The following is a 72,089-nucleotide window of genomic DNA, read 5'->3' on the forward strand; positions in this document are numbered from 1 at the left end:
CCATGGTCATAATAATTTAAATATAATTAAGTTAAAGCGTGTTACGAGGAAATGAGACGATCTAGTTGTGGGCCAGCAGAGGCTGAATTCTAACCAAAATTGGCCCATAACCTAATTTTTTACATCGTTTTTATGTTATGATTATTTTAATATCGTCTGGTATACCTGAACCACACTTAGGCCTACACATTGGTGGTAGTGCAGATAGGCTACAGATCTTGTTATAGATAATTGAATAAAAGCTACATACACACAACTAAATATTTATTTATTGATAGATAATATATATTTTAATGTTTAATTAATTCAATATTATACCAATGCATAATATTATAACTAAATAATTTTATATTTATATGGGATAAATAATCTTTATTTTAATATTTAATTAATTCAATATTAAACCAATGCATTTCGATCGGGTGATTCTTTTCGACTTCAGAAGGAGGAGGGCTGCGCAGGGCACGCTCTAACAGATCTTATAACGATAATTGAATAAAAGCCACATGGTCTATTTATAATATTGTGGCGAGCAACACAGGAAGGACGAGACAGGAGCCCAGGTTAAGCGGTTATGCAACTCTCGTTTCCCATACACCGCACGACTCCTAGAGTTGCCTTTATTGAAGGACCCCGAACATAACAAACACGGCACACCTGACCAACACACACAACACTCTCACTAATGGTCCCAATCACACTACACATCACACAACAATGGAACTACACACAATTAACGCATAACCAATAAAGACCCCAAACCCGTTAACCACACTTAACCTAACAACAAAACAAGTTGACAAAAGCCCCTTTTGTCAACTGACAACCCCAATTCCCTAGCCTGGCACAGCCCACCTACCTACTTCCTCTCAATTTTCATTTCACTTCAGTAGGTCTGGGTCTGCTTCATATGCATGGGTTCCTTGGAAGCCAGATTTCTGGCGGTCCAATCAGCAAACAGAGGAAGTGGCTGAGAACGATGACGTCTAGGTCACGCGCCAGTTTCACTTGTAGTCAGAGGAAGACCAGGAAGACAATGGAGAAGGATACGAGGGAAGCTATTCGGTCCGTTGTGGGATATCGATCAATTAAAGCCGGAGTAAGAACAAGCTCTGCAGAGTTTTGTTGGTGGCCGTGATGTTGTGGCGCTTCTCCCCACCGGGTTCGGGAAAAGTTAGATTTTCCAGCTGGCTCCGTTAGTGGTGAAGGAGCCGGTCCCGTCGCATGACATACGTCACAACCAAACGCTGTGCGATTGGTTATGGCAGATCCAGAGTGGCACTGGGCAGATCCAATCATTTTAAAACTGCTACAGACACCCGCCTCCAAGTGAGTGAACGTTTGTCCATTGGGCAGTTCCAGACCTTCTGTACAAATGAAATGAAGTACGATGGTCTGGTAGTACGATGGTCTGGTAGGACCAGGCTACCAATTCCCAGGATCCTCTGTGCGACCCCGGAGGAGTCGCCACAATATTATTACTAAATAATTGTATATTTATGTTTCAATAATATATAGCCTATATTTTAATATGTAATTACATAAATATTAAACCAATGCATTTCAATCGGGAGATTTTTTTCTACCTCAGAAGGGCGCAGCAGTGCCCGCTCGAGTTATGGATTGGTCAAAACAACAACCGATTTTTAGAGCAGACCCCCTTAAAAACTGAAACTAACCACGTCCCTTAAACCCAGTCTCACACCAGAATGCAGTATAACTACGTTCGTCCATCGCGGAAAACGCATTACAATAACGGCTCTAATCATGACTGCCCTATTCTTTTCAATGGGGCTGCGTCCACGTCACTGGACACGTCACACATGGCTCCAAAAACCACGCGGCGGAGCTGCTGTCAATGTGTTGCTTTTGTCGTAAACTAGGGTCCGCTGGTTAGAATATAGACAGATATTCCAAGTATTCCTTCAAAGGCGCCTTGGATGTTTCTATTTTCTGCAGTTTACTTGACTGTTTTTTTTTATCTTTGTCTGGTGGCTTGTTACGTCACTCTGAGAGACGCGCATGGACAGATTTTATAGTGACACAGTCTATAACCTATTCTTGACAGCAACACACCAAGCTCATTGATTTAACGAGGCAGGGTTATTTGAAACAATTAATTAAATATGTGTGAGTGGTTCATTCCTCCTCCTGAGTGTGCTTCCTATTTATGTCTAGTGTACACCCCTACTGTCCACAAGCACCCCCCCCGTCTCTTTTATATCAAAGGGGGTCTCAAAGGACGCATACGCATCAACTTCAGGCTCCAGCCCTACAGGAAATGACTCAGCAAGTGCTCCATCTCGTTGCACCTCACCCAGCGGCTCGCTTGCAAGATTTTGGCCTGAAGTTCTTCCCAGACCTACACCGTAGCCATCCAACATGCATATCTGAGAATCAGGCCTCTCTTTAATAATGACAAAAAGTTATTCACTTTTTGTTATCTCATAAGCGGTATGGTGCTGGCTCCTTTTGACCTTTTGACCCCAGACTTCAAAAACTTGGCCACAGGCCAGCTGTGTCTACACACCTTAAGCCACAAATGTACAACTCCATCCCACAAAAAATGGGGACTAGAAACTAATCTCTATCTTATGTACATTTACTCTGCTGTTGGGGGTCACGCCCCCTTTCCCGGGGTCCCGAGAACGACGTATCAGAGATTTGGAGTTCTAGCCCTTAGAGAAAAAAAGTTTTCCCAAATGGACTGTTATTTGGACAAAGCCACTCAGAAGTGTTGCCTGCACGACCTAGTGGTTCAGAATGTGGTGGAAAGACATGTGGTGGGGATGATGTTTCGGGTTGGGCTTAGGGTTAGGGTTAGGGTTAGGGTTAGGATTAGGGTTAGGGTTAGGGTTAGGGTTAGGGTTAGGATTAGGGTTAGGGCCGGCTTTTTCCCAGGGACCCACAATTTTCACAGGGTAATCCCAAGATGCAACACTAGTTGAAGGTCTAATGGACAAGTTTCGATCACTTGTCAACTAATTTAGATTAATTTCTAGCAACGGCTTGTTGCCAATGCGTTTCAATGGAGTCATGTTGATTACAAAAGAGACGTACTAATTACCTATTATCTAAACTGTGGGAAATAGAACGATACGGGGGCGATATAGAGCGGGCACTGCGCCGCCCTTCTGAGGTCGAAAAAAATATTGAATTGATTAAATATTAAAATATATATTATATCGGCCTTTATATATAGTAGACATGTAGCTTTTATTAAATTATCGTTATAATAAGATGACGCTAGAGCGTGCACTGCGCAGCCCGCCCGCCCTTGTGAAGGCGAAAAGAATCTCCCGATTGAAATGCATTGGTTTAATATTGAATTAATTTAATATTAAAATATATATTATATATATATAAATTAAATATATAAATATACAATTATTTAGTTAGCCTATAATATTTAGACCATGTTGCTTTTATTCAATTATCAATCGATCCGTAGCCAAACTCACCGTTGAAAATCCACTTCCACCAATGTGTAAATGTGGTTCAGGTATACCAGACAATATTAAAATATTCATAATATAAAAACGATCTAAAAAAAAAAGGTTATAGGCCGAATTCGGTTAAAATTCAGCCTCTGCTGAACCACAACTAGATCATCTAATTTCCTTGTTTCACGCTTTAATTGAATTATATTTAAATTATAATGACCATGGAGCCTTTATTTTCTTGCCGTTATCATTGCATCCTTTCTCGTTATATCGAAATGAATTCTCGAAACACAGTGGAAAAGAGAGAGAGGGAGCCATAGAGAGGGACACTGATGCACTGCGGAGCCAAGTAACTGATGGGCATATATACATATATAATATATATATATATCTATGTTATGTATATATATATACCTATTCTGAGAAACGCTCCAATCCAAAATGCATGGGTTTACATTTCGTTGTGTGCAGTACGAATAATGTCGGACGATCGTGAACTGGAACACGATTCAATAGAAAATAGTCTGCTTAAAAGATCGGAAATATTGACAGATATATAACTAGAGGGTGCACTGTACTGTCTGCTAACACTCTCTCTCTCTCTCTCTCTCTTTCTCTCTCACCTGAAAATTGCTCCCATTCAAAATGCATTGGTTTACATTTCGTTCTGCGTAGCAGGGAAACATTGGAGAAACGCTCCCATTCAGAATGCATTGGAGTACATTTCTCTCTCTCTCTCTCTCTCTCTCTCTCTCTGTCTCTCTCTCTCTCTCTCTCTCTCTCTCTCTCTCTCTCTCTCTCTCTCTCTCTCTCTCTCTCCCTCTCCCTCTCCTTCTCTCTCTTTCTCTCTCTCGTTTCGTATTGTGGAGCACTTTAATTGTCTGTTATATAACATATATCATATATATAACTAGAGGGTGCACTGTACTATCTGCGTACACCCCTTCTAAAGCCTCTCTCTCTCTCTCTCTCTCTCTCTCTCTCTCTCTCTCTCTCTCTCTCTCTCTCGCTCTCTCTCTCTCTCTCTCTCTCTCTCTCTCTCTCTCTCTCTCTCTCTCTCACTCTCTCTCTCTCTCTCTCTCTCTCTCTCTCTCTCTCTCTCTCTCTCTCTCTCTCCCTCTCTCCCTCTCTCCCTCCCTCCCTCCCTTTCTCTCTCTCGTTTCTTATTGTGGAGCATGATAATTGTCTGAGAAACGCGCGTTCTGTGGAGCACGTTCGTTTCAGTTTTTCAGGAGGTTTGTGTAAAAAATCTGAAATATTGACACATATATAACTAGAGGGTGCACTGTACTTTCTGCGCACACTCTCTCTCTCTCTCTCTCTCTCTCTCTCTCCCCGTCTCGCCCCCTCTCTCTCTCCCTCCCTGTCTCTCTCCCTCTCTCTCTCTCCCCCTCTCTCTCTCTCTCTCTCTCTCTCTCTCTCTCTCTCTCTCTCTCTCTCTCTCTCTCTCTCTCTCTCTCTCTCTCTCTCTCTCTCTCTCTCTCTCTCTCTCTCTCTCTCTCTCTCTCGTCTGAAAAACGCTCCCATTCAGAATGCATGGGTTTACATTTCGTTCTGTGTAGCACGAAAAAAGTCGGACAATCGTGCTCTGGGACACGATTCAATAGATTAACGTTTGTGCGCATTAGCACGAAATCGCGTGAGACCGGGTTGAACAGTTTATACAGAAACCGCTCTGCCTACACACTAACAAAAAAAATCAAGCATGTTATAGACGGGTCTGAGCGCGTTAAAAACCTAAAGAAAACCAACCAGAGTTCACTTGGAAGCGGACATAGAACCCAGTTTTCAAGCAGACCACAGTTTTATTGTTTTGTCCAAAGTAGATAAAAGAATAAAGAAAGAATAAAGTAAAACAGTTTGCTGCCCTCACTAGTTTTCATCTTGCAGTCTACTTTGCTCACTGAAGGGGGGGATGGGTTACTGTTTGATGCTATATCCACATTTGAGCTTCCACATCAAAGTTAGTCTGTTTAATATAGAATCACAGAAACCCCCAGACTCATTTAAAGTACAGAGACCCCAAGCCCCAGGACAGCGTCTGTACACCAAGAGTACAGAACCGCTTTGGTCTACGAGGACGCTTCAGAACCCCCACGGGAGAGTGCTCCGAGAGAGCCGCTTTGAGAGCCGCTCTGAGAGCCGCTCAGAGAGCCGCTCTGAGAGAGCCGCTCAGAGAGAGCCGCTCAGAGAGCCGCTCTGAGAGAGCCGCTCAGAGAGAGCCGCTCAGAGAGCCGCTCCGAGAGAGCCGCTCTGAGAGAGCCGCTCTGAGAGCCGCTCAGAGAGAGCCGCTCAGAGAGAGCCGCTCAGAGAGAGCCGCTCTGAGAGCCGCTCAGAGAGAGCCGCTCTGAGAGAGCCGCTCAGAGAGCCGCTCAGAGAGAGCCGCTCTGAGAGAGCCGCTCTGAGAGAGCCGCTCTGAGAGAGCCGCTCAGAGAGAGCCGCTCAGAGAGAGCCGCTCTGAGAGCCGCTCAGAGAGAGCCGCTCCGAGAGAGCCGCTCTCTGAGAGCCGCTCTGAGAGCCGCTCTCTGAGCGCTGGTGGTCTTGTTATCTTGGTGTGCAGCTGTGCCATTTAAACTTCAAACTGTAAAAAAGGACCTTCAAAGTTTTCTCAACAATGTTGGGGATTTTGTTACGTCTTTTCTTCTGTTGATGAGCGGTGCTTGATGTTACACCTTACATAAGGTATAGGTTACATTAACATGTTTCATGGTTTGATTAAACTAACATGTATCATGTTACATTAAACTAACATGTATCATGTTGCATTAAACTTCAACAAGATTCATGGTTACATTCAACTCTTAACATGTATTAAGATAACATTAAATTAACATGTATCATGGTAATGCTGAATGTTAGTGACTGCTGTCCTGACATGTTGATGTATTGTTTATCTCTTTACAGAACGGGTTTATAGAATATTTCTGAAGGTAAGTGTTATTACTGGTTTGATACAGAACACAATAACATGTGTGACCCTAGCTGGCAGTGGAGTCATTAGATGATCACCTTGTAATGAACCCAATGTTGATATTTTATTCACAATTGTATTTGATTGAAAAGGAAACAGAGGAACCAAACAGGGAGTTAAATGGTAAGCTAATATTTCACATGTTTCACTTCGTAAATGAGTAACAGATCATGTATTAATATCCAGTGATTTGCAAGGGTTAATGACACACATCAAGCCAAATGATATCGCTGTGATTCAAAACATTTCATCTAATAGTACCAGAGAGTCAGAGCCTACCTAGCAGAGGGACCAGAGTGGCAGACCTACTGAACAAGATTGTCTAGATCAGGGCTCCTCAACCTCATTATTAATGAGGCCCGGTATGCATATTTGTATGGGGGGTTATTGTTAGGGTTGGTGTGAGGCCTCTCCTGCTGTCCTGTGGTAGTGAACTTCAAAATATGAATGGCCACTACATTTATCCCCACTGATACAGTAAGCGCCATAAATCCTGTTCCACACACATAACGACCCAATCCGTATCCGTATCCAGGGGTCGTTGCCAGAAGGGCCCTCAAACAAAGCGGTAGTCAGTCAGTCAGCCAGTCAGTGTCACAGTCACACTCTCTCTCTCTCCCTCTCCCTCTCTCTCTCACTCTCTCCCCCTCTCCCCCTCTCTCCCTCTCTCTCTCTCTCTCTCTCTCTCTCTCTCTCTCTCTCTCTCTCTCTCTCTCTCTCTCTCTCTCTCTCTCTCTCTCTCTCTCTCTCTCTCTCTCTCTCTCTCTCTCTCTCTCTCTCTCCTTTAAACTAGGGATGCACCGATCCGATATTTGTATCGGTATCGGTACCGATATTGAAGACATTTCTAGATCGGGTATCGGTGACAAATGGGCCGATCCATATTTAAAAAAATATATATATATATATTTTTTTTTTCGTTTATGTACATACTTGAATCCTATTCCTACTACCTTGCTGCTTTGATAATTGAATTTCCCACGAAAATGTTCTCACGGGATTAATAAAAGTGTATCTATCTATCTATTGGTTGATCTATTCAGTTTCTATGCTGTGCGCTGTGAGTGACGTCATAAACAAGCAACACGCCGTGCGGAGCCTACAGTGATTGCAAAATGGAGCGAGCAAAAGGATCTGCTATCTGGAGCTATTTCACTTTACCTAAGCCAGCAAGCTCCACGGCTACATGCAACATATGCAAAGTAAATGTCCCGAGGGGTGGTACTAAACCTTCTAGCTTTAATACCACAATCCTTATAAAGCACCTCCAAAAATTCAAGTCTCATGATCCCAATCTTTTCCCCTCAATGAAACTTACAGTTTGTAGCCATAATTTCGCGCTGTTTTTCTATATCAGCATCGGATCGGTATCGGCCGATACTAAACCTCAGATATCGGTATCGGTATCGGAGGTGAAAAAAGGCGGATCGGTGCATCCCTACTTTAAACCCAAGTACTCCTGCCCAGGATTAGGCTCCCCATGATAAGGCTCCCCAGGATAAGGCTCCATCTTGGGTGTGAGTGTGTGTGTGTGTGTGTGTGTCTTGCCCCAGGATGAGGCTCCATACGGTAAAGGCTCAATCTTGGGTGTGAGTGTGTGTGTGTGTGTGTCTTGCCCCAGGATGAGGCTCCATACAGTAAAGGCTCCATCTTGGGTGTGAGTGTGTGTGTGTGTGTGTGTGTGTGTGTCTTGCCCCAGGATGAGGCTCCATACAGTAAAGGCTCCATCTTGGGTGTGAGTGTGTGTGTGTGTGTGTCTTGCCCCAGGATGAGGCTTCCCCAGGATGAGGCTCCATCTTGGGTGTGTGTGTGTGTGTGTGTGTGTGTGTGTGTGTGTGTGTGTGTGTGTGTGTGTGTGTGTGTGTGTGTGTGTGTGTGTGTGTGTGTGTGTGTGTGTGTGTGTGTGTGTGTGTGTTGCCCCAGGATTAGGCTCCCCAGGAAGAGGCTCCACATGGTAAAGGCTCCAACACTTGGGGGTGTGTGTGTGTGTGTGTTGCCCTAGGATTAGGCTCCCCAGGAAGAGGCTCCACATGGTAAAGGCTCCAACACTTGGGGATGTGTGTGTGTGTGTGTGTTGCCCCAGGATTAGGCTCCCCAGGAAGAGGCTCCACATTGTAAAGGCTCCAACACTTGGGTGTGTGTGTGTGTGTGTGTGTGTGTGTGTGTGTGTGTGTGTGTGTGTGTGTGTGTGTGTGTGTGTGTGTGTGTGTGTGTGTGTGTGTGTCTTGCCCCAGGATGAGGCTCCATACGGTAAAGGCTCCAACACTTGGGTGTGTGTGTGTGTGTGTGTGTGTGTGTGTGTGTGTTGCCCCAGGATTAGAGAGTACAAGTACTCCTGCATAATATAAATTATCATCCCTTAACGATTATTAAATAATCGTTAAGGGAGGAAGTCCATGCAAGGCTTGGGGGTGGAGCCAGCATGCTGCCAGATATCTCCCTTCGATCACCACTCCCCTCACTCCTCCCTGCCGCCTGCCACACATGATAGAGAAGTGGGGTTGGGATTGGTTGGTGTGACGGCCTCTCATTTGAATTTTGTGGGAGCATTATTATTATTATTATTTATTTTTTTTAATTCAGGTAGGCTTTAGTTCTAAAACTCTGCGGCCCGGTGGTTGAGAACCCCAGTGTGGCGGGAATTTCTGGACCACGTCAATCGTTTCTTTATAAACTGAGTAGGAATAAAGAGTCTACCGAACTTATAACAATTAGGGTAGTATATTTAAATAATAAACGTATAATAATATAAAACAAACATACAACACAATCCAAGGCCTAACATACAATCATCCGAGGGCTCAGATGGGAGTTCGCCCTGCGTCTCTCCAAGAGCTCCGCAAGGAGAGGTCGGATCCATTGATAAAGCAAGGACTTCAGGTCTGAGGATGCTGAGAACAGCTCTGACCCCAATAAAACTATAGTATTGGTTAACCAGAGGGTAAACTATCAGTGCACCTCCTCAGGATGTCATAAGGGGGACGTAGCCATGCCTGATCAGTTGGAGCCCTGGCCTCTCGACCTTCCCGAGGGGCTCAAGGAAACATACCAACAAATGGCAGTTAGAGAAACGGAATAGGCCCATTACACCTGGACTATTTATTATATTATAGAATGGAGCTATCCATGTAATAATAATAATATCTTTATTTTATATTGCGCTTTTCAGATACCCAAAGTCGCAGAATACAAAGTCATAGAGGGGGGGGGGGTATTACAGACAGGGGGACAGTACAAGCAGGACACATTTACATTTACAGGCAAAGAAGGGTGGGGGGTATTACAGACAGGGGGGGACAACACAAGCATACACAGCACAGGCAGAAAAAAAAAAAAAAACAGAGTTATTGAGATATAACAGGGGGTAGAAGTGTAGGCAGTTGGGTAATGGTGGCTAGGGATAGGGAAGATCATAGGCTTGGGTGAAGAGGTATGTTTTGAGGCGGGACTTGAATGTTGTGAGTGAGGGAGAGTGGCGAACAGATTGGGGGAGGGAATTCCAGAGTCGGGGTGCTGTGAAGGTGAGGAGGAGTATTTTGAAGTTGATGCGCTGCTTGATGGGGAGCCAGTGGAGAGAGTGGAGAACGGGAGTGATGTGTTCACGGGACCGGGTGTGGGTAAGGAGGCGGGCAGCAGAGTTTTGGACCATTTGGAGTCTATGGAGGGAATGGGAGGAGATGCCAGTAAGGAGGGAGTTGCAGTAGTCGAGGCGAGAGGAGATGAAGGCATGGATGAGGGATTCAGCAGCAGGGGGGGGGAGGCAGTGTCTGATTTTGGCGATGCGGCGGAGGTGGAAATATGAGGTCTTGACGATGTGGCTGACATGGGGAGTGAAGGTAAGGGTGGGGTCCATGATGACACCGAGATTGCGTACCAGGGTGGAGGGGGTGATGGTTGAGGAGTCGATGGTGAGTGAAATGGGACCAGTTTTATTGAGAGTGGATTTGGTGCCAATGAGGAGGAGCTCAGTTTTGTCACTGTTCAGTTTGAGGAAGTTGTGAGTTAGCCAAGTTTTTATTGTGGAGATGCAAGTTTCGATGTGGGTGAGGGGAGGATTTTGGGGGGATTTGGTGGTGACGTATATCTGGGTGTCATCGGCGTAGCAGTGGAAGTCCAGGGTGAGTTGGCGGAGGATGTGACCAAGGGGGAAGAGGTAGCAGATGAAGAGGAAGGGGCCGAGGACTGATCCCTGGGGGACCCCCTGAGTAACTGGGGAGAGGGTGGATGAGTGACCGGAGAGGGAGATGAACTGTTGCCTGTTTGTGAGGTATGATGTGAGCCAGTCAAGTCCAGAGCCCTCAACACCCAGTTGGCGCAGCCTTTGTAGGAGGATGGAATGGTTAATAGTGTCAAAGGCTGCGCTGAGGTCTAGTAGTAACAGGATGTTGAGGGCACCGGAGTCTGCAGAGGTGAGGAGATCATTGAGTACTTTGACCAGGGCTGTTTCGGTGCTGTGAAGTGGACGGAAACCAGATTGAAGGGGTTCGTAGAGGTTGTTTGACTGGAGGTGGGTGTGGAGTTGGGCGGCGACAATGAGCTCAAGTGTTTTGGAGAGGAACGGCAGGTTGGAGGTGGGGCGGTAATTGGAGAGGTTGGCGGGGTCGAGGGTGGGTTTTTGAGGATGGGGGTGATGGAGGCCAGTTTGTAAATGGAAGGAACATGGCCAAGGGATAGAGACTGATTGAAGAGGGTGGTGAGATGGGGGATGAGAGCAGGGAGGCAGGCCTTGGTTAGGGTCGTTGGGAGGGGGTCAAGAGAGCAGGTGGTGGTTTTAGAGGCAGTGATGATGTCTAAGATGTGAGAGGAGTCAACAGGGGAAAAGGCGGTGAGGGGAGGGGAGGGTGGGTGGTCAGGGAGAGGGGGGGGGTCAGGGGTGGGGGGGGTGATAGAGTTGACGGCGACGGCAGTCAGGGAGCTGTTGATTTTGGAGATTTTGTCATTGAAGGCAAGAAGGAAAGAGTTGCAGAGGTCAGGGGAGGAGGGTGGTGTGGTGTCCAGTGGCTGGAGCAGCTTGTTGACGGTGGCGAACAGGGTGCGGGGGTTCCGGTGAGAGCTGTTGATGAGGGTGGAGAGGTGGGCAGATTTGGCGGCTTGGAGAGCATCACGGTAGGAGGAGATGTGTTGCTTGTAGGCTTCGGCGTGGACAGTGAGGCGGGTTTTTTTGAGGAGTCGTTCCAGTTGGCGGCCCGTCTGCTTCATGGTGCGGAGTTCACCAATCATTCACAACAGCTAACAGCTAACTTACGGCTCCCTAGTTGTTGTTACACCAATTCATGGCGCGGCGGGGATCATTCCGGGAGCAGCTCCGGCACTCAAGATGACTTGCAATCCACATTGTGTCGTTAGTCCGTTAGTACTGCACCACAGCGCGGTCGCCGCTGCTGTCGCGGCCGTCCAGAGTGACGATGTATATGACACACTAATCTCATAGCTGGGGCGATCACGACAACACAGAGAAGGGACAGAGGGTAGAAAGAGTTCTGTCCTTGTTTGACCACGATAATGGCAGCCGTCTCCCTACACGTATTCACTACAGACGGCCAGGAGTGCTTATGACGACCACAGAGGAAATCTGTCAAGATGTTCTTCTGTGTAGAGGCTAATTCAGAGTGGAAACCAGGAACTGGCTCAACTGATTATACATGATTAGAATATATTGAACCGTTCATAATAATAGGATGCATGTTTCATAAAATCAATAATAGTCCTGGGAGGTAAGGGTTAGATTAAACTTATCAAGTTTCAAGGATCGTGTCCAAGAATCATCGTTACATTAAACTCTTAACATGTATCATGGTTACATTAAACTAAAATGTATCATGGTTACATTAATTAAATCATCTGACCACATCACCCCTGTCCTCATTCAACTTCACTGGCTCCCAGTACACTACCGTATCCAATACAAAACCCTACTCCTCACCTACAAAGCTCTCCACAACCTAGCCCCCAGTTATCTCTGTGACCTCCTCCAAGAATACACTCCCTCCCGCTCCCTCCGCTCAACCTCTGCTGGACTACTATGTATCCCCACATCACGACTCACTACAATGGGTGCCCGGTCATTCAGCTGTTCAGCACCCAGGCTCTGGAACTCCCTCCCCCCACACATAAAACAATCAGACACCATTACAACCTTCAAGTCACAACTCAAAACTCACCTGTTCAAACTCGCACACAACGTCTAACTGATCACTGTTTTGATTGTTTTTTTGTTTTGTTTTGTCTTGTTTTTGTTTTATTTATTTCTTATTGCTTATGTTTATTTATTTTTACACAATGTCTTGTTTTTTTTTTAAATAATGTATGATGACTATATGCTCTGTAAGGTGACCTTGGGTGTCTTGAAAGGCGCCTCTAAATTAAATGTATTATTATTATTATTATTATTAAACTAACTAATGATAGTGACTGCTGTCCTGACATGTTGCTCTATTGTTTATCTCAATATAGAATGGATTGATGTCCTTCTGGAGGTAAGTGTTATTACTGGTTTTACACAGAACACAATAATATGTGTGACCCTAGCTGGCAGTGGTGGAGTTATTAGATGATGACCTTGTAATGAACCCAATGTTGATATTTTATTAACATTTTTATTGTATTGAAAAAGGAAACTGAGGATCAGGAGGGAGAGTGTTACAGTAAGTTCTTATTTTGTAAACTTTGTAAATGAGTAACAGATAATGTATTAATATCCAGTGATGTGCAAGGGTTACTGAGTCACAATGATATCGCTGTGATTCAAAACATTTCATCTAATTGTAGCAGAGAGTCAGAGCCTACCTAGCAGAGGGACCAGAGTGGCAGACCTACTGAACAACATCATCTAGATATTAGATTATAGAATGGAGCTATCCATGTATATAAGACACTACTCTCATAGCTGGGGCGATGTGGCCAGCATAACGTCAGCTCAGTGGCGTTTATAACGTAGCTCACTGAGTCGTCATGACAACACAGATCAGGGACAGAGGGTAGAAAGACTTCTGTCCTTGTTTGACCACGATAATGGCAGCCGTCTCCCTACACGTATTCAGTCTGTCAAGATGTTCTTCTGTGTAGAGGCTAATTCAGAGTGGAAACCAGGAACTAATTCAACTGAATCTACATGATTAGAATTTATGGGGCAGTTCATAATGATAGGATGGATACGTTTAATAATATCAACCATTGTCCTGGGAGGTAAGGGTTACCATAACCTAACATTTATCATGTTACATTAAACTAAAATGTATCATACTACGTAAAACGAACATGTATCATGGTTATGCTGAATGATAGTGACTGCTGTCCTGACATGTTACTTTATTGTTTATCTCTATATAGAATTGAGTAATCGAATACGTGACAGGGTAAGTGTAATTACTGGTTTAATACAAAACACAATAATATCTGTGACCCTAGCTGGCAGTGGTGGAGTTATTAGATGATGACCTTGTAATGAACCCAATGTTGATATTTGATTCACATTTCTATTTTGTAGAAAAACGAAATACAGAAACTGGAGGGCGAATTATACAGTAAGTTCTTATTCCACATGCTTCCCTTTGTAAATTAGTAACATATAACTTATTAATATCCAGTGATGTGCAAGGGTTACTGACTCACACCAAGTCAAATGATATCGCTGTGATTCAAAACATTTCATCTAATTGTACCAGAGAGTCAGAGCCTACCTAGCAGAGGGACCAGAGTGGCAGACCTACTGAACAACATCATCTAGATATTAGATTATAGAATGGAGCTAACCATGTATATAAGACACTACTCTCATAGCTGGGGCGATGTGGCCAGCATAACATCAGCTCAGTGGCGTTTATAACGTAGCTCACTGAGTCGTCATGACAACACAGAGCAGGGACAAAGGGTAGAAAGACTTCTGTCCTTGTTTGACCACGATAATGTCAGCCGTCTCCCTACAAGTATTCAGTCTGTCAAGATGTTCTTCTGTGTAGAGGCTAATTCAGAGTGGAAACCAGGAACTGGTTCAACTGATTCTACATGATTAGAATATATGGGGCAGTTCATAATGATAGGATGCATACGTTTCCTAATATCAACCATAGTCCTGGGAGGTAAGGGTTACCATAACCTAACATTTATCATGCTACATTAACTAACATGTATCACGGCTACAACAAACTAACATGTATCATGGTTATGCTGAATGATAGTGACTGCTGTCCTGACATGTTACTGTATTGTTTATCTCAATATAGAATGGATTGATGTCCTTCTGGAGGTAAGTGTTATTACTGGTTTGATACAGAACACAATAATATGTGTGACCCTAGCTGGCAGTGGTGGAGTTATTAGATGATGACCTTGTAATGAACCCAATGTTGATATTTTATTTACATTTTTATTTTATAGGAAAGGGAAAAACAGCAACCGGATGCAGAGATTCACAGTAAGTTCTTATTCCACATGTTTCACTTTGTGAATGAATAACATAACTTATTAATATCCAGTGATTTGCAAGGGTTACTGACTCACACCAAGTCAAATGATGTCGCTGTGATTCCAAACATTTCATCTAATTGTACCAGAGAGTCAGAGCCTACCTAGCAGAGGGACCAGAGTGGCAGACCTACTGAACAACATCATCTAGATCAGTGGTAGCCAACACGGTGCCCACAGACAATTTAAGTTATTCCGTGAGGCCATCACAGATTTTGAGTTAAGCGCCCGTGGTCGACTCGGTTGTTGAAACGGGGATCTGTGTGTGTATCACGGAATATGAGTTTCATAAACTTGCATTGGATCAAAATACGTGGCTGCATCTGGGAAATTGCAGTGATTCCGTGAGGCCACCACGGATTTTCAGTGGTCATTTTAAGCGTCCGTGGTCATTTCACGGATTCCTGTCAGACCAGGTTGTACCTAGCAGAGGGACCAGAGTGGCAGGCCTACTGAACAACATCATGTAGATATTATATTATAGAATGGAGCTATCCATGTATATAAGACACTGCTCTCATAGCTGGGGCGATGTGGCCAGCATAACGTCAGCTCAGTGGCGTTTATAACGTAGCTCACTGAGTCGTCATGACAACACAGAGCAGGGACAAAGGGTAGAAATGGCGCTTTCACTCCTTTAGTTCGTAGACTCAGTCCGATTCAGGGTGAAGGTGAGGCTTTGTTTCATTATCATTTGGTTCGGTCAGCGTTCACACTGGACTCTGATAGGCCGACCGTGTTGTAATCCAACGCCTCGCGGTCGGGCGGGTCGCTCATCTGTTGGACAGAACCTCCGAGGGAAACTCCCAACGCCTCCTAGTTGAGGACGACATCAATGGAGCAACTTTGTGCGGTCTTGGGTTTTTCATTCTGATTTGGTCTACAAATGAAAAATAATTTGGAGGAACTTCCACCATTCTTTAACTGAATAATGGACAAACAAGTAATTGGTGACTCAAACTTTCACCACAAAGTCCCTCTATATAATCTTCAGACCATCAGGGCTAAAGGCATCGGCCTTATAGAGGGTCGCCTGGGCCTCCCAGCCCTCAGAGGATATAATAAAATATTATTAATAATAATAAAATTCATCGGGCGCCCTTCCCCATGTTCTGCCGTGAGGTAACAAATTAACAAATAAAGAAAGAAAAAAAAGTTATACACTTTGCTGCCCTCAGAGGTTTCATCTTGTAGCCTACTTTGTTCACTGAGAGTGGGGGGTGGGTTACCGTTTGATGCTAAAAATCCCCAGACTCATTTGAAGTGCAGAGACCCCAAACACCAGGACAGCGTCTGGACACCAAGAGTACAGAACTCTCTCAGAGCTGCTCAGAGAGATCTGCTCTGACTGTGAAACTGTACTTTTCAACGTTGTTGGACATTTTGTTACATCTATTATTTTGTTGATGAGTGCTGCTAGCCTGGTTCCAGCGCCCAAAGTTGAACATATTTTAACTTTACTGGACGGTGAAAAAAGCCAGAGAGCGAGAGGCAGGCTTCAGGCACGAAGTTTAGAAAATGGAGAAAACAGGAGGAGGAGGAAAGGAAAGCCTTGATTTGTGGTGGCTAGCTAGCTACTCTGCAGCAGCAGCTACAGGTTCTGTTTGTGATGTCAGGCTAACTTCATCTACTCTATAACCGTCCAGGTGGAGCTGCTGGAGAAGGGACATCTGGTGTCTCATCCACACGTCTCCTCTCTCCGGAGCTTGTACGTTCAACCCATTATTTGTGGTCTCTGTGTCATAAATAATAAACTGCTATTTAGTCTTTATTATTATAGTTATTATTATTATTATTATTGTTGAATGTTACAGTTACACCTGTTACTAATTAATTGTAGGTCTTAGTCATATGATATAAAGTGTATTTGTACAGTGCCACCTTATATGTAGTAGAATGACAGAGGACTTGATGCAGTGGTGTAACAGTATGGATGAACTGTATGTTTGAACACAGCCTGCAGGTCTAGAGACATCCATCCCTCCAGCTCCCTCCAGTGAAACACAGCCTGCAGGTCTAGAGACATCCATCCCTCCAGCTCCCTCCAGTGAAACACAGCCTGCAGGTCTAGAGACATCCATCCCTCCAGCTCCCTCCAGTGAAACACAGCCTGCTGAAGGTGAGTTGTGTTAATTATGTTAAAGCTTCAGTTATATAAATAATGACAATATGAACTAATCCAGATTCTATTAAATATCACGATCATTTCACCCTGTAACTCTGAAATATTATGGCCACAAATAGATGCGAGAGAATATATAAGACTATATTAGAGTGCAACAATCCCATCAAAAAATAATTTAAACCAAGATGACCTTTGGACCTTTTTTCACTTGTGAAATTGAACACTACTGGTCAACTGTTATCTATAATCCTGCTCATTGTGTGTGTCTTGTTTTTTGTGTGTGGTTGTGTGGGTTGGTTGTGTTACTGGTTTTAGGGGGTGGTTGTGTGTCTGGTTGAGTCTATACTTGTGTTGGGTGTTTGTGTTTGACTCCCTGGTTGTGTGGGGTGGTGGTACTGTGTCTGGTTGTGATCTCCACCTGAGAGTACCCAGCTGCAGAGCTGCTCCACTGGGCTTCAGTCTTCAGTGAGTGTTGCTGCATGTGGAGGCTGGCTGTATGTCCTGACTCTCTGCTGACTTCTCTTCCAGAAACGACGCCACTAATGTCCAGTGAATCTCCTGCACCAACCGGGGACCAACAAGAACACACTTCAAGAACAAGTACCCCTGATGTAACTATGGATGGTCATGATGATGACCAGAGTCTGGATGCCCTCGCCTACCGGTCTGGTACTGGACAGCTAGACATTGAGATGGGTCCAGTCCAAACACTGCCCAAAGATCGTAACAGGATTCTTTAATATCGCTGTTAGACCCAAGTTTCCCATCGACTGTGATTCACTATTGAAGGGGAATGACATTACAGGATACAAAGTAACGCAGTTCGAGAAATTCTGTATCAACATGAAAGTGAATCTGATGGTTCAAACTCAGAAACTAGGGGAGGAAATACACCAGTCTGATTCCTTCCTGATGCCAGCTTTCACAGGAGAAGAGGCGTGGTGTGTTTAACATCATTATTTGATCAATCCTCACATTATTCTTCTATGTATGGTTCACGGAGCAAAGAGAAGCGAGGTGTTAATAAATAGTGTGAGGTGTGCTCTGTGAGGCGTCCTGGGGTATGATGGGTAACCTTGGCTTGGGTCCAAGCTCCACCTCTCTTGGGCGACCACCAAGGAAGACGATATTTTCTTTATGATATATTTTTTTACAACGTTACTAAAGTTACTAACTATTTTGTAAACGATGACACGTACATATTTCACCCATGCAAGTATCTTTTCTTGTTGTTTTTCTGCTAAACTTTTAGTAACATCACTTTTTTGAAGGCTTTTGACCGTAATCATTTAGGGAATGAAATTTAAAATAACAGATGCAAAACCTTTAATGAAAATATCTACCATTTTACTGCACTGTATTTCAATGATGATTTCTTATTTACATTTAATGGATTTTTTTTTTTTTAAAGTAATTCCTGTACTTCTTTTTTACTTCTTTCCTTGAGTTGTTCAGGAAGCATTTGGGGTGCTGGGATTAGCATTAAATGGCCTTCTTTCATGTGACAGTCAAACATTGTTAGTTACATACTATTGTTTGTGATGAAGTGGAGTTAGAGAGGGCTGGTTGTTGGGGTATGCTTTTATGAGAGCACACTAATAAAGGGTTGAACATTGCGTCTTAGTTTGTGGTCTGTTTGTGACAAGGGACCTGGAGACTCCACCTCATAAAGTCCGGTCTCACAGGAAGATTGCAAAAACACAAAAAGGGCACAAGGACGCTGTAGACTGAGACAGGGAAACAATCCAAACAAAGGAAGAAAAGACAGGTCACCTTCTGAAGAGAAGTCAGGGAGCAGGCAGAGGGCAGAACCGCAGGCAAAGGCCAAAAACAGGCAGGAACCAGACAGGCAGGAACCAGGCAGGCTGGAACCAGGCCGGCAGGAACCAGGCAGGCAGACTGCAGGGCCTTTTGACCTGACTAGGTAAGCCAAGACCAAACGTAAGATCAATCTAACAAGGTGGCACTGACAGCCCAGGATATACATAGGCTGAGTAGTTAACACACAATGAGGAACAGGTGAGAAGGAAAAAGGGCGGGAAACTAACACCGGCAGGATGTACAGGTGAGAGGCGGAGTCAGAAGCACAGCAACATGGTACATCCAGGTGGAGCTGCTGGAGAAAGAACACCTGGTCCCTCATCCACACCTCTCCTCTCTCTGGAGCTTGTACGTTCAACCCATTATTTGTGGTCTCTGTGTCATTAAAAATAAACTGTTATTTCGTCTTTGTTATTATTATTATTTTTAAATTTTGCAGTTACACCGTTGTACTAATTAATTGTAGGTCTTAGTCAAATTATATGAAGTGTATTTGTACAGTGCTACCTTTTATGTAGTAGAATGACAAAGGGCTTAATGCAGTGGTGTAACAGTATGGATGAACTGTGTGTGAACACAGCCTGCAGGTCTAGAGACATCCATCCCTCCAGCTCCCTCCAGTGAAACACAGCCTGCAGGTCTAGAGACATCCATCCCTCCAGCTCCCTCCAGTGAAACACAGCCTGCAGGTCTAGAGACATCCATCCCTCCAGCTCGCTCCAGTGAAACACAGCCTGCTGAAGGTGAGTTGTGTTTATTACGTTACAGCTGCAGTTATGTAACTAATGACAATATGTCATCAGTCCAGATTCTATTAAATATTCAAGATCAGTTATAATCATATGGTTCCCTTAAACTCTAAAATGTCTTTCTGTGTGTGTGTCTGGTTGTGTGTGTGTCTCGCTGTGTGTGTGTGTTTCTGGCTGTGTGTGTGTGTCGGGCTGACCTGTGTGTGTCTGGTTGTGTCTCTGGCTGTATGTGTGTGTGGTTGTGTGTTTGGCTGTGTGTGTGTGTGTGTGTGTGTGTGTGTGTGTGTGTGTGTGTGTGTGTGTGTGTGTGTGTGTGTGTGTGTGTGTGTGTGTGTGTGTGTGTGTGTGTGTGTGTGTGTGTGTCTCCACTGGGCTTCAGTCTTCAGTGAGTGTTGCTGCATGTGGAGGCTGGCTGTATGTCCTGACTCTGCTGACTTCTCTTCCAGAAACTACACCACTAATGTCCAGTGAATCTCAACATGAAAGTGAATCTGATGGTTCAAACTCAGAAACTAGGGGAGGAAATACACCAGTCTGATTCCTTCCTGATGCCAGCTTTCACAGGAGAAGAGGCGTGGTCTGTTTAACATCATTATTTGATCAATCCTCACATTATTCTTCTATATGTGGCTCACAGAGCAAAGACAAGCAAGGTGTTAATAAATAGTGTGAGGTGTGCTCTGTGAGGCGTCCTGGGATATGATGGGTAACGTTGGCTTGGGTCCAAGCTCCACCTCTCTTGGGCGACCGCCGAGGAAGATGTACAGAGAATGATGATATAGAGATTACAATTTTTTTACATTATTCTTACCATTTGATTAAAATGTTTTAAAGTTCAAAAGCTTTATTTAAGATTTTATTATGAGAAAGTCACGTGACACTAAAGTCACCCTCACAGTCAACATGTGAGAGTGCACGTCAGTGAGAGACATGAAGTGTATACTTCTTGAGTCACCGAGCGGTTAGGGGACAACTCAGAACTCAATGCATTATGTTTGGACACGAGACGTGCCCTAGCGGCAAATGGCCGCTGAGCACAGTGTGGGGCTCCTACCACTAGGGGGTGGTAGAATTCCCATGGGCCCCCCTCTGCCTTGGGTCCCCCAAGCCTGTCCACCTTACACCCCCAGTCCGTCGGCCCTGCGAGCCGCAACTCATTTAAAATGCGTTTCGATTGAGTTTTCCCGTTCAGTGGGTCTACCCTAAGAGACTATTCTCCCCTATCCCATAAGGCCACTAGGTGGCTCCTGGTCACGCTGAAAAAACAATGAATTCATTAAAGGCACCCAGTGCAACTTTCGAGGCAAAAATGAACATTCAATTTCTAGTCTTTTTTACACGTAGTATATTTCAATAACTCCCTACCATTACATATCGACATTCAAGGAGCGAAGATGAGACGTCGTTGTGTGGTGAGAACTGATAGAAAATCGTAAACAAAAACAATGGGCGCCAGCTTCTTTATTTATTGCGATCTCACAAAAATAAACAGGATTCCAGTCGGCAATCCTCGGAACAAGACCGATGAGTCCCGAACGCTTCCGGAGATTCTAAAATGTGATCCTGTCACTGGTTCTGTTTGCCAATGCGCGAATTGTTTTCTAAGTGTGTACATACTTTACGATACGCACCCACATTCAAATGTTGTACCATTTTGTACCGTTTTGTGCCGTTTTGTACCGTTTTGTGCTGCTTTTTCTGCGCCCGTGGTTTTCTCATTTCTGTAAGGATGGCACATCGTCCTCCCCGAGCAACAAAGCAGAAAGCCCTGGAGGGTTTTCACCTGATGGAGGAAGATTCCAGCAACGAGGTATGTAGAAAGGTTTTGTTTTCTAACTTTTGCGTGGACCGTAACGTTATGTGTTGTCATCGATCACCGGTCTCAACGGTCTCGACGTCACGTGTTCGGAAAACTCTGAGGCTTGCCGACTGGAATCCTGGGTTATTTTTTGTAGGTTACAATAAATAAAGAAGCTGGCGCCCATTGTTTTTGTTTACGATTTTCTATCAGTTCTCACCACACAACGACGTCTCATCTTCGCTCCTTGAATGTCGATATGTAATGGTAGGGAGTTATTGAAATATACCACGTGTAAAAAAGACTAGAAATTGAATGTTCATTTTTGCCTCGAAAGTTGCACTGGGTGCCTTTAACGTTGCACATTCAGTCGGATTTCTTTCTTGTAAAATATTGCATTTATTGTTAGTTTTTGTTTCTTTTTTGTCTCTTCCCAAATATTTCAGAACTTCAACATGAAAATGATGGCAGCCAAAATATAGTGTGGACCATATATATTTTGAATGAAAGCATGTCAAAAAAATAAACCTTATTTTGCATTGAATAACTTGCACTGAAACACAGCTGCACAACTTTGCTGCCATCACAATCGGTCGAACTGTTATAGTTAAAGGTCATACAAATTGGACATTTATTTATGATCTTACTTTTATTATATATTTATTTCACTGACATTTGCTATTGTGTCATTCTGTTCAGCTACAGTGGTGAGTGTCGACACAAATATATACCGGTTACAGGTTGTTAAGATACATAAGCACGAATTAAGTGGTGAATTATTCTAAATACTATTTGTTAAATCTTAAATCTGTAAATAAAGAGGTTTTACACTGCACTAAGTGCATTCCTGCAGTAGATGAAAACGTACTACTACAGCCCTGCTGAAATGATGGCGCCAAGGCCAGGGGAGACGGCATGTGTCACGGTGGACGTATAACGTAGGGTTCGAATAAGTTCCCGCTCCCCCTGACAAAGAATATCAATGTAATATTCCATGTGTACTATTAGATTCATACCAATGTTATTGGTGAACTTGTTTATTCTTTTCTTACTGTGATAATTTACAAGTCTATCCCTTATCAAACCAACAGGTTAATATAATACATTAGCAATGCAATTTATAGTAAACGGTCATGATACTCATGTAAAGAAAGGGTTAATGTCCCTGAGAGTTATTGGTGATACCACTGTTTCACCTCCCGGTCCCCGAGTCGTCCTCCAGAGCGGCTCTGCATGTCTGCTGGTCTGTCTAGCGTCCAGCGCCCGGGCCGTCCCCTGGGGTCTCCTGCTCCTTCCCGGGCCGTCCCCTGGGGTCTCCTGCTCCTCCCCGGGCCGTCCCCTGGGGTCTCCTGCTCCTTCCCGGGCCGTCCCCTGGGGTCTCCTGCTCCTTCCCGGGCCGTCCCCTGGGGTCTCCTGCTCCTCCCCTAAGGTTCCCGGCTGGTCTATCCGGCTATCAGCCCACTTGCCCCTGAATCTCTCCTCCAGACCACCTCCACCCACCCTGCTCGGTTCTCCTGACAGACCTGGTGGGACGTCTGGATCTGGGCCTTAAGGTCCTGGTCTCACTTTGTCTCTCTGTTGTTCAGTGTTCGTTCTCTCCCTGTCCACCAGATGCTCTTTGACTTCTCCAATCCCTTCATTCCCCTTCCCCTGTGCGTTCTTGTCAATCTTCCCGCCTGCACCTCATTCCCTCATCAGTCTCTCCCACTATATCCAGGTTCACTTCCTTGGATCCCTTCTCAGTTTGTTGTTTTGGGTCAAGTCCCTTATTCCTCGTGGGTCCCCAATTGTCGTGTTTTTCTGCCTGTTCATGGAACAGAGACATTGGGCCCTATTTTAACGGTCTGAAACGCAAGTGGGTAGCGCAAAGCGCAAGTAGCTTTGTGGGCGGTTCTACGGCGCTATCGCTATTTTACAGGCGGATAAATGACACTTGCGTCGCGGCGCTATCGTGACAGCGCGTCTGCAGTCTCCGATGAGACAGATGCACATGAATTTCAAACTGCAAATGGCTCAGTTTATTGCCAAATAATATGGCCTAATTCACACATGGAATAAGGGGTTTTCTTCCACAACTTCAGAAATACTGAGTCCTCAAATAAATTTCGGCAAAGAAAACGTATATGATATAACATATGACTGTGGTTCTATTTAATGATATACGCAAACCTACATTATAAACATTGTTTCTTATCAGTATTGCATGCTATCCTAATATGCATGTGTCCCCGCGGTAATAGACATTGCCATTGATTGTATTATGCGTTACGTGTTTAGTTTGCGTGTGTTAAACAGAGAGAGCACACACGCGCGCCCGTATTCATTCATTCTTTTTAACACTCACTCGCGGTAAAACAATGTTTTTCACAATCAAATACTCATCAACCCTAAAAGTTATGGGCATGTAGGCCTACACGATGTATGTGTCAAGAAAATATGTGTTTGCTGTACGGTGTTTGCAGATGCATTGATTTAAAAGAAGGCCTACAACTTATTACCGCTGCATCAGCCATTCTTTCCCAAATAATTTACCAAGAATGTGCGGCTAGGTAGATGAGAGAAGCAAAGTGTATGCGCGAGGTGCACAAGCAATCCGTATGCATCGCATGCGCATGTATGCATGCGCCCTTAAAATAGCATCTGAACAACGCGCCACTGACTTTAAACCAGGTATTTCCTGGTCAGTAGCGCAATGGTATTCAGAAACGGCAAAATACCGTTTGCGCCAGAACACGCCTCCTCCTTCTCTTCGAACCGCCCCTTGGGGCGCATGATCAATCCCTAATTTACCGGCGAGTGGCGGTGGTGGGAAAAGAACGCTCTGCGCCAGTTGTAAACTAGCAACGACACATGCGCCAGTGACTAAGTCACTTGCGCCGGATGCAAGATAGGGCCCTTAGAGTTTCTTTATTAAAGGCCTTTTTTTGTAATATCCTGAGTCGTCTGCATTTGGAACTACCCCTCCTTGTTCCTGCTGCCCCCAAGCACCCGACCGTGACAGTCTCTGTACTGTCTAACCCCTACCCGCCCCTTAATGACCTGTCTCTGTACTGTCTAACCCGTACCCATCCCTTAATGACCTGTCTCTGTACTGTCTAACCCCTACCTGCTCCTTAATGACCTGTCTCTGTACTGTCTAACCCCTACCTGCTCCTTAATGACCTGTCTCTGCACTGTCTAACCCCTAACCGGCCCTTAATGACCTGTTTCTGTACTGTCTAACCCCTACCTGCTCCTTAATGACCCGTCTCTGTACTGTCTAACCCCTACCTGCTCCAGATGTTTTGATATAAGAATGTATGAATGACCTTCTCTGCCTTGCATTATTGTCAGCAATCTTATCAATTTAATTCTATTTTGATCCTGGCTAAAGTTCAATCAATAAAATTCCTCCTCACCTGAACACAGGGCAGGCTCTTAACTTCAGCTCCAAACCCTGACCCCATCCCTAACAATCCTCAGCACTGAAGGAACAGTTGTGCATTACATCATGCTTCTTTAATTAATGTTATGGCCTCATTTATCTATTCATGGCTTTATGAATTAGAAATCCTCAACTACAGTTTATGCCCATGCCCTTGAAAGTTTTTACTTTCAAATGGCATTACTATGCAGTAATGTCATATATTTATGTATATATATATATATTTACATACATATAGGGAATTTCGAAAGTATCTTCCCAAATATATGTGACCCACTTTTAATATATTTCTAATAATCCTGTTGATCCACAAACAGAACAGTACTGCCCTTATTTAGGCATTGTCATGTAGAATGTACTATGGACACCATATACTCCTTCATGTCCACGCCAAGTACTGCTGAACGCAACGGACACCATATAACTCCTTCATGTCCATGCCAATACTGCTGAACTTTGAGCTTTCATTTTCCAGTCTTATTTCATACAGTCACAGAGACAAAGAAAACAAGATCTAATGTGCGATGCCTCAAACTATTTGAAATACATTTTGTTTCCCTAACGTCTTTCCACGTTTTTCAGCCAGAATTCAGTCTCCTAAGGCGACATCGTCGATAAGGTCAGTGTCGAGTTATGAATGATTTGTATTTTCGAACTTCAGTTCACTGAAAAGCAGTAGACTCCAGTCAATCTTATTAGCTCTGCCGTGGTTCTCAGTTTAAAACGTCTTTTATATGTTGCCTTTTCTACGGTTTATTGTACTGGATCTCAACTGGTCCTCAGGGTAGCCTCCGGACCAGTTTAGAACCAGTTGAGGCTAGCCTCTGGACCAGTTGAGAACCAGTTGAGGCTAGCCTCTGTACCATCATGAATCATTAGTCTTTAAGTCCACAGGCCCAAAAAAGTTTTTTACGAGGGGCAACCTCAAATCTTCTCCGACCCAGAAAGACATTCCGATGGGTTAACCAGAAAACGAATGAGTGATTTGCGGTGTTATTAAATGAATGTCAAATGACACACACCTGCCACTGGTTGGGTCTTAATGTTTTATATTAATTACGGTACATTATTATTATATTTTTCTATTTTAGAATAACTATGGCGAATAATATACTATATTTTCTTCCCAATTGAATGACATGAACGGATGTGCACGTTGTCATCATATTGTGAAAGGTGAATTTGTTGGTAGAGGTGCTCGTCGTCATTGATGGGTCTGAGATCAAGATTCATATTTGACTTTGCAAAATCAAATTGAGGACAACCCTAGTAAAAGTTACAGAGGCATACTGTCATGTGAACGCGGTGTCGCCTCCACATGGCGGATTAAATGCATTGCACAAACACCGCCTTGGACAAGAAGAACTCAAAGGGCATATCTCTCACTGTCATAAAAATATAGTACTGTTGAGGGCAGGAGAGGTCACACACAACCTGCTGCCTCATTTGTGGTCCTGGCACAGATGGATATATTGCAGATGTTTCATGAATGACCCCTGAGTTCATAAACTATAACTCTTAATTGAGCGTGTACACTGCAGCCTTGAGAAGTTACTCGTTTTTTGATTTTGATTTGAACCCAAAAATGTCCCTTCCCAGTTCAGCAGTAATTACTGTGTTACAGACTGTAACTTTGGTGACCAAGTGGCGGTCTGATCTCCCACCCCTAGAATCAGTGTGTGGACAGCGTGACATGATTACGTCACCTCAGCACAGATCACTGTTTCTCCATGAATTATATTATCTGATAAATGTAATCTGTTGTTGTGGCGCCTATCAGAATGGAGGCTCATTCTGTCATTACGAGGCAAACTTTAAGAGCCTCAACTCCAGGTGCAGACCTCCTGTAGGCCCGCGGCCTGCTCATTGTGTCCAGGCCTACACCCAGTCCTCCAGGCTGGGGATCAGCCCCTAGGCCTGGGGCCTGCTCATTGTGTCCAGGCCTACACCCAGGCCTCCAGGCTGGTGATCAGCCCCTAGGCCCTGAGATCTTCAGCAGCCAGATGACTGTTTGGGGTTTAGTTTGGGATGAGTAAGGTGGAGTGTTTCAACCAAAGTAATCCTATATTAAACAAAGGATCCAAAGACCAAATCAATCTAGAAAATGATGTAGCCCAATGAACATTAAAGTGATACATTATATTTGTGAGACACTTATAACACTGACAGATGTATTTTCTTTGTCACAGCAAAATAAGTATTAGATCACAGTTAATGCATACAGACAAGGTTAACAACACTTTGTTTAACAGCTCTAATGTTTTCAAACGTCATATTATTTTGGTTTAGAGAAAAGTGTTAAGGATACTTTTTGATTTGCTTTATTTTAGTGCTATTTAAATTGTTGTCCCTGTGTGTTTGTCTGTAACTGTTTGTCTGTAACTGTGGTTCATTGTGCTGCTGCCTGTCTTGGCCAGGTCACCTTTGAAAAAGAGATTTTTAATCTCTGGTTTTTCTCCTGGTTAAATAGGTTATATAAAAATAAAAAATTACATTTATTAACTCCTGAATATTTTCTTTTATCTCTCCAGATGTTTCTGAACTTCAAGAAAAGTCTGTAGCTGCATGGCAATGATGATATGGCAGCCAAAGTATAAAGTGTGTGGCCCATGTATTTATAATATACGAAGCACAATAAAACAATAAACCTTATTTGGCCTTGGCTGAATAACAAGACACAGAAGAAATATCTGCCGAAAATCTGCCAAATAACATCAGATGGTTGAAGGTCATTCAAACTGGACCACCATGTTCTTACAAATCATGTTCCTATTATGTTCAGTTTGTAATACTCATGGCGTTACTAGTACTGCATCACCATCGTGTACCAGTGATGAATACAGAGTGGGACAGCTCTGCTGCCTTTCATGTCCTGGTGGTAAGAGTCCATTAACCCAGCTGTTGTCAAGCTGTTGTCCAAAATAGCTCTGTATGATTTCTTCAACCAAATCCTCTGGTAAACAACATATTTTAACGTTCTTTCCAACAGGATATAGGGTTCATAGGGATTGCACAGCGACAACCAATACATTGTGCTCAAAGTGCCCCGATGATACTTTCAAAGAAGGCCTTAGCGGACAGAAGCAGTGCTCTGCCTGTACACAGTGTGTCAGAGGTACATCTATATTATTAAATGGAAACGCCCCCCATGCAACCCCCATATGTTGTGTTGATGAGGACGTTGTGTTGTTCATGTTTATATCAGAAAAGTTGTGTTGTTCATGTTTATATCAGAAGTTGTGTTTGGTCATGTGGATATCAGATAAGTTGTGTTGTTCATGTTTATATCAGAAGTTGTGTTGTTCATGTTTATATCAGAAGTTGTGTTGTTCATGTTTATATCAGAAGTTGTGTTGTTCATGTTTATATCAGAAGTTGTGTACTCTCAGTTTGTCTGAGGTTCCTCTGTAACTGTTGTGATTGACAGGTCAGAAGGAGAAGAAGTTCTGTACTCCAACATCAGATACTGAGTGTGTGATCCGGGATGGATTCTTCTGTAGTGAGTCAGCAGATAAAGACACATTCTCAGAGACCACATTGTCATGCCAACCCCACACGATGTAAGTGGAGTTAGTTAAACAATCTATACATAAAGTACAATAATGGTTGTTAAGAATTAGGCCTCGGCAATATATCATGTACTGGTGTGGCTTTTTGCCTGTTCTTAAAATACATACCATAGCCATAATGTTATATACTTTACTCTTCTATTTAATAATACGAATGGCAGAATAAGATATTATGAAAGTGTTGTTCATGCTTGACAATATATATAACTTACCATTCAGTCATTTTCTCCAAAGCGGTGTACAGTGAATTCAGATACAGGGAGATACAGGTCATTAGGAACAGGTAGGGGTCAGGCATCTAGCTCAAGAACCTTCCTGAAGGCCTATGGGTTGGTTGTGGACATTGGGGATCGAACCCAGTACCTTTTAAACCTGGAGTCCAACACCCAGTCTACTACTCTTAGAACTAAACGTGGTTTTGTCCTTCTGGTTTCAGATGTGATTCTGTGGGAGGGGTGCAGATACAGCCAGGAACTGATTCAGCTGATTCTACATGTATTACATATGTGGCAATTGCGTTCATAATAATAGGATGCATATGTTTCATTATTTCGTTAGTCCTGGGAGGTAAGCGTTACATTCAACTCTTTATGTATCATGTTATATTCAACTCTTAACATGTATCATGTTACATTCAACTCTTAACATGTATCATGGTTGCATTAACCTTACATTTATCATATTACATGAAACTCTGACAAGTATCATGGTTGCATTCAACTCTAACATATATCATGGTTATATTCAACTAACATATGTATCATAGTTACATTCAACTAGCATATATCATGCTTACATTAAACTAGCATGAATCATGTTAACATTAAACTAACATGCACAGGGTTATGCTGAATGATGGTGACCTCTGTTCTGACATGTGTTGTTTATCACTTCATAGCATTGTTTTATAGATGGCTGAAAATGGAAAGGGATTTAACTGGTAAGTTCTTATTCTACATGATTCACTTTCTGAATGAGTAACAGATCATTTATTAATATCAAGTCATTTGCAAGGGTTACGGACACACACCAAGTCAAATGATATCACTGTGACTCAAAACCTTTCATCTAATTGTACCAAAGAGTCAGAGCCTACCTATCAGAGGGACCAGAGTGGCAGACCTACTGAAAAACATCACCTAGATATTAGATTATAGAATGGAGCTATCCATGTATATAAGACACTACTCTCATAGTTGGGGCGATGTGGCCAGCATAACGTCAGCTCAGTGGCATTTATAACGTAGCTCACTGAGTCGTCATGACAACACAGAGCAGGGACAAAGGGTAGAAAGACTTCTGTCGTTGTTTGACCACGATAATGGCAGCCGTCTCCCTACACGTATTCAGTCTGTCAAGATGTTCTTCTGTGTAGAGGCTAATTCAGAGTGGAAACCATGATTAAACTAACATGAATCATGTTACATTAAACTAACATGTATCATGGTTGGATTCAACTAACATGAATCAGGGTTATGCTGAATGATGTGACTGCTGTCCTGACATGTTGATGTGTTGTTTCTCTCTACAGAATGGGAAAAACAAATAAATGAGATGGTAAGTGTTATTACTGGTTTGATACAGAACACAATAACATGTGTGACCCTAGCTGGCAGTGGTGGAGTTATTAGATGATGACCAGAGGCGGATTAACACCCAGGCTAGCCTCGGCTGAGCCTAGGGGCCCAGGTGTGCAAGGGGCCCTGGATTGGCCAGACTATTTTCAATTTTACTTAAAATAAAAAAAGACTTGACCCCTATTGGCCCATAACAAGAACCATTAAAAAGTGAAGCAGCTGATTGGCTAGATATGTGGGCCATGTCATGTGACCAGGTTCATAAAGTCAGTTTGGTTGCAAAGGAATACGTCACGTCTGCTGGACGGCAAAGAGGCAGAATGTCTGAAAAGCGAAAAGCACAAGTGTTTCCATTTGTCGATATATAGCACTCTGACTGTTTATAACTTTGCCTGTGGCCAATGCCAGCAGGGGGCGCTCCTTTTGAAAATTGGTGCTAGTTACAGAAAGACTGAGATCCACAATGGGCCAAAACAGACTGAATCTCCTGTCTCTGATCTGTCCGTTGAGAGCGATATTCTGCGCAAACTGGATTTTACCAGCCTCATTAAGGAGTTCTCTGTCGGTCGGTCGGTCCCCAGAAATACGTGGTCGCAGCAGCTATGGGGAACTCACACTTGTTTCTGTATCAATACTGTTTTAGTGAAGGCCGTCTCAATGTGTGTGTGTGTGTGTGTGTGTGTGTGTGTGTGTGTGTGTGTGTGTGTGTGTGTGTGTGTGTGTGTGTGTGTGTGTGTGTGTGTGTGTGTGTGTGTGTGTGTGTGTGTGTGTGTGTGCCAGTGCTCCCCGAGTGTGTGCGTGAGGGCCATGATATATTCCTCTGTTTACACATGGCACTAAATTTAGTTTTGTCTGCGTGATCAGTAAGGGGGCCTCACAAAGTAGAAGCCTAGGGGCCAATGACCACCTTAATCCACCACTGATGATGACATGTAATCAACCCAATGTTAATTTTTTGATTCACATTTTTATTTTATTTACAAAGGAAACACGGGATCAGGTGTGGGAGTGTTGGGGTAAGTTCTTATTCCACATGTTTCACTTTGTTAATCAGTAACAGATCATTTATTAATATCCAGACATTGGCAAGTATTACTAACTCACACCAAGTCAAATGATATCGCTGTGATTCAAAACATTTCATCTAATTGTACCAGAGAGTCAGAGCCTACCTAGCAGAGGGACCAGAGTGGCAGACCTACTGAACAACATCCTCTAGATATTAGATTATAGGATGGAGCTATCCATGTATATAAGACACTACTCTCATAGCTGGGGCGATCAGGCCAGCATAACGTCAGCTCAGTGGCGTTTATAACGTAGCTCACTGAGTCGTCATGACAACACAGAGCAGGGACAAAGGGTAGAAAGACTTCTGTCCTTGTTTGACCACGATAATGGCAGCCGTCTCCCTACACGTATTCAGTCTGTCAAGATGTTCTTCTGTGTAGAGGCTAATTCAGAGTGGAAACCAGGAACTGATTCAGCTGATTATACATGATTAGAATATATGGAGCAGTTCATAATAATAGGATGGATACGTTTCATAATATCAATCATAGTCCTGGGAGGTAAGCGTTACATTAAGCTTATTCAACTCATTCAACTAACATGCATCATGGTTACATTAAACTTACATGTATCATGGTTATAACCATGATGTTAGTTTAATCTATAGATTTTAATAACATGTATCATGGTTATAACCATGATGTTAGTTTAATCTATAGATTTAAAGAACATGTATCATGGTTATAACCACGATGTTAGTTTAATCTATAGATTTTAATAACATGTATCATGGTTATAACCTGACCCTAAACAGACGGGAATGGAGATCCTTTGTTGCTGCCCTACATGCCAGTAGGCATAAAGGGCAGTCAGTAAGAACCATGGTGACATTAGACTAACTAATGATAGTGACTGCTGTCCTGACATGTTACTGTATTGTTTATCTCTATATAGCATTGATGAAACAACTTGAAGAGGTAAGTGTTATTACTGGTTTGATACAGAACACAATAATATCTGTGACCCTAGCTGGCAGTGATGGAGTTATTAGATGATGACCTTGTAATGAACCCAATGTTGATATTTTATTTACATTTTTATTTTATAGAAGAAGAAAACACAGAAACAGGAGAGGAAGTTTGATGGTAAGTTTTTATTCCACATGTTTCACTTTCGAAATGAGTAGCAGATAACTTAGATAGAATATATTGAGCAGTTCGTAATAATAGGATCCATATCTTTCATAATATCAATCATAGTCCTAGGAGGTAAGGGTTAGATTAAACTCTGACATGTAGTATCATGGTTACTTTAAACTCTATCATGTATCATGATAACATTAAACTACTGACATGCATTGTGTTTAGATTGAACTAACATGTATCATGAGACATTAAACTAACATGTATCATGTTACATTAAACTAACATGTATCAGGGTTATGCTGAATGATATTGACTGCTGTCCTGACATGTTACTATATTGTTTATCTCTATACAGAATTGAATGATCTATATTGGGAGGTAAGTGTTATTGCTTGTTTGATACAGAGCACAACAATATGTGTGAAGGTTCAAGGAGTTTAATTGTCATTGTAGTACACAACGAAATACAGGTATGCCGTCTCTAGCAGCAGTTTAAGTTCGCGCACACACACACACACACACACACACACACACACACACACACACACACACACACACACACACACACACACACACACACACACACACACACACACACACACACACACACACACACACATCACCCTGTACATATTGTGCCCATCAAGTCCAGTCTGTTGTGTGTGTGTGTGTGGAGGGGCGGGGCGGGGGGGTTGTGGGGGTCTGAAGCTACTGCTCCTGGAGGAGAGTTGTCCTTAGTTCTTTATTAGGGGGTTGAGGGGGTGATGGAGGCTACAGCTCTTGGGAAAAAGCTGTTCCTCAGTCTTGTGGTGCGGGCCTGCAGTGTGCGGTACCTTTTCCCTGATGGGAGGGGGACAAACAAGGTGTCTCCAGGGTGAGTTTTATCTGTGCTGATTGACCTTGCCTTCCTCTTCCGGCGGTCAGCACACACAGAGTCCCGGCCTGGGAGCTCAGCTCCTATGATCTTTTTTGCTGACCTAACCACCCTGGCCAAGTCCCTCCTGCTCTCCGCTGTGCAGCCTGCATACCACACACTGCAGCCCTGGCAGAGGATGCTCTCAATTGTGCTCCTATCAAAGTGAATGAGCCGGTGTGAAGATAAACCAGCCTGTTGGAGCTTCAGTAGAAAGAAGAGCCTCTTCTGGGCCCTCTTTACAAGGTTGGAGATGTTAGTAGCCCATGTTAGGTCCTTGGTGTTGTACGTCCACAGGAATTGAACAGAGTCCACCCTCCCCACTTCTTCCCTTTTGATGGTAATTGGGGTCTGCGTGGTCCTCTTGGACCTCCTAAAGTCCACACACCACTCTGCCATGTGTTGGACCTCCTGCCTATAATGGCACTCATTGTGGTCACCAATGAGCCCCCCCACAGTGGTGTCATCAACACATTTGATTATGGTGTTGGTTGAATGGATGGGTACGCAGTCATGGTGAAGAGGGTGTAGAGGGCTGGGCTGAGTACACACCCCTGGGGCGCACCGGTGTTCAAGGTTATAGTTGAGGATGTCAGGTCCCCTACTCTGACATTCTGCGGTCTGTTTGAAACAAAGTCCAGGATCCATGAGCAGAGTGAGGTGGGGAGACCAAGATGAATGAGTTTGAGGACCAGTTTATGGGGGATTGTGGTGTTGAAGGCAGAGCTGAAGTCCACAAAGAGCATCCTTACAGATGTGTTGGGGTACTCCAGGGGGGACAGGGCTGTGTGGAGTGCGATGGAGACAGCGTCCTCTGTGGATCTGTTTGCCTGATGGGCAAACTGGTGGCTGGTGGCTGGCAGGTAATGGCAGATTCTTTGGGGATAGGGACGATGGTAGTGGATTTAAGTTGATATTTCGACAGCGCTTTTGCAGTCTCCGATGAGACGGATGCATGCCCACATGAATTTCAAACTTCAAACGGCTCAGTTTATGGCCAAATAATATGGCCTAATTCACACGTGGAATAGCGTTTTCTTCCACAACTTCAGAAATACTGAGTCCTCAAATAAATGTTGGCAAAGAAAACTTAACACACATGTGATATGCGGTAACTGTGGTTCTATTTAATGATATACATACATAATAAACATACATAAATACATTAATAAACATTGTTTCTTATCAGTATCATATGCATTATTGTTATCGCCTTGTGTTCCTAATATGCATGTGTCCTCCCGTTAATATATATTGCCATGGACTGTATTATGTGTTACGTGTTTAGTTTGCGTGTGTTTAAACAGATGGACGCACATACGCGCACCCGCATTCATTAATTATTTTACATATACACAAACGCGCGCGCATTCCTTCAATCTTTTAACACTCACTCGCGGTAAAACAATGTTTTCTCACGATCAAATACTCATCAATCCTAAAAGTTATGGGCTTGTACACGATGTCTGTGTCAAGAAAATATGTGTTTGCTGTACGGTGTTTGCAGATGCATTGATTTAAAAGTACAACTTATTACCACTGTATCAGCTGTTCTTTCCCAAATAATTTACCAAGAATGTGTGGCTAGGTAGATGAAAGAAGCTAAGTGTATGCGCGAGGTGCACAAGCAACATTATGCATGCGCCCTTAAAATAGCATCTGGACAACGCGCCACCGACTTTAAACCAGGTTTGTGGCGGAATTGTTTTCTGAAATTGCAAAATATCACCAGGGAATGTTTGCGCCAGAACACGCCGCCTCCTTTCGCCGAACCACCCCTTGGGGCGCAAGATCATTCCCTAATTTAACAACGTGTGGCGCAGGAGGGAAAAGAACACTCTGCACCAGTTGCAAACTAGCAACAACCCATGCGTCAGTGTAGAAAGTCAATTGCGCTGGGTACACGATAGGGCCTCGGGTGTGTTACAGCTCCTGCTGCCGCACCAGAGACACGCCTCCACAATCCCCTGCACAACCATCCAGAGCGAGGTCATCACACTGGTCTTATATTTTATTTTATTTGTCAGTTATACTTTTGTTGACTTTCCACATGCTCCTGGGGTCCGTGTTTTCAAAGTGACCCTTAATGCGCTGTCTGTACTTGCCTTTGGCCTCTTTAATGCCCTTTTTTAGGTCTCGTCAGGCAGTTCTATAGCCCAGCATTTCACCCGACCTGAAGGGAGTATCTCTCACCCCAAGCAGCGACCTGACATTACCGTCAAACCAGGGTTTCTGATCAGGGAACACCTTGATGGTTCTGGTGCGCAGTACTGTCTCGGTGCAAAACTGAATGTAGTCCAGGACGTTAGAGGTGTACTCCTCCAAGTTGGCTCCCTGCGAAAATACCTCCCATACTGTGCTCTCAAAACAGACCTGTAGCGATGTAACAGCTTCCTCACTCCATACCTGTACTCTCATCACAGCTGGTTTGGTTCTACAGCAACTGGTTTATAAGATGGAATCAGTGTCAAGGAGATATGATCTGATAATCCGAGGTGTGGGGGTGGTGCAGCTTTATATGCCCTCTGTATATTTGTATACAGAGGGCAGTTTTGGTAATACTTTCTTGGTAATACTGTCTACCTGGCAGTGGTGATGAACCCTTAATGATGAACCCAATGTTGATATTTTATTTACATTTTTATCTTATAGAAAGTGGAAACAATGGACCTGGTTTGGGAGTTCACTGGTAAGTTCTTATTCCACGTGTTTCACTTTGTAAATGAGTAACAGATCATTTATTAATATCCAGTGATTTGAAAGGGTTGCTGACTCACACCAAGTCAGATGATATCGCTGTGATTCAAAACATTTCTGGGGCAATGTGGCCAGCATAACGTCAGCTCAGTGGCGTTTATAAAGTAGCTCACTGAGTCGTCATGACAACACAGAGCAAGGACCAAGGGTAGAAAGGGCGTTTCACTCCTTTAGTTCGTAGACTCGGTCCGATTCAGGGTGAAAGGTGAGGCTTTGTTACATTTTAATTTGGTTCAGTCAGCGTTCAAACTGGACTCTGATAGGCCGACCGTATTTTAAACCAACGCCTCGTGGTCGGCGGGTCGCTCGTCTGTTGGACAGAACCTCAGAGGGAAACTCACAACGCCTCCTAGTTGAGGACAATATCAATGGAGAAACTTTGTGCGATCTTGAGTTTTTCATTTTGCTTCAGTGTTCCTACAAGTTAAAAATCATTTGGCGGAGCTTCCACCACTCTTTAACTGAGTAATTAAAACAAGTAATCCATGACACACAATTTTATGAGCCACAAAATGTCTTTACATATTCTTCAGGCCATATCTATATGACTGCTTTCCCCTCCTTATTGCACCACTTCTGACTCACTTTAATCGCAAAAAGTTTTTATATTTCCTCTGTGTGGAAAAAGTGCATATCCCACCCACAAGGCATTCTGTGTCTTGTGGGTGGGATATAGTTGACTGCGGTCAAGCCGGTCGCCGTTACATTTGGACTGCACCCATTTTCTATCCTTTATGGCAAATTATTTGAAATGGTTACGGTCGAGCTGACATGGAGAGTAAGCGACTTTTCACATTTGACTACGTCCGGTATCACGCGTTTTCGTGCTCATGCGCACAAACGTTAATCTATTGAATCGTGTCCCAGAGCACGTTTGGGAGAGAGCGAGAGAGAGAGAGAGACAGGCTTCAAAATGGGTGTGCGCAGATAGTACAGTGCACCCTCTAGTTATATACATGTCAATATTTCCATTTTTGCATTTTTGAAGCAGACCTCCTCAAAAACTGAAAATAAATAAAAATAACCTTGCTCCACATGACAAAATGTAAACCAATGCATTCCGTTTTTCAGACGAGAGAGAGAGAGAGAGAGTGTGCGCAGACAGTACAGTGCACCCTCTAGTTATATATATGTCAATATTTCATAATTTTTAAGCAGACCTCCTCAAAAACTGAAACGAACGTGCTCCACAGAACGCGCGTTTCTCAGACAATTATCATGATCCACAGAACGAAACGTGTCAAAACAATAAATGCATCAAAGGGTAAATCTAGTGTACTATTTCGTTCTGCAACACAGAACGAAATTTAAACCATTGCCTTTCAATTGGGATATTTTCTTCGACCACAGAAGGGGTGTGCGCAGATTGTACAGTGCACCTTCTACTTATCTATGTCTCAAAACATCAATTGCATCAAAGGGTAAATGTAGTGTACTAGGGATACTTTGATTTTTAAGCAGACCTCCTCAAAAACCTTTCGTTCTCACACTCACGGAAAGTAATCTATTGAATCGTGTCCCAGAGCAGATTGTCTGACATTATTCGTACTGAACAGAACGAAATGTAAACCCATGCATTGTGGATTGGAGCGTTTTTCAGAATATACGCATATACAGGTATACTATATATATATATATATTAGTGGTGGGCATAGATTTTTTTTTTTAATCTAGATTAATTCCCAAATTAATCTAGATTAATCTAGATTAAAACGGCAAAAAAATCTGTTCGTTTACCTTGACAGCGGTGAATTATACTGGGCAATGGTGATGTATCAAATATAAATCACCGCCGGAAGCTGTGAAGTGCCCATGCAAGTGAACGGAGCATAAACAAAAATAATTGACAGCTGAACGTTGGGAAGGCCCATATGCAAGTGAATGGAGCAGTCTACAGCATTGAGAAGAGCCGTGTACATGATAATGTAAGGTTTAGAAGTTAAATATTTGAAAGTTGTAGAATAAATTAATATAATTTATATTGGAGTTAATTTGCTAGAAATGTACTTAAAAATTTTAGTCAGTTAATCATTTACATATTTATGTTACACAATTATTACATATTTACATGTTTACATATTTAACACAGTCAGGATATTCTGTTGAATCTGCCTCTCTGATTCCCTCACGTTTACCTCAGTCTAAATTCTAGCTTCTGATTGGTTAGTTCAGTCACGTGATGGGTCCGAACAAGGAAGTGTTTGAAAATAGATTAACGGCGATATTTTTTTTATCGCGCGATAAAAGTTTTGCGTTAACGCAGCCGTTAGCGCCGATAACGGCCCACCACTAATATATATATATATATATATATATATATATATATATATATATATATATATATATATATATATAGTATAGTATATATATAATAGTATATATGTATATATGCCCATCAGTTACTTGGCTCCGCAGTGCAACAGTGTCCCTCTCTATGGCTCCCTCTCTCTCTTTTCCACTGTGTTTCGAGAATTCATATCAATATAACAAGAAAGGATGTAATGATAACGGAAAATAGAAAGAAAATAAAGGCTCCATTGTCATAATAACTTCAACATAATTAAATAAAAGCGTGTAACGAGGAAATGAGATGATCTAGTTCTGGGCCGGCAGAGGCTGAATTCTAACCAAATTCGGCCCATAACCTTATTCTTTACATCGTTTTTATATTATGAATATTTTAGTATTGTCTGGCATACCTGAACCACACTTAGGCCTACACATTGGTGGAAGTGCAGATGGCTACAGATCTTGTTATAGATAATTGAATAAAAGCTACATGTCTGATTATAATATTATAACTAAATAATTTTATATTTATTTATAATATATATTCTAATATTTAATTAATTCAATATTAAACCGATGCATTTCAATCTGAGGATTAGGATTAAGGTTAGGGTCTGGTGATTCTTTTCGACTTCAGAAGGGGGGGCGGGGTGCGCAGTGCATGCTCTATATAGATATTGTTATAACGATAATTGAATAAAAGCTACATGGTCTACTTATAATATTATTACTAAATAATTTTATATTTATATTTAAATATAATATATAGCCTATATTTGATTATGTAATTATTCTATTATCTGCAGTTTAGACTTGTAATTAATAAGTTACTTTTTTAATTAACTTTACTCGTTTTTTTTAAATCTTTGTCTGGTGGCTTGTTACGTCACTCAGACACAGTCTATAACCTATTCTTGAAAGCAAAACACCAAGCTCATTGATTTAACGAGGCAGGGTTATTTGAAACAATTAATTAAATATGTGTGAGAGGTCATTCCTTCTCCTGAGTGTGCTTCCTATTTATGTCTAGTGTACACCCCTACTGTCCACAAGAACCCCCCCCGTCTCTTTTATATCAAAGGGGGTCTCAAAGGACGCGTACGCTTCAACCTGTGGCTCCAGCCCTACAGGAAATGCCTCAGCAAGTGCTCCATCTCGTTGCACCTCACCCAGCGGCTCGCTTGCAAGATTTTGGCCTGAAGTTCTTCCCAGACCTATACCCTAACAGTCCAACATGCATATCTGAGAATCAGGCCTCTCTTTAATAATGACAAAAAGTTATGAGAGAAATGCACATTAACTTTTTGTTATCTCATATTCGGCGTGGTGCTGGCTCCTTTTGACCCCAGACTTCAAAAACTTGGCCACAGGCCAGCTGTGTCTACACACCTTAAGCCACACATGTACACCTCCATCCCACAAAAAATGGGGACTAGAAACTAATCTCTATTTTATGTACATTTACTCTGCTGTTGGAGGTCACGCCCCCTTTTCAGCCTTTTCGAGATAGCTAGGGATGCCAAAATGTATATAAGCACATTTCCCGGGGTCCCGAGAACGACGTATCAGAGATTTGGAGCTTTAGCCCTTAGAGAAAAAAAGTTTTCCCAAATGGACTGTTATTTGGACAAAGCCACTCAGAAGAACAGCCTGCACGACCTAGTGGTTCAGAATGTGGTGGAAAGACATGTGGTGGGGTTGATGTTTCGTGTTGGGGTTAGGGCTAGGGTTAGGGTTAGGAATAGGGTTAGGGTTAGGGTCGGCTTTTTCCCATGGACCCACAATTTTCACAGGGTAATCCCAAAATGCAACCCTGGTTGAAGGTCTAATGGACAAGTATCGATCACTTGTCAACTAATTTAGATACATTTCTAGCAACGGCTTGTTGCCAATGCGTTTCAATGAAGTCATGTTGATTACAAAAGAGACGTATTAATTACAATTCTAAACTGTGGGAAATAGACCGATATGGAGGCGATATAGAGCGGGCACTGTGCCGCCCTTCTGAAAACGATGTAAAAAAAAAAAGGTTATAGGCCGATTTCGGTTAGAATTCATCCTCTGCAGAAACCACAACTAGATCGTCTCATTTCCTCGCTACACGCTTTCATTTAATTATATTTAAGTTATTTGGACCATGGAGCCTTTATTTTCTTGCCGTTATCATTGCATCCTTTCTCGTTATATCGATATGAATTCTCGATGGTCGCTATGCAACACACTTTAGCGTCCCTCCGAGAGAAGGCTCCGATAGAGCGGTTCGCCGGCAATTTATCCTATGGAGCAGTTCACTCGCCGTGTGCCTAAGCTTTCGTTAGAGTGCATCGGCATGCCTTGTGCAAATGTTTTTTTATTGATAACAACATTGGCATATACTGATCAAAGCAGGAAGATAAGAAAAAAAAGCCTATAGTGCAATTAAACGATGAACATACAAACATACTGTCTTGAACATAGCAGTCAGGCTACTGCTTCTTTGTTTTGAGCCAAAGAAAAAAAAAAATATTTATTTATTTTTTCAAAATATGAATTTGCGTTAATCGCGCGATAAAAAAATTAACGCCGTTAAAATTGGTTTGTGTTAACGCCGTTAATAACGCGTTTAACTGACAGCCCTAATATATATGTTATGTATATATATATACCTATTCTGAGAAACGCTCCAATCCAAAATGCATGGGTTTACATTTCGTTGTGTGCAGTACGAATAATGTCGGACGATCGTGCTCTGGAACACGATTCAATAGAAAATAGTCTGCTTAAAAGATCGGAAATATTGACACATATATAACTAGAGGGTGCACTGTACTGTCTGCTAACACTCTCTCTCTCTCTCTCTCCCATCCGAAAATTGCTCCCATTCAAAATGCATTGGTTTACATTTCGTTCTGTGTAGCACGGAAACATTGGAGAAACGCTCCCATTCAAAATGCATTGGAGTACATTTCGTACTGTGTAGCATGGACACATCAGAGAAACACTCCCATTCAGAATGCATTGATTTACATTTCTCTCTCTCTCTCTCTCTCTCTCTCTCTCTCTCTCTCTCTCTCTCTCTCTCTCTCTCTCTCTCTCTCTCTCTCTCTCTCTCTCTCTCTCTCTCTCCCTCTCTCTCCCCATCTCTCTCTCTCTCGTTTCGTATTGTGGAGCACTTTAATTGTCTGTTATATAACATATATCATACATATAACTAGAGGGTGCACTGTACTATCTGCGCACACCCCTTCTAAAGCCTCTCTCTCTCTCTCTCTCTCTCTCTCTCTCTCCCTCCCTCTCTCTCTCTCTCTCTCCCTCCCTCTCTCTCCTTCTCTCTCTCCCTCTCTCTCTTTCTCTCTCTCTCGTTTCGTATTGTGGAGCACTTTAATTGTCTGAGAAACGCGCGTTCTGTGGAGCACGTTCGTTTCAGTTTTTGAGGAGGTCTGCTTAAAAAATCAGAAATATTGACATATATATAACTAGAGGGTGCACTGTACTATCTGCGCACACTCTCTCGTCTGAAAAACGCTCCCATTCAGAATGCATTGGTTTACATTTCGTTCTGTGTAGCACGAAAAAAGTCGGACAATCGTGCTCTGGGACACGATTCAATAGATTAACGTTTGCGCGCATTAGCACGAAATCGCGTGATACCGAGTTGAACAGTTTATACAGAAACCGCTCTGCCTACACAATGACAAAAAATCAAGCATGTTATAGACGGGTCTGAGCGCGTTAAAAACCTAAAGCAAACCAATCAGAGTTCACTTGGAAGCGGACATAGAACCCCGTTTTCAAGCAGACCACAGTTTTATTGTTCTGTGCAAACTAGAGAGGAGAAAAGAATAAAGAAAGAAAAAAGTAATACCGTTTGCTGCCCTCACTAGTTTTTATCTTGCAGTCTACTTTGCTCACTGAAGGGGGGGGATGGGTTACTGTTTGATGCTATATCCACATTTGAGTTTCCACATCAGAGTTAGTCTGTTTAATGTAGAATCACAGAAACCCCCAGACTCATTTAAAATACAGAGACCCCAAGCACCAGGACAGCGTCTGTACACCAAGAGAACAGAACCGCTTTGGTCCACGAGGACGCTTCAGAACCCCCACGGGAGAGCGCTCCGAGAGCCGCTCTGAGAGCCGCTCCAAGAGCCGCTCCGAGAGCCGCTCTGAGAGCCGCTCAGAGCCGCTCAGAGAGCCGCTCCGAGAGAGCCACTCCGAGAGAGCCGCTCAGAGAGCCGCTCTGAGAGAGGCGCTCTGAGAGAGCCGCTCCGAGAGCCGCTCCGAGAGAGCCGCTCTGAGAGCCGCTCTGAGAGAGCCGCTCAGAGAGAGCCGCTCTGAGAGAGCCGCTCTGAGAGAGCCGCTCCGAGAGAGCCGCTCTGAGAGAGCCGCTCTCTGAGCGCTGGTGGGCTTGTTATCTTGGTGTGCAGCTGTGCCATTTAAACTTCAAACTGTAAAAAAGGACCTTCAAAGCTTTCTCAACAATGTTGGGGATTTTGTTACGTCTTTTCTTCTGTTGGTGAGCGGTGCTTGATGTTACACGTTACATAAGGTATAGGTTACATTAACATGTTTCATGGTTCGATTAAACTAACATTTATCATGTTACATTAAACTTCAACATGTTTCATGGTTACATTCAACTCTTAACATGTATTAAGATAACATTAAGTTAACATGTATCATGGTAATGCTGAATGATAGTGACTGCTCTCCTGACATGTTGATGTATTGTTTATCTCTATATAGAACGGGATTATAGAAAAAGTCTGAAGGTAAGTGTTATCACTGGTTTGATACAGAACACAATAATATGTGTGACCCTAGCTGGCAGTGGTTTTATTAGATGATGACCTTGTAATGAACCCAATGTTGATATCTTATTTACATTATTATTTAATTGAAAAGAAAACACAGAAATGGAACAAGACGTTAAATGGTAAGTTCTTATTCCACATGCTTTACTTTGTAAATGAGTAATCAGGGTTCCTCAACCTTTTTATCAGGCCCGGTATGCATAATTATCTGGGGGGTTAGGGTTAGGCCGAATACCGTCACACCCCTTGGCCCAAACCCTTAACCCTACCCCTACCCCTTAACCCTACCCTCAACCCTACCCCTACAAAATGGGACGACAACCCTTCAAGACCCAGTTACAGTACGTCATTAGTAGTCGTTGACGGAGATTTGACCTTTATTTAAATTTTATTTTTTGGATCTTTTGATACAATATCTGTCTCTGGAATTTTACTGTACAGTTTGATAGAATGCAACCTTACCATCATGGAAAAACACGGTATGATTAGCAGTGACGGCTGGTAGTGATTTTGGGTGGGCTAACAAATGCATTACATTTATCAATACTTCACAGGGCTCCAGACGCCATGAGGTCACCTTTATATCTCTGTTCATAACTTTCATATAATGTGAATGATTTTTAAACAGTCTTTATTTGAAGCACAATTATAAATAAAAAGAAAAATAAGGTGTTTAAAGTGCTTCACTGAGCTGAAATGGAACATTTTGAACTAAACCATTAAGCAAAATATAACTTTTTTTGTGCTTAAAGTATTAAACAATTAAAAATGTTGACCGGTCTCCCTTTGCGCAAAATGCGGCTGTAGAGGATCACACACTCTTTGGTAGAGACGTCGGTGTCGCCATCAATCATGAAGGACATGTATGTGGCGTTTCCGACGTCCGGAGCTGTCTTTTGATTTAAGGTGTCGCCTATTACCGCAATGAATTGTGCACATGCCATCTCATTGTATGGAGCCAGTTTCCTGCCATAATTCAAACCTGAAAAAAAAAGTTTCAAAGGCTTGTAAGTCTGGGTTTGAAAACTCAACACCTTGTAAAAAAGGTTTTGCAACACTGAAAAAAGAGATTATAACCTGAAAAAAATTCAAACAAAAATTCAAACATCTGTAAACATGATTTTTTTTCACAAACATGTTTTCAAAGTTCAAACAATATCACCAGCGCATTTGCAGAGTTTCAAATCTGGCACTGTTCTAACAGTGTATTTCATTGGTTTATAAAAGACATCAGGAGGTAAGTGTTATTACTGGTTTGATACAGAACACAATAATATGTGTGACCCTAGCTGGCAGTGGGGGAGTTATTAGATGATGACTTTGTAATGAACCCAATGTTGATATTTTATTTGCTTGTAGAAAAAGGAAACACTGCAACTGTTTGTTGGTAAGTACTTATTCCACATGCTTCACTTTGTGAATGAGTAACAGATCATTTATTAATATCAAGTCATTTGCAAGGGTTACGGACTCACACCAAGTCAAATGACATCGCTGTGATTCAAAACATTTCATCTAATTGTACCAGAGAGTCAGAGCCTACCTAGCAGAGGGACCAGAGTGGCAGACCTACTGAACAACATCATCTAGATATTAGATTATAGAATGGAGCTATCCATGTATATAAGACACTACTCTCATAGCTGGGGCGATGTGGCCAGCATAACGTCAGCTCAGTGGCGTTTATAACGTAGCTCACTGAGTCGTCATGACAACACAGAGCAGGGACAAAGGGTAGAAAGACTCCAGTCCTTGTTTGACCACGATAATGGCAGCCGTCTCCCTACACGTATTCAGTCTGTCAAGATGTTCTTCTGTGTAGAGGCTGATTCAGAGTGGAAACCAGGAACTGGTTCAACTGATTCTACATGATTAGAATATATGGAGCAGTTCATAATAATAGGATAGGATGCATATGTTTCATCAACCATACTCCTGGGAGGTAAGGGTTACATTGAACTTACATCTATCGTATTACATTAAACTAACATGAATCATGGTTACATTCAACTAACATGTATCATAGTAACATTAAACTAAGATGTATAATGGTTACATTCAATTAACATGTATCATAGTAACAGTCAACTAACATGTATCATGTTACATTAAACTAACATGTATCATGTTACATTAAACTAACATGTATCAGGGTTATGCTGAATGATGTGACTGCTGTCCTGACATGTTGATGTGTTGTTTCTCTCTATAGATTTTGAAAAACTAATACCTAAGATGGTAAGTGTTATTACTGGTTTGATACAGGACACAATAATATGTGTGAACCTAGCTGGCAGTGGTGGAGTTATTAGATGATGACCAGAGGTGGATTAACACCCAGGCTAGCCTCGGCTGAGCCTAGGGGCCCAGGTGTGCAAGGGGCCCTGGATTGGCCAGACTATTTTCAATTTTATTTATAATAAAAAAAAGACTTGACTCCTATTGGCGCATAACTAGAACCATTAAAAAGTGAAGCAGCTGATTGGCTAGATGTGTGGCCCATGCCATGTGACCAGGTTCATAAAGTCAGTTTGGTTGTAAAGGAATACGTCACGTCTGCTGGACAGCAAAGAGGCAAAACGTCTGAAAAAGACGTGAATATTCATGACTTTGCCTGTGGCCAATGCCAGCAGGGGGCGCTCTTTCTCAAAATTGGCGCTAGATAAAGACGAACTGAGATCCACGATGGGCCAAAACAGACTGAATCACCCGTCTCTGATCTGACCATTGAAAGCGATATTTTGCACAAATTTGATTGTGCCAGCCTCATTAAGGAGTTCTCTGTCGGTCGGTCGGTCGGTCGTTCCACAGAAATATGTCTTTGCGGCAGCATTTGGAAATTCACATTTGTTTCTGTATCTTTCCTGTTTAGTGAAGGCCGTCTCAATGTGTGTGTGTGTGTGCCAGTGCTCCCCGATTGTGTGTGTGCCAATACAATATTCTTAGGACGCTTTTACGCATGGCATTCAATTTAGTTTTTTCTGCGTGATCAGTAATGGGGCCTCGCAAAAATAGTAGCTTAGGGGCCGATGACCACCTTAATCCACCACTGATGATGACCTTGTAATGAACCCAATATTCATATTTTACTCACTTTTTTTTTTTTATTGAAAAAGGAAACACCGGAACTGGAGAGGGAGTGTTACAGTAAGTTCGTATTCCACATGCTTCAGTTTGTAAATGAGTAACAGATCATTTAGTAATATCCAGTGATTTTCAAGGGTTACTACATACTACAGTGTACATTAGTGTTCATTAGTGTTCCTAGTTCATGTACTTTAGGGAGTCAAAGCCAAAGTTCTTTTCCCCCAATTCCTTCTCAACCATGGCTGAGATAACCCCAACTACAGTCTCATTGTAGAAATGCCAGAGACGTCAAAGAACCGACGTGTTATGCGCCATAACACCAACAGCAGAGTGGTTATCAAAATAACAAAGAAGTGTACAACACTTGCGTTACATTGTGTGTATTAACACACACACACACACATGTGGCGCTCGCAGGTTCGTAGCTCATTGCCTCATTGGCGGCCCAAATTCTCTGGGCAGGCAGGGCAGAGAAAGGAGAGGTAACTTGGCCACTTATGACGAGATATGGGGCCACTTTCCAAATCAGCGCGCCTGAGCTTCCATTTTTTCAAAGGCGAGCAGGAAACCTAGGGCTCGTTTTACAGCAAACGCAAGTTTTAGCCACTGGGGGACCATAGGCAGGCTAGGGGAACTCATATTAACCTCAGATATGAGATTTTTATGCCATGGGACCTTTAAACTAACATTTATCATGTTACATTAAACTAACATGCATCATGGTTACATTAAACTAACATGTATCATGATAATATTAAACTCTTGACATGTATCATGTTAGATTAAACTTTAACATGTATCATAGTTACATTAAACTAACTAATGATAGTGACTGCTGTCCTGACTAACTGTATTTTTTATCTCTAAATAGATTTATATTCTCAACTTCTGAAGGTAAGTGTTGTTACTGGATTGATACAGAACACAATAATATGTGTGACCCTAGCTGGCAGTGGTGGAGTTATTAGATGATGACCTTGGAATGAATGAACCAAATGTTTATTTTTTATTTACATTTTTATTTTATAGAAAAAAACAACAACTGAACAGAAGAAGAAGTTGCGGAGTAAGTTCTTATTCCACACGCTTCACTTTGTAAATGAGTAACAGATAACTTAGAATATATTGAGCAGTTCATAATAATAGGATGCATATCTTTCAATATATCAATCATAGTTCTGGGAAGTAAGCGTTACGTTAAACTCTATCATGTATCATGTATCAACATTTATTATATTACATTTAACTCTGAGATGTATCGTGGTTAGATTTAACTAACATGTATCAGGGTTATGCTGAATGATATTGACTGCTGTCCTGACATGTAACTGTGTTGTTTATTTCTAAATAGGATTACGTTCTCTATTTGTGGAGGTAAGTGTTGTTACTGGTTTGATACAGAAAACAATAATATGTGTAAAGCTAGCTGGCAGTGGTCGAGTTATTAGATGATGACCTTGTAATGAACTCAATGTTGATATTTTAATCACATCTTTATCTTCTAGAAAAGGATAGAACTGGAACAGGATTCTCAGTTGACTGGTAAGTTCTTATTCCACATGTTTCACTTTGTAAATGAGTCACAGATCATTTATTAATATCAAGTGATTTGCAAGGGTTACTGACTCTCACACCAAGTAAAATGATATCGCTGTGATTCAATGGAGCTATCCTTGTATATAAGAAACTACTCTCATAGCTGGGGCGATGTGGCCAGCATAACGTCAGCTCAGTGGCGTTCATAACGTAGCTCGCATGATAACACAGAGCAGGGACAAAGGGTAGAATGGCGCTTTCACTCCTTTAGTTCGTAGACTCGGCCCGATTCAGGGTGAAGGTGAGGCTTTGTTACATTTTAATTTGGTTCGGTCAGCGTTCACACTGGACTCTGATAGGCCGACCGTATTGTAAACCAACGCCTCGCGGTCGGCGGGTCGCTCGTCTGTTGGACAGAACCTCCGAGGGAAACTCACAACGCCTCCTAGTTGAGGACAACATCAATGGAGAAACTTTGTGCGGTAGTGGGTTTTTCATTATGCGATGGTGTCCCCACAAATTAATTTTTTTTTGGAGGAACATCCACCATTCCTTAACGGAGTATTTTCAAACAAGTAATCGATGACACACAATTCTATGAGCACAACATTTCTTAACATAATCTTCAGGCCATATCTCGATAACTGAAAAAAAGTTCACGTACACCTGGCTGATTAGGCCTTTTATTATTTCCTGTCTGTTGAAAAAGTGCATATTCCACCACAAGGCATTGTGTGTCAGTTCGCTTCCTATGGTTGACTGCGGTCAAGCCAGCCGCCCCTGAATTTGGAGTGCACCCAAATTCTATCCTTTATGGCAAATTAATTGAAACGTCCACGGCCGAGCTGAGCAAATTTTTACATGTGACTATGTCCTTTTTTCAACACAAGGTGTTAACACAGTTCATACAGAAACCACAGTGCCTACACACTAACACAACATCAAGCATGTTATTGATGGGTCTGATCGCGTTAAAAACCTAAAGCAAACCAAACCTGAGTTCACTTGGAAGCGGACATAGAACCCCGTTTTCAAGCAGACCGCAGTTTATTTGTTGGGACCAAACTAGAGTAGATAAAATTAATACACTTTGCTGCCCTCACTGGTTTTCATCTTGCAGCCTACTTTGCTCACTTAAAAGGGGGGGGGGGTTACCGTTTGATGTTAAAGACCCTAAGCACCAGGACAGCGTCTGTACACCAAGAGTACAGAACCGCTTTGGTCCAGAAGATGACGCTTCAGAACCCCCACGGCAGAGTGCTCCGAGAGCCACTCTGAGAGAGCCGCTCTCTCAGAGCGACTCTCGGATCGGCTCTCTCAGAGCGGCTCTCAGAGCGGCTCTCAGAGCGGCTCTCTCAGAGCGGCGCTCTGAGAGCCGCTCCGAGAGAGCCGCTCCGAGAGAGCCGCTCCGAGAGAGCCGCTCCGAGAGAGCCGCTCCGAGAGAGCCGCTCAGAGAGAGCCGCTCTGAGAGCCGCTCTGATGGCCGCTCAGAGCGCTGGTGGGCTTGTTGTCTGGGTGTGAACTTCAACTTTAAACTTCAAACTGTTAAAAAGGACCTTCAAAGCTTTCTCAACGATGTTGGGCATTTTGTTACGTCTATTATTTTGTGGATGAGTGATGCTTGATGTTACAAGTTACATTAGGTATGGGTTACATTAAAGTCTAACATGATTCATGGTTAGATTTAAACTTTAACATGTTTCATGTTACATTAATCTAACATGTAATATGGTTACATTAAACTTTTAACATTTATCATGGTTAATGTTTTTTTTCATTAAACAAACATCTATCTTGGTTATGCCGAATGATAGTGACTGCTGTCCTGACATGTTTATGTATTGTTTATCTCTGTATAGAACGGATGTACACACAACTTCATATGGTAAGTGCTATTACTGGTTCGATACAGAACATAATAATATCTTTGACCCTAGCTGGCAGTGTTGGAGTTATTAGATGATGGCCTTGTAATGAACCCAATGTTGATATTTTATTTACGCTTATATTTTATTGAAAAAGGAAACAAAGGACCTGAACAGGAGGTTAACTGGTAAGTTCTTATTCCACATGTTTCACTTTGTAAATGAGTAACAGATCATTTATTAATATCCAGTGATTTGTAAGGGTTACTGACTCAGACCAGGTCTAATGATATCGCTGTGATTCAAAACATTTAATCTAATTGTACCAGAGAGTCAGAGCCTACCTAGCAGAGGGACCAGAGTGGCAGACCTACTGAACAACATCATCTAGATATTAGATTATAGAATGGAGCTATCCATGTTTATTATACAGCTCTTCTCAATGCTGTGGAACGCTCAGTTCACTTGCATGGGCCTTCCCGACTTCTGGCGGCCAATTATTTTTTGACAATTATTTTTGACATTCGGCACAATAAGCATATTGTGCCGAATGTCAATAGCAGAGGCGTGATTTTCTTTCAGTGACTTTATTTTATCGCTCCAAGAGTACACCAAGACTTAACCAAGAACCTGACATTGACTAACCAAAATCACTAGCCGTCTTTCCCACCGTTGGACTCTCAATCCTCTTTAAAGCAAAGGATGATGGGAAAACATCAGCAACCAATAGCAGTGGTTTAAACAATACAACAAACATCGCCCCAGCGCTACAATATAATGACCGCTGCAAAGGAAAGTGGATTTATTTGCCTCCAATTCACGTCTGTCGTATCACTCCGCAAATAGTCCGATAACTTATCAACCCCAGCGTTCTCGGTTTCTAAGCGACGACAACGTCTGTGGCAGACTCTTTCTCTGCTGATCAACACTACGAATACTGGTAACAAATAAATTGTAAAAACACACCGTGTGAGGTTAGTTTTTCGTTTTGCCAAGTAGTTGTGTAATAAGCGGGATAATTTATAGAAAGTCGCCGGTCATTATCGAAAATAAGCCCCTTCAGGGCGAAGCAAGACATCTACCCTGCGCGTCGGTGTACTGTTCGCCCTGTCGGGGCTTATTTTCTCGATAATGACCGGCGTTCTATACATTATCCCTTACATATAGGTCACTACCTCACAGCTTGGACGATGCGGCCAGCATAACATCAGCTCAGTGGCGTTTATAACGTAGCTCACTGAGTCGTCATGACAACACAGAGCTGGGTCTAAGAGTAGAAAGACTACTGTCCTTGTTTGACCACGATAATGGCAGCCGTCTCCCTACACGTATTCAGTCTGTCAAGATGTTCTTCTGTGTAGAGGCTAATTCAGAGTGGAAACCAGGAACTGGTTCAACTGATTCTACATGATTAGAATATATGGAGCAGTTCATAATAATAGGATGCATATGTTTCATAACATCAATCATATTCCTGGGAGGTAAGGGTTAACTTGTATCATGTTTACATTCAACTGACATGTATCATTGTTACATTCATCTCACATGTATCATGGTTATGCTGAATGATATTGGCTGCTGCCTGACATGTTACTGTATTGTTTATCTCTATATAGAATTGATTGATCAACTTCATGACGTAAGTGTTATTACTGGTTTGATACAGAACACAATAATATGTGTGACCCTAGCTGGCAGTGGTGGAGTTATTAGATGATGACCTTGTAATTAACCCAATGTTGATATTTTATTCACATTTTTATTTTATAGAAAATGTTAACACCGAAACAGAAGTGGAAGTTAAATGGTAAGTTCTTTTTTCACATGTTTCACTTTGTGAATGAGTAACAGATAACCTAGATAGAATATATTTGAGCAGTTCATAATAATAGGATGCATACCTTTTATAATATCAATCATAGTCCTGGGAGGTAAGCTTTACATTAAACTAACATGTATCATGGTGACATTCAACTCTTAGCATGTATCATGGTTACATTAACCTAACATTTATCACATTACATTAAACTAACGTGTATCATGTTACATTAAACTAACATGTATCATGGTCACATTAAACTAACATGTATCATGGTTACAATAAACTAACAAGTATTATGATTATGCTGATTATGATTATGCTGAATGATATTGGCTGCTGTCCTGACATGTTACTGTATTGTTTATCACTATATAGGATTTATTCATCGACTTCTGAAGGTAAGTGTTATTACTGGTTTGATACAGAACACAATAATATGTGTGACCCTAGCTGGCAGTGGTGGAGTCATTAGATGATGACCTTGTAATGAACCCAATGTCGATATTTTATTTACATTTTTATTTAATTTATAAGGATACAGAGGATCTTGAGATGGCGTTTGTTGGTAAGTTCTTATTCCACATGTTTCACTTTGTAAATGAGTCACAGATCATTTATTAATATCCAGTGATTTGCAAGGGTTACTGACTCCCACCAAGTCAAATGATATCGCTGTGATTCAAAACATTTAATCTAATTGTACCAGAGAGTCAGAGCCTACCTAGCAGAGGGACCAGAGTGGCAGACCTACTGAACAACATCATCTAGATATTAGATTATAGAATGGAGCTATCCATGTATATAAGACACTACTCTCATAGCTGGGGCGATGTGGCCAGCATAACGTCAGCTCAGTGGCGTTTATAACGTAGCTCACTGAGTCGTCATGACAACACAGAGCAGGGACAAAGGGTAGAAATGGCGCTTTCACTCCTTTAGTTCGTAGACTCGGTCCGATTCAGGGTGAAGGTGAGGCTTTGTTTCATTTTCATTTGGTTCGGTCAGCGTTCACACTGGACTCTGATAGGCCGACCGTGTTGTAAACCAACGCCTCGTGGTCGGGCTGGTCGCTCATCTGTTGGACAGAACCTCCGAGGGAAACTCCCAACGCCTCCTAGTTGAGGACGACATCAATGGAGCAACTTCGTGCGGTCTTGGGTTTTTCATTCTGATTTGGTCTACAAATTAAAAATAATTTGGAGGAACTTCCGCCATTCTTTAACTGAATAATAGACAAACAAGTAATTGGTGACTCACACTTTCACCACAGAATCCCTTTATATAATCTTGAGACCATCAGGGCTAAAGGCATCAGCCTTATAGAGGGTCGCCGGGGCATCCCAGCCCTCAAAGGATAAAATAAAATACTATGAATAATACAATTCATCGGGCGCCCTTCCCCATGTTCTGCCTTGAGGTAACAAATTAACAAATAAAGAAAGAAAAGAAATTAATACACTTTGCTACCCTTACAGGTTTTCATCTTGTGGCCTACTTTGTCCACTGAAGGTGTGGGGGGGGGGGGGGTTACTGTTTGATGCTGAAAATCCCCAGACTCATTTGAAGTGCAGAGACCCCAAACACCAGGACAGCGTCTGGACACCAAGAGTACAGAACTCTCTCAGAGCTGCTCCGAGAGATCTGCTCTGACTGTGAAAATGTACTTTGACAGCTTTTTCAAAGTTGTTGGACATTTTGTTACATCTATGTTTGATCGTCTTTGTTGATGAGTGCTACCACCCTGGGACAGCGGCCAAAGTTGAGAGCGAGAGGCAGGCTTCAGGCGCGCAATTTAGAAAATGGAAAAAATAGGAGGAGGGGGAAAGGAAAGCCTTCATTTGTGGTGGCTAGCTAGCTGCTCTGCAGCAGCAGCTACTTGTTTTTCTTTGTGATGTTAGGCTAACTTTATCTACTCTATAACCGTCCAGGTGGAGCTGCAGGAGAAGGGACATCTGGTCCCTCATCCACACCTCTCCTCTCTCCGGAGCTTGTACGTTCAACCCATTATTTGTGGTCTCTGTGTCATTAATAATAAACTGCTATTTAGTCTTTACTATTGTAGTTATTATTATTATTGTTATTATTATTGTTGAATGTTACAGTTACACCTTGTTACTAATTAATTGTAGGTCGTAGTCAAATGATATAAAGTGTATTTGTACAGTGCTACCTTATATGTAGTAGAATGACAGAGGACTTAATGCAGTGGTGTAACAGTATGGATGACCTGTGTGTTTGAACACAGCCTGCAGGTCTAGAGACATCCATCCCTCCAGCTCCCTCCAGTGAAACACAGCCTGCAGGTCTAGAGACATCCATCCCTCCAGCTCCCTCCAGTGAAACACAGCCTGCAGGTCTAGAGACATCCATCCCTCCAGCTCCCTCCAGTGAAACACAGCCTGCAGGTCTAGAGACATCCATCCCTCCAGCTCCCTCCAGTGAAACACAGCCTGCAGGTCTAGAGACATCCATCCCTCCAGCTCCCTCCAGTGAAACACAGCCTGCTGAAGGTGAGTTGTGTTAATTATGTTAAAGCTTCAGTTATATAACTAATGACAATATGAACTAATCCAGATTCTATTAAATATCACGATCAGTTCACCCTGTAACTCTGAAATGTTTTGTCCACAAATAGATGCGAGAGAATATATAAGACTATATTAGTGCAACTTAATCCCATCAAAAAATAATTTAAACCAAGATGACCTTTGGACCTTTTTTCACTTGTGCAATTGAACACAGTTATCTATAATCCTGCTCATTGTGTGTGTCTTGTTTTTTGTGTGTGGTTGTGTGGGTTGGTTGTGTTACTGGTTTTAGGGGGTGGTTGTGTGTCTGGTTGAGTCTCTACTTGTGTTGGGTGTTTGTGTTTGAGTCCTGGTTGTGTGGGGTGGTGGTACTGTGTCTGGTTGTGATCTCCACCTGAGAGTACCCAGCTGCAGAGCTGCTCCACTGGGCTTCAGTCTTCAGTGAGTGTTGCTGCATGTGGAGGCTGGCTGTATGTCCTGACTCTCTGCTGCCTTCTCTTCCAGAAACTACACCACTAATGTCCAGTGAATCTCCTGCACCAACCGGGGACCAACAAGAACACACTTCAAGAACAAGTACCCCTGATGTAACTATGGATGGTCATGATGATGACCAGAGTCTGGATGCCCTCGCCTACCGGTCTGGTACTGGACAGCTAGACATTGAGATGGGTCCAGTCCAAACACTGCCCAAAGATCGTAACAGGATTCTTTAATATCGCTGTTAGACCCATGTTTCCTATCGACCGTGATTCACTATTGAAGGGGAATGACATTACAGGAGACAAAGAAACGCAGTTCGAGAAATTCTGGATCAACATGAAAGTGAATCTGATGGTTCAAACTCAGAAACTAGGGGAGGAAATACACCAGTCTGAATCCTTCCTGATGCCAGCTTTCACAGGAGAAGAGGTGTGGTGTGTTTATCATCCTTATTTGATCAAGCCTCACATTATTCTTCTATATGTGGCTCACAGAGCGAAGACAAGCGAGGTGTTAATAAAGTGTGAGGTGTGCTGTGAGGCGTCCTGGGATGTGATGGGTAACGTTGGCTTCGGTCCAAGCTCCACCTCTCTCGGGCGACCACCAAGGAAGACGATATTTTCTTTATGATATATTTTTTTACAACGTTACTAACGTTACACACTATTTTGTAAACGATGACACGTACATATTTCACCCAGGAAAGTATCTTTTGTTGTTGTTTTTCTGCTAAACTTTTAGTAACATCACTTTTTTTTAAGGCTTTTGACCGTAATCATTTAGGGAATAAAATGTAAAATAACAGATGCAAAACCTATAATGAAAATATCTGCCAATTTACTGGACTGTATTTCAATGAGGATATCTTATTTACATTTTGGATTTTGTTTTTTAAGTGTAATTCCTGTATTTTTGTTTTACTGCTGTTCTTGAGTTGATAAGGAAGCATTTGGGGCGCTGGGATTAGCATTAAATGGCCTTCTTTCATGTGTCAGTCAAACATTGGTAGTAACATACTATTGTTTGTGATCAAGTGGAGCAAGCGAGGGCTGTTGTTGGGTTATGCTTTGATGAGAGCACACTAATAAAGGGTTGAACATTGTGTCTTAGCTTGTGGTCTGTTTGTGACAAGGGACCTGGAAACTCCACCTAAAGTCTGGTCTCACAGGAAGATTGCAAAAACACAAAAAGGTCCCAAGGCCGCTGTAGACTGAGACAGGGAAACAATCCAAACAAAGGAAGAAAAGACAGGTCACCTTCTGAAGAGAAGTCAGGGAGCAGGCAGAGGACAGAACCAGGCAGGAACCAGGCTGGCAGGAACCAGTCAGGCAGACTACAGGGCCTTTTGAACTGACTAGGTGAGCCAAGACCAAACGTAAGATCAATCTAACAAGGTGGTAAACAAACTGATAACGGCAGGATGTACAGGTGAGAGGCGGAGTCAGAAGCACAACAACAATAGACACATGGTGGACAAAACACAGAATAACCAGCAGGAGGCCAAAGAGTCACTGAGCCCAGACAGGTGCTGACAATCAAAGGTTTAACATTTCCATTCCTTCTGTCTATATGTGTGGGTTGTGTACAGTTTGTATGTACACAAGTCAGTGTACATATTCCCAATGCTAATTGGACAGCTTGTAATGACAATTGTTTGATTCTAACCCAGAATAACCACACCCGACACACCTTCTGACAGGGTTGGTGGGAGCTAGCATAGCGGTACCAGCCGAGTTTATGCTGACTTTGGCTGAAGCTAACTGTCTTTAGCTCACTACACCAGCCCAAACCTCGTCTGATGTTGTGGACTCGCATTTAATTTCATCACACCATGAAACTCGCTATGCTAACATGCTAGCACACCATGCATAGCATTACATTTATACCACAGAATAAAAGCAGAATTTGAGTCTCTGAATGGACTCATTCCCACATGGGACCCAGGACGGGGACTGACCTCCAGGGCTGGCCCCCTCCTGCTCCGCCTCCTGCCCCAGGATCAGCTCTCTCTCCTCCAGCACCTGCTGCAGCGCCGCCTGCAGCTTACTGGGCAGGATGCAGTCCTCGTCCCCCAGCTGGAGCATCATGAGAGATGGAGTCAAATGGATATTACTTGACAAGCTAAGCGAAGCTGCAGAATCCTTGAACGCAAATGGCGTAGACTAAACTTGAGGTCTTTCATCTTGCATGGCACAACAGTCTGCTCACCTATAAGGGTTCACTGACTACTGCCCGGAACGCCTACTTTACCAGTATCATCAAATTGAATTGAATTGAATAGAAACAATCCCAAGTTTATTTTTGACACGGTGAAGAGTCTGACTCAGAAACAGACTCAGACCTTTGGCTCCATCGTGGCAGGTCAATTCATTGATTTCTTTGAGAATAAGATTCAATCGATTAGAGAGGAAATTCATGCTTGCCGTGCAACTTGTCCTACACATCCTGCGGGGCAGGATGGGGAACTCTGATGCAACTCTCCTGGAGTTCAAGGCAATTCCTCTGGTTGAACTTAGTTCAAGCCGATGGTTCCTGACCTTAGTCAGGAACTATCGGCCTATATAATGGATTGAATTTATCTAGCGCTTTTCTAGACACTCAAAGACGCTTTTTTACAGGGAAGGGGGAACCTAACTAACTACCACCACCATATCGAACCTGCCCTTCCTGTCCAAGGTACAGGAAAGGATTGTAGCAAAGCAAATCGTTGATTATCTGACGAGGAACAATCTCTTAGAAACTTCTCAGTCTGGGTTCAGGAATTTCCACTCAATTGAAACTGAAGAGTTGTAAATGATATCCTTCTTGCTTTGGATACAAATACAAGCTCAATGCTTGTGCTGCTGAACCTGAGTGCTGCGTTCGACACGAGCACTATGTTGGTTTCGGGGGTACGGCTCTTGGCTGGCTTGAATCGTACCTCACAGACAGAACACAATTTGTGCTCCATGAGGGTTCAGAATCGAAGCACTGCAAACTACGCTTAGGCGTACCACAAGGGTCGGTCCTTGGTCCATTTTTTGCAATCTACATGCTTCCCTTCGGCTCATGAAATTAAAACAAGTACAACAAAAAAAAAACGTTAAAACAATCAAAATATAAGGTATATTCAGAGAAACTAGAGACATTCATTTTTCCCACCATTTTTTTTACCTTAAATTAGAGTTCTACTATAGAGTTTTACTATACCATTATTGTGTAAACCCGACCCTCCACCATAATTGTTGCAACATTTTCCAAAGCAATGATCGAGTATGGAATGTGGAATTTGTCTCTGTCACATTCAACTGCCATGCGGGTAAAAAACACAAACAGGTTCAGGCAAGGACTTCATACCGGCCTCCTATTGATTCTAGTCTGACGGACCGGTCATTCCCCTTTCATAAGGATAAAAACACACACAACACACACACACACACACACACACACACACACACACACACACACACACACACACACACACACACACACACACACACACACACACACACACACGCACATACATACCTGAATGACAAACTTGTCTGCACACAGATCCACTATGAGCACCTGGAAAGGAAAGAAATAATATACTTTCAAAATCATACAATGCAAAGTATAACTATTTGCATAGTTATGTTAATAGTTGGACTTTAACATTGTTGCCGTACCAAATTATGCTATGTTTTTGAGAAATCACTTCGTACTTTTTGTCTTGCATGCATTTATCTGTTGTATACATGGTAGTTGTACTTCAGTACTTTGACATTTAGAAAAAGAATAACCCTACTAACATCATACAAAATTTAAACTACTTTTAACAATCTGTAAATAATATAACATCTCAAACTATAAACAAATGTCTCGTTCTTGTTGTGTCATTCCCCTTTTTAAGCACGGTGTGTCATCGTTATGAACGACAAAAACAAAAATAAACCATGATTCAATGGACCATGATTCCAAGACCTATTATCATGGCTATTATTAAAGGGGGACTACATCTCTGTGAGTCATATTTCCCCGTTGGAGTTAAACCTTCAATGAGAAAAGAGATGGTAGCTATGTCCCCTGCCTTCATAGACATATTTAAATAGACGCCAGAGTGACTAATTTACCCATTGCAGGTAAACGGAAACCAGGAACTGCTGTTTTCTTTGGATCAGAACGTTTACATTTGCCAACCAATTTCAATTTGAAATAACATTATAAATATTCATATTATATGATATATTTTATCCTAAAGGCCTATGTAAAATATAATATCATAAAATAGATATTTTATTGTTTAACTCCTAATTTAGATCCTAAAACCTTGGATTAAAATAAGTAACTGAAATCAGCAGAGAATTGTAAATGTAAAAGTGCATTAATCCAGAATAAGGCAGCTCACGTTTACTAGACCGTTTACTGGCCGGTCTTTGCCTCTCCAATGCGGCGGTGACGTTGACGTACGATCCAAAGGCCAATGCCTTGTCTTTGTATACATGTCTACGCCTGCTTACCCCGCCCACTTCCTGTTCACCCCAACATAATGTCTGTTAGGAAATAGCATTTTAATGCTATTTCCTTTAGAATTCCTTTAGAATCTGACCTACGGACCTACACACTAACCAAATCAGTTTCATAGACCTCTGCGTAATGAAGACATACAGACTGGACCAACTATGATATACAGACTGGACCCACTATGACATACAGACTGGACCCACTATGACATACAGACTGGACCCACTATGACACACAGACTGGACCCACTATGACATACAGACTGGACCCACTATGATATACAGATTGGACCCACTATGACATACAGACTGGACCCACTATGACATACAGACTGGACCCACTATGACACACAGACTGGACCCACTATGACATACAGACTGGACCCACTATGATATACAGACTGGACCCACTATGACATACAGACTGGACCCACTATGATATACAGACTAGACCCACTATGATACACAGACTGGACCCACTATGACATACAGACTGGACCCACTATGACACACAGACTGGACCCACTATGATACACAGACTGGACCCACTATGATATACAGACTGGACCCACTATGATATACAGACTGGACCCACTATGATATACAGACTGGACCCACTATGATATACAGACTGGACCCACCATAATACACAGACTGGACCCACTATGACACACAGACTAGACCAACAATGCAATATACAGAGGATTATAGAAAGCAGGTCGGTTAAAATAGAAAGGAATCCCTAATTATGAAAATATCTACAGACAGATAATGATGGCTGATGCATCCAGTGTTGTAATACATTTAATGTTGTGTGATATACATGGCTGTAGCCCTGTTTAAGTGGGCTCCAGCCGTGAAAGTGTAGCGTTCACGTTTTGAGGTGGAAACACGACCCAATGAGTGAAGGTACCTCATGGTGTACCATACAGATCAGAAAGCCACAAAGAAAAGCCTTCACATAAACTCCCTATGAAGATGCTTCATAGTCTGTGGCACTACAAACAGCCCATGATGTATAATAACCCGGCAATCGGACAGGCCGATAGACACACTGCCCTCTAGCGGCCACAACAGGAACATATTCAGAGTCTTCATATGAGATACTCGTGTGTTTTTAGTGTAGATCCCAGTGCACCGGGGCGCTTTCTCGTGTATGTGTGTTTGTGTCTGCTCTGCATCCAAACCTTCCGTTAAAAAGAACAGCCCTCTGCCTCGTGATGTAAATGATTTTAGTCTATGCTATTTCTGATGACATGTTTCAAGCTGACAACAGTTATGAATGGTTTCTTCTCCACATAATGGACAACACCATGTAAGGTTTTATGATTTTGTAGATAAGTTAAAGAATACAAACATGGCCACTTTGCCAAGTCCGGTAAAGCCAAGGCAGACCAAAGGTTTACCTGGGTAAATTAGAACATGTAGGCATGGCTCATTTACCATTCCGCCCACTCCCAATATAAACTGTTTGTTTACCCGTGTTTGAGAGATGCTTCATGAACCACCTCCAGAATGCAAGCTTCTTTACCTTGAGTCTCTGTTAGAATAAACCACGTGTTGAACATTAACCACTCGGCATAGACATTCAGGGACTTCTGGATACTTACTGCAAGTAAAACAATATACTTTATAGGTTGGGTAATTTAATTGTGAATGAATAGCCTTCATTCAGATGTGTTAACATCCTTAGGGTGCCTTGACCCCTGAGCTGTGCGGTCCGTTTGATCGACGCCAGGTGTGAGAACCGCATGGCAATGATGGCAGCCATTGTGGCCAATCGTATGCAATCATGGTCAACCAACGTGTGTAGCAGCTATTTCAAGGTTCGAGGGTGGCCAAACATCCACCTGCTAACAATAATGGATTGGTCATTGAATTAACACACATATATATATATCTATATATATATATATATATATATATATATATATATATATATTGTGATGACCACAGGCGAGGTAGAGAGCGAAGTAAGTTGATAGCAGGTTTATTAGATTCCACAATCGGACAGACAGGCGCAGCTCAACCGGAAAACTACAACAACCGAAAACTCCCGCCCGGAAGGAAACCCCCGGAACCCCCTCTCAGAAGGCCCGCCCCTTCATCCCAAGCCCTGTGACGCTACAATATATATATATATATATGTGTGTTAATTATGCTATATATATATATATATATATATATATACAGTATATAGCATATATATATAGCATATATAGCATATGCTATATATATAGCATATTCTCTATATATACGTATATACTTATCGTAGACCTCTTGCATGCCTTCCTTAACCTGCGAAACCCGGCGTATGGATGGATGCATTCAAATCCGACCAATGAAATGTTGTTGCAGCGTCGAAACCTCATGAATATTCATGAGTCGCCTCCTGGGTTTTGTTGCAGGTTAGGACGAAGGAGTGTGTTTCGACAGGTACTTGGAATGTTTCGACGCTCTCAATTTAAGCAAGGTAATATAAACGCTGTTTATGTCAAAACTGATATCCTCGTCATTATATTCAGGTAGTTTACATCTTTTTAAAATTTCAGGTGGTTTAAAAGTTAAAAGTTCAAAACTATAGCATGAAAACTATAGTTTTGAGGATCAGTTGATCCTGCATAGATACGTTTATTGTGCCATTCTTACTTTCGCTTTCACTTAGTTCGCTCACGGATAAACAACGAAGACCTTGACGGTTGTTATTATAAAATAGGATCATTCTGGCTCCTCGGCTCCTTCACATAAACTCCCCTCTATGAAGATGTTTCATACTCTGTGGCACTACAAAAAGCCCATGATGTATAATAGCCTGGTAATTGGATGGGCCGATAAACGCCCTGCCCTCTAGCGGCCACAACAGGAACATATTCAGGGTCTCCATATGAGATACTGCTGTGTTTACTGTAGATCCCAGTGCATCGGGGTGCTTCAACGTTTTGCCTTGTCTGCTCTGATGACCCAAACTACTGTTAAAAAGAACAGCCCTCTGCCTCGGCATAGACAATCAGGGACTTCTAAATACTTACTGCAAGTTAAACAATATATTTTATTGGTCGGGTCATTTTTTATTGTGAATGAATAGCCTAAATTCAGACGTATTTATATCCTTAGGGTACCTTGACCCCTGAGCTGTACGGTCCGTTTGATCGACGCCAGGTGTGAGAACCGCATGGCAATGATGATATGGCAGCCAATGTGGCCAATCGTATACAATCATGTTCAACCAAACAATATACCAATACCATATTTTGCCTTTATACGTTACCACACGACCAAAATATGTCAAGCCCTTTGATCGTTGGACGGCCATGTGATTTTTCAATGTTCAATTAATGCTATCTATATATTTCATTTTATTTAATCGAAATTTCATTGGCAACTTTATTGCATCAGCAAATTGTCAACAGGCAGAATACAGAGTGAGAGAGGAATGCTGCCCTACCAGTCCGGTAAGGGTTAGATATCTGAACTAGCTAGAGCTAACTAGTCGACTAATTCAAGCCCACAGAATGTCTGAAATAGCTAGCTTACTAGCTGTCTTAATCAAGTTATAGTTGTGTCTAATACAGACAACTGCATGCCTGAATTAACTAGCTAACTTGTTGAAACAATGCTCAGGTTAAATAATTAAATCAATTTCAAGTTTTTGATTAAATAATTTATTTCATAGATAATTTTTCAACAGTCAATTGGCAAAAATGTTCTCTCCAACTGGAATGCATGTTAATAGACATTGTACATAATTCACAAGTAATTATGTACATCATGTGATGTGCATCTTGCGCAGAAGAACAACAAGATCAATACACTCACTATGTTCATGTAATATTTAGTTTGCCAGCAGTGACATCTGCTGCCGAGATATGAAACTGCACCCATGGTTTCAATTTTGATATGACACGTGAATCGAGTCGTACGGAAGCGTAATCAATAAAGTAAATAAATTCTGCCCTTGTTTTTCTGAATCGACGACATAATTATGTTGGAATTCTGAAAGATGTTGTTATAATGGAAAAGATGATGCTCTGATTTTATGAATTAAAGAGTTTATTATATCGGAATTCTGAGAAATGTTCATGTAAAGAGATCTGGTCTTATTTTTCTGAAATAATGAGTTGCCTCGGAAACGGCAAACTGTCATCCACTTGAGAGCTGTAATCCATAGAAGTCCCGCCTGTTGAGTTGAATCCAGTTTATTCTGGTTGATGTTTGAGACGGTGCGAGATATTAACGTGACGTCCATCAGTAATGTTGATGGTATTGTTATTAGTTTGTCCACTTTGCTCAGGAACCTCAGGACTGTGGAGTCGTTCAAACGGGACGCCCATCATGATCTTCTTGACATTGTGGCGTTCTCCAGGATCAGTTTAACCGATAGGGCATGCTCCACTGAAGAAGATTAATCTGAAATGCATTCTCTTCAGTAATATATTGATTTAACAACGAGCGTGTGTAGCAGCTATTTCAAGGTTCAAGGGTGGCCAAACATCCACCAGCTTACAATAATGGATTGGTCATTGAAATAACATGAATAAAACCGGTAGTGATTGGAGACGGCTTGAATTATCACATGCCCTTCACACGCCCATACCTGCCCTTAAGGGCAGGTATCCTCAAAACGACAAACTGTCATTCACTTTTTAACAACAAGCGTGTGTAGCAGGCGTGTGTAACTGTTACACACGCCTAACTGTTACACACGCCTGCTACACTCGCAATGAGAAGGCGTTGCAGTGTCGACACCTTATGAATATTCATAAGTCGCCTCCTGGGCTTTATTCCAGGTGAGGACGAAGGAGTGTGTTTCGACAGGTACTTGGAATGTTTAGACGCTCTCAATTAAAGTAAGGTAAGATAAACGCTGTCTATGTCGAAACTGATATCCTGATATCCTCATTATATTCAGGTCGTTTACACTTTTTTTAAAGTTCAGGTGGTTTATAAAACTATTACTGCCTAAAAAGAGTAATACGCTTATGCCATTCTTACTTTTACTTTCACTTAGTTCGCTCACGGAGAAACGACGAAGACTTTCACGGTTGTTGTTATAAAATAGGATTAGTATTTCTCAACAAACATTCTGGCTCCTCGGAACATCGTAAGAGACCCTGAGTCACTGCTGCTGAACCATCAATAGAGCCATAACTCCAGGTGCAGACCCCCTGTAGGCCCGAGGCCTGCTCATTGTGTCCAGGCCTACACCCAGTCCTCCAGGCTGGTGATCAGTCCCTAGGCCTGGGGCCTGCTCATTATGTCCAGGCCTACACCCAGTCCTCCAGGCTGGGGATCAGCCCCTAGGCCCTGAGATCTTCAGCAGCCAGATTACTGTTTGGGGTTTAGTTTGGGCTTTTTTTTTTAACCTTCACCATACCTAGAGATTGGCATGGTTTTATTTCAGTTAGCCCATTAGCTGGTTTGATTTGCATTGAGAAATCATTAGGCTAACTAACAGCTGTTAGGCTAACTGAAAATAACCATGCCAATCTCCAGGTATGGTGAAGGGTATGTGGTGATGTGGGGCTATTTTAATTCCAAAGGCTACGGGAACTTAATTGGGATGTATTGTTTCCTGGATCCATGAAATAATTGGCTTTTAAAAAAAAAATCTGCCTACCTCTATGGGAATTTAACATATGGGTGTCTATACTTATGCACCCTGTATTTTAATGGACATTTTAAAAAGATTTATTTATTCACGATACATTATTCATTCACAAAGCAAATTGGTGTCCTTATAGGTTGGACTTTTTTGTTTAATTAAGGCATTAAGATCAATTTCCAAAAGATTATTGAGTTGACTTTTTAGTTAACTTTAGCATTTGTGCAAAAACGTATGCCTACCACTGTTTAATTTACCATGTAGTAATTTTATCCAAAGTGTACAGTGAATTCAGACACAGGGAGGTACAGGTCATTAGGAGCAGGTAGGGGTCAGGCATCTAGCTCAAGAACCTTCCTGAAGGCCTACAGGAAGGTTGTGGACATTGGGGATCTAACCCAGTACCTTTTAAACCTGGAGTCCAACACCCAGTCTACTACTCTTAGAACTAAACGTGGTTTTGTCCTTCTGGTTTCAGATGTGATTCTGTGGGAGGGGTGCAGATACAACCAGGAACAGATTCCACTGATTCTACATGTATTAAATATGTGGCAATTGCGTTCATAATAATAGGATGCATATGTTTCATCATTTCGTTAGTCCTGGGAGGTAAGTGTTACATTCAACTATTTATGTATCATGTTACATTCAACTCTTAACATGTATCATGGTTGCATTAACCTTACATTTATCATATTACATTAAACTCTAACATGTATCATGGTTACATTCAACTAACCTATGCATCAGAGTTACATTAAACTAGCATGTATCATGTTTACATTAAACTAACATGTATCATGTTTACATTAAACTAAGATGTATCATGTTTACATTAAACTAACATGTATCAGGGTTATGCTGAATGATAGTGACCTCTGACCCTGACATGTGTTGTTTATCACTTCATAGCATTGTTTTATAGATAGCTGAAAATGGAAAGGGATTTAACTGGTAAGTTCTTATTCTACATGTTTCATTTTTTAAATGAGCAACAGATCATTTATTAATATCAAGTCATTTGCAAGGGTTACGGACTCACACCAAGTCAAATGATATCGCTGTGATTCAAAACATTTAATCTAATTGTACCAGAGAGTCAGAGCCTACCTAGCAGAGGGACCAGAGTGGCAGACCTACTGAACAACATCATCTAGATATTAGATTATAGAATGGAGCTATCCATGTATATAAGACACTCTTCTCATAGCTGGGGCGATGTGGCCAGCATAACGTCAGCTCAGTGGCGTTTATAACGTAGCTCACTGAGTCGTCATGACAACAAAGAGCAGGGACAAAGGGTAGAAAGACTTCTGTCCTTGTTTGACCACGATAATGGCAGCCGTCTCCCTACACGTATTCAGTCTGTCAAGATGTTCTTCTGTGTAGAGGCTAATTCAGAGTGGAAACCAGGAACTGGTTCAACTGATTCTACGTGATTAGAATATATGGAGCAGTTCATAATAATAGGATGAATAAGTTTAATAATATCAATCATTGTCTTGGGAGGTAAGGGTTACATTGAACTCTAACATTTATCATGTTACATTGAACTAACATGTATCATAGTTACAATAAACTAACATGTATCATGGTTACATTAAACTAACATGCATCATGGATACATTCAACTAACATGTGTCAAGTTATGCTAAATTATAGTGACTGCTGTCCTGACATGTTGATGTGTTGTTTCTCTCTACAGAATTGGAAAAACTAATAGATGAGATGGTAAGTGTTATTACTGGTTTGATACAGAACACAATAATATGTGTGACCCTAGCTGGCAGTGGTGGAGTTATTAGATGATGACCAGAGGCGGATTAACACCCAGGCTAGCCTCGGCTGAGCCTAGGGGCCCAGGTGTGCACGGGGCCCTGGATGGGCCAGACTATTTTCAATTTTACTTAAAAAAAAAAAAGACTTGACTCCTATTGGCCCATATCTAGAACCATTAAAAAGTGAAGCAGCTGATTGGGTAGATGTGTGGGCCATGTCATGTGACCAGGTTCATAAAGTCAGTTTGGTTGTAAAGGAACAGTCACGTCTGCTGGACGGAAAAGAGGCAGAATGTCTGAAAAGGCGAAAAGCACAAGTGTTTCCATTTGTACAGCACTCTGACTATTTATGACTTTGCCTGTGGCCAATGCCAGCAGGGGGCGCTCTTTTCTCAAAATTGGTGCTAGTTACAGAAAGACTGAGATCCACAATGGGCCAAAACAGACTGAATCACCCGTCTCTAATCTGTCCATTGACAGCGATATTCTTCGCAATTTGGATTTTACCAGCCTCATTAAGGAGTTCTGTCGGTCGGTCGGTCGGTCGGTCCCCAGAAATACGTGGTCGCGGCAGCTATGGGGAACTCACACTTGTTTCTGTATCATTGCTGTTTTAGTGAAGGCCGTCTCAATGTGTGTGTGTGTGTGTGTGTGTGTGTGTGTGTGTGTGTGTGTGTGTGTGTGTGTGTGTGTGTGTGTGTGTGTGTGTGTGTGTGTGTGTGTGTGTGTGTGTGTGTGTGTGTTTGTGTGTGCCAGTGCTCCCCGAGTGTGTGCGTGAGGGCCATGTAATATTCCTTTGTTTACACATGGCACTGAATTTAGTTTTGTTCTGCGTGATCAGTAAGGGGGCCTCACAAAATAGTAGCCTAGGGGCCAATTATCACCTTAATCCACCACTGATGATGACCTCGCAATGAACCCAATGTTCATATTTGATTCACATTTTTATTTTATTTATAAAGGAAACACCAGACCAGGTGGAGGCGTGTGATGGTAAGTTCTTATTCCACAATTTGTTAACTGTGTTAATAAGTAACAGATCATTTATTAATATCCAGGGATTTTCAAGGGTTACTAACTCACACCAAGTCAAATGATATCGCTGTGATTAAAAACATTTCATCTAATTGTACCAGAGAGTCAGAGCCTACCTAGCAGAGGGACCAGAGTGGCAGACCTACTGAACAACATCATCTAGATATTAGATTATAGAATGGAGCTATCCATGTATATAAGACACTACTCTCATAGCTGGGGCGATGTGGCCAGCATAACGTCAGCTCAGTGGCGTTTATAACGTAGCTCACTGAGTCGTCATGACAACACAGAGCAGGGACAAAGGGTAGAAAGACTTCTGTTCTTGTTTGACCACGATAATGGCAGCCGTCTCCCTACACGTATTCAGTCTGTCAAGATGTTCTTCTGTGTAGAGGCTAATTCAGAGTGGAAACCAGGAACTGGTTCAACTGATTCTACATGATTAGAATATATGGAGCAGTTCATAATAATAGGATGGATACGTTTCATAATATCAATCATAGTCCTGTGAGGTAAGCAATACATTAAGCTTATTCAACTCATTCAACTAACATGTATCATGGTTATAACCATGATGTTAGTTTAATCTATAGATTTTAATAACATGTATCATGGTTATAACCATGATGTTAGTTTAATCTATAGATTTTAATGACATGTATCATGGTTATAACCATGATGTTAGTTTAATCTATAGATTTTAATAACATGTATCATGGTTATAACCATGATGTTAGTTTAATCTATAGATTTTAATAACATGTATCATGGTTATAGCCTGACCCAAAACAGACGGGAATGGAGATCCTTTGTTGCTGCCCTACATGCCAGTAGGCATAAAGGGCAGTAAGTAAGTACCATGGTGTCATTAGACTAACTAATGATAGTGACTGCTGTCCTGACATGTTACTGTGTTGTTTATCTCTATATAGACTTGTGGGAACAACTTGATAAGGTAAGTGTTATTACTGGTTTGATACAGAACACAATAATATCTGTGACCCTAGCTGGCAGTGGTGAATTTATTAGATGTGACATTGTAATGAACCCAATGTTGATATTTTATTTACATTTTTATTTTATAGAAAAGGAAAACACAGAAACAGAAGAGGAAGTTTGATGGTAAGTTCTTATTCCACATGTTTCACTTTCTAAATCTTTCATAATATCAATCATAGTCCTGGGAGGTAAGGGTTAGATTAAATTCTGACATGTAGTATCATGGTTACTTTAAACTCTATCATGTATCATGATAACATTAAACTACTGGCATGTATTGTGTTTAGATTGAACTAACATGTATCATGGTACATTAAACTAACATGTATCATGGTTACATTAAACTAACATGTATCATGATACATTAAACTAACATGTACCAGGGTTATGCTGAACGATATTGACTGCTCTCCTGACATGTTACTGTATTTTTTATCTCTATATAGAATTGATTGATCGACATAATGAGGTAAGTGTTATTACTTGTTTGATACAGAACACAATGATATGTGTGAAGGTTCAAGGAGTTTAATTGTCATTGTAGTACCCAACGAAATACAGGTTGACCCTCTCTAGCAGCAGTTTGAGTTCACACACACACACACACACACACGCACACACACACACACACACACACACACACACACACACACACACACACACACACACACACACACACACACACACACACACACACACACATCACCCTGTCCATATTGTGCCCATCAAGTCCAGTCTGTTGTGTGTGTGGAGGGGCGGGGCGGGGGGGTTGTGGGGGTCTGAAGCTACTGCTCCTGGAGGAGAGTTGTCCTTAGTGCTTTGTTAGGAGGTTGGGGGGTGATGGAGGCTACAGCTCTTGGGGAAAAGCTGTTCCTCAGTCTTGTGGTGCGGGCCCGCAGTGTGCGGTACCTCTTCCCTGATGGGAGGGGGACAAACAAGGCGTCTCCAGGGTGAGTTTTATCAGTGCTGATTGACCTTGCCTTCCTCTTCAGGCGGTCACCACACACAGAGTCCAGGTCTGGGAGCTCAGCTCCTATGATCTTTATTGCTGACCTAACCTTATATTTGTAGTCAGATAGAGTTTTGGTTCCTCTCCACATGCTCCTGGGGTCCTTGTTTTCAAAGTGACCCTCAATAATAATAATAATAATAATAATACATAGGTTTTATATAGCGCTTTTCTCGGTACCCAAAGACGCTTTACAAAAAAACACAAAACAAAAAGGATACAAATGAACAGTACAGTACATACATGCATACATACAAATACTCCAAAAACAACAATACAGAGAAAGATAGGACAATGAGAAAGAGAGAGGGTGAAAAAAATTGTGTCAGGTGTTGTAAGTGATGTTGAAGAGATGTGTTTTAAGACGACTTGACAATGCGCTGTCTGTACTTAGTACTTAGTACTTAGTACGCTTAGTACTCTAAGTACTAAGCGTCTTAGAGTACCAGATTAAGCGCTATATAAATTTCATTTATTATTATTATTATTACTTGCCTTTAGCTTCTTTAAGGCCCTTTTTCAGGTCTCGTCGGGCAGTTCTATAGGCCAGCCTGTCCCCCGACCTGAAGGCAGTATCTCTCCCCCTGAGCAGCGACCTCACATTACCTTCAAACCAGGGTTTCTGATTAGGGAACACCTTGATGGTTCTGGTGCGCAGTACTGTCTCGGTGCAAACTGAATGTCGTCCAGGACGTTAGAGGTGTACTCCTCACAGTTGGCTCCCTGAGAAATACCTCCCATACTGAGCTCTAAAAACAGACCTGTAGTGATGTAACAGCTTCCTCACTCCATACCTGTACTGTCTTCACAGCTGGTTTGGTTCTACAGCAACAGGTTTATAAGATGGAATCAGTGTCAAGGAGATATGATCTGATAATCCGAGGTGTGGGGATGGTGCAGCTTTATATGCCCTGTGTATATTTGTATATACTTGGTCCAGAGAGTTTTTATCTCTTGTTGGAAAGCATACATTTTTGTGGAGTTATTAGAAGATGACTTTTAATGAACCCAATGTTGATATTTTATTTACATTTTTATCTTATAGAAAAGGGAATCACTGGAACTGGATTGGAATTTAACTGGTAAGTTCTTATTCAACATGTTTCACTGTGTTCATGAGTAACAGATTACTTATGAATATCCAGTGATTTGCAAGGGTTACTGACTCACACCAAGTCAAATGATATCGCTGTGATTCAAAACATTTCATCTAATTGTACCAGAGAGTCAGAGCCTACCTAGCAGAGGGACCAGAGTGGCAGACCTACTGAACAACATCATCTAGATATGAGATTATAGAATGGAGCTATCCATGTATATAAGACACTACTCTCATAGCTGGGGCGATGTGGCCAGCATAACGTCAGCTCAGTGGCGTTTATAACGTAGCTCACTGAGTCGTCATGACAACACAGAGCAGGGACAAAGGGTAGAAAGACTTGTGTCCTTGTTTGACCACGATAATGGCAGCCGTCTCCCTACACGTACTCAGTCTGTCGAGATGTTCTTCTGTGTAGAGGCTAATTCAGAGAGGAAATCAGGAACTGGTTCAACTGATTCTACATGATTAGAATATATGGAGCAGTTCATAATGATAGGATGGATATGTTTAATAATATCAACCATAGTCCTGGGAGGTAAGGGTTACATTAAACTCTAACATGTATCATGTTACATTGAACTAACATGTGTCATAGTTACATTAAACTAACATGTATCATGGTTACATTAAACTAACATGTATCATGTTACATTAAACTAACATGTATCATGGTTACATTAAACTAACATGTACCATGGTTTAAACTAACATGTATCATTGTTACATTAAACTAACATGTATCAGGGTTATGCTGAATGATGTGACTGCTGTCCTGACATGTTGATGTGTTGTTTCTCTCTATAGAATACGCTAATCGAACAAATGAGATGGTAAGTGTTATTCCTGGTTTGATACAGAACACAATAATATGTGTGACCCTAGCTGGCAGTGGTGGAGTTATTAGATGATGACCAGAGGTGGATTAACACCCAGGCTAGCCTCGGCTGAGCCTAGGGGCCCAGGTGTGCAAGGGGCCCTGGATTGGACACACTATTTTCAATTTGACTTAAAATAAAAAAAGACTTGACTCCTATTGGCCCATAACTAGAACCATTAAAAAGTGAAGCAGCTGATTGGGTAGATGTGTGGGCCATGTCATGTGACCAGGTTCATAAAGTCAGTTTGGTTGTAAAGGAATACGTCACGTCTGCTGGACGGAAAAGAGGCCGAATGTCTGAAAAGGCGAAAAGCACAAGTGTTTCCATTTGTCGATACAGCACTCTGCCTATTTATGACTTTGCCTGTGGCCAATGCCAGTGGGGGGCGCTCTTTTCTCAAAATTGGTGCTAGTTACAGAAAGACTGAGATCCACAATGGGCCAAAACAGACTGAATCACCCGTCTCTAATCTGTCCATTGACAGCGATATTCTTCGCAATTTGGATTTTACCAGCCTCATTAAGGAGTTCTGTCGGTCGGTCGGTCGGTCCCCAGAAATACGTGGTCGCGGCAGCTATGTATGGGGTCAGAACAGTCTCATTAATAATGAATGCACAGAGAAGGATTCACAAATGTATTTTGTGATTTATATATAAATTACTCTCTTCCCACAAATACATTTCAATGCACACATAAATGGATATCAGTATGTATAAATGTAAAATAAATCCATAAACAAAAATAAGTTTCACAAACACATTTCTGATCCACATACAAATGTACCTTGTTTTAAATAAATGTAATATAAATCCATAAATATATTAATTAAAGAAAATATTTGCAATTTTCATCACAATGTATTTGGATGTTGTAACATTTATATACAAACTGTTAAACTTGTATTTACAAGACGTTTTTCATTTGTGAACTTACTTGCATTTGTGTGGGAACTGGTCTGTATTTATGTGTGGATTTTTGAGACTCTCCTGACGTCGCTAGATTCACAAATGCATTTTTTTCAACAAGGAAG

The 72,089-nt window shown here is 42.1% G+C and overlaps 1 protein-coding gene and 2 long non-coding RNA genes across 4 annotated transcripts in view; all 3 read left to right on the plus strand.

Moving 5' to 3' along the window:
- Positions 1–31,304: 31,304 nt before the first annotated feature.
- On the plus strand, positions 31,305–35,651 carry LOC115533613 (uncharacterized). The gene is made up of 3 exons (XR_003974219.1): positions 31,305–32,096; positions 32,452–32,474; positions 35,433–35,651. It is a non-coding gene; the product is annotated as an uncharacterized LOC115533613 (long non-coding RNA).
- Positions 35,652–35,661: 10 nt separating this feature from the next.
- Positions 35,662–54,624, plus strand: LOC115531128 (uncharacterized). Of its 2 annotated transcripts, XM_030340234.1 has the most exons (18): positions 35,662–35,698; positions 42,781–42,806; positions 44,208–44,235; positions 45,061–45,086; positions 45,965–45,995; positions 46,807–46,829; positions 46,965–47,001; positions 47,287–47,309; positions 47,441–47,477; positions 49,331–49,356; positions 49,494–49,524; positions 50,953–50,975; positions 51,107–51,143; positions 51,534–51,556; positions 51,693–51,723; positions 53,087–53,148; positions 53,404–53,461; positions 54,191–54,624. In XM_030340234.1, exons 1-18 carry the CDS (start codon positions 35,674–35,676, stop codon positions 54,400–54,402), a joined length of 759 nt encoding a protein of 252 aa, XP_030196094.1. In that variant the 5' UTR covers positions 35,662–35,673; the 3' UTR covers positions 54,403–54,624. The 2 variants fall into 2 exon arrangements, 1 of the variants encoding a protein (XP_030196094.1); XR_003973851.1 differs by lacking the exons at positions 35,662–35,698; positions 42,781–42,806; positions 44,208–44,235; ... (12 more) ...; positions 53,087–53,148; positions 53,404–53,461 and adding an exon at positions 53,549–53,668 and having other exon boundaries at positions 54,191–54,256.
- Positions 54,625–68,154: 13,530 nt separating this feature from the next.
- Positions 68,155–72,089, plus strand: part of LOC115533445 (uncharacterized) — a 7,481-nt gene continuing 3,546 nt past the window's right edge. Inside the window, exons 1-4 of the long non-coding RNA XR_003974199.1 lie at positions 68,155–68,193; positions 68,517–68,539; positions 70,125–70,161; positions 70,986–71,011. This is a non-coding gene — a long non-coding RNA (uncharacterized LOC115533445). The remainder of the gene's footprint in view (positions 68,194–68,516; positions 68,540–70,124; positions 70,162–70,985; positions 71,012–72,089) is intronic.

The sequence above is a fragment of the Gadus morhua genome, chromosome 1 (genome assembly GCF_902167405.1).
Source record: "Gadus morhua chromosome 1, gadMor3.0, whole genome shotgun sequence".
In the NCBI taxonomy this organism is placed as follows: Eukaryota; Metazoa; Chordata; class Actinopteri; order Gadiformes; family Gadidae; genus Gadus; species Gadus morhua.

Excerpts from the sequence above, each read along its gene's own strand:
- LOC115531128 (XM_030340234.1), top strand. The coding sequence starts at position 35,674 with ATGGACCTGGTTTGGGAGTTCACTG. Across the intron at positions 51,557-51,692 it reads TTATTCATCGACTTCTGAAG|GATACAGAGGATCTTGAGAT; the intron begins GTAAGTGTTATT and ends TTAATTTATAAG. Across the intron at positions 53,149-53,403 it reads CTCTCCTCTCTCCGGAGCTT|CCTGCAGGTCTAGAGACATC; the intron begins GTACGTTCAACC and ends GTTTGAACACAG.